The sequence below is a fragment of the Pterocles gutturalis genome, unplaced genomic scaffold, assembly GCF_000699245.1.
Source record: "Pterocles gutturalis isolate BGI_N339 unplaced genomic scaffold, ASM69924v1 scaffold21278, whole genome shotgun sequence".
Taxonomy (NCBI): domain Eukaryota; kingdom Metazoa; phylum Chordata; class Aves; order Pterocliformes; family Pteroclidae; genus Pterocles; species Pterocles gutturalis.
This window is the reverse complement of record NW_010118689.1, coordinates 6153-69584: the sequence shown is the minus strand read 5'-3', so window position 1 is coordinate 69584 and position 63432 is coordinate 6153. Positions and strand designations below refer to the sequence as shown.

Genomic DNA, 63432 nt, shown 5'->3' with positions numbered 1-63432 from the left:
CTGGCCTTCGAAAGGACCTGAAGATGCTCAGAGTTCTTCCTGGGACACTCAGCATGTGAGGGGGATACGCATAAGTCCTCTGCAAGGGTAGTGTCACCTTCCTATGCAAAAACAACTCTTGGAACAAATTCAGGTTTTTACAGTCAGTAGCTGAAATGGCATGTCTCATGGAAAACTATAGATCCTCTAGTGTTATTAATATCCTAGCTTTGGGACATATGCACATTGACCTCTATTCCTAAAATGTATCTTTGTGTGCTGGAAGTGTTTTATATAAAATATAAGGCAAGCATTTTTACACAAGGTTTATTAGACCTGATGGTAATTCAGGGCTAATTCAGACATTCAAAATAATTTCTAGAGGCAGGTATACTTTGTAGTGTCAGAACATTGAAGTTTTTGATACTTAACAAGATAGGGACAAATTTCCTGGCCACTGGCCTCTGTTTCTGAAATAAATTACTAATATCTTGTACCTCTCTTTCTAATTTTTTTCTCCTACTGCTCAATGGTGAAATGGTCCAGCCTTTCAAAAGTCCATTCAACATCAGACCTCTTCAAAGATTTCTCAGACTGGGAACCCAAAATATCTGGGCATGCTAAAAAAGACAGAATGCTTGATAAGCATATTTAGAAGTAAAATGTGATTTGAAAACAGGATGGGCATTGAGATTTGTGCTGTATAACACCAGAGAATTTGTTGCAGCAACAGTGGTGGGGGTAACCCTTCATCTGTTGTAACAGTCTACCATAGCGGGAAATCCATGCTAGTGTGCAGAAAGCACCTCATGCTGCATCAGTGGCAGTGGCGATTTTTGGGTGGAAGTGCTGCTCATGCTGTGATAGATGGTACAACTGTTTTACTGCTTTTTATTCCAGGGGTATTACCTGTGATGTTCTGTCAAAGGTTTGGCTAGAGAGCAGCCCTGTGATAGTGGGAAGACTCCTGAAAGCAGCAGACACCCACCAAACTTGCAGAGTTGATAAGGAAGAGGGAAATTTTCTTAGGGACCTAGAAGGGTCTGAGCAGAGCTGGTACAACTCAAGATGTCACTGAAAGTTGCTGAACTAAGGGTAGGCTGGGATTTCCTCTGCAATGCTCAAAAAACTGTGTTCCCCACTTCCAGGGGCAGTGGGGTTGCTGAGCATCCAGAAAGAGCACTTGCCTTCCACCTGGGCATCAGACATAGAGAGGGAGTTGCCAGTTTATCTAACGCTTAGGGACATGTGAGCAAATGCTTCCCCTACAAGAAGATCAGCAGACAAAGCATTATCAAAGGGCAGGCAGTTTTCCATGCACATATAAGCTTAGAATGCTTGAATTGCAGCAAAATACAGAATTGTGAATATGGCAAAGAAAGAAATATGCAAACTAAACTTGGTGCTACAGCATTTTCAGGCAAAGCCCTGACCTATCAATGATTTTTTTCTATGCCAAGGATGTGGGATTTGCTGTATCTGGCATATGCAGTTTCTCAGAGCTTGAATGTGAAACATGGCCATTTTTTCCTCGCATTTTTCATATTTTCAGCATATCACACTGATGCACGTTGACTCCAACTTCTCTAACAACTGGGGTAATGGAAATAGGGGTTAATTTTAATTTTATTTCTTCAAAATGTTATGTTTTTACTGATTGGAAAGGGCAGATCGAACTATGGGGGGAAAACAAGCCAAGGTATGGCAGTGTTAATAATTAGAAAGCTTTAAATTCAAGAACCCTGTATTCTGCAAGACTTAGTGGTACTGCAGGTGGGCAGTGTGTATGGAAAGGATGAAAGGTGACAGCTGGACTGTGAATTCATGCAGCTAAGGAGTTTCTTTGTTTTATGCTTGAACAGCATTTGGCTCAGTGGCATTTTGGTCTGTGACTGTACTCTTACAAATAAATGGAATGTTTTCTTTCTGGGCCTAAGGGGAACAGGCATGTGTTTGTGCTGCATGTATTATCTGAGCAAATTCAGACCCAGCATCGCACTGTTATGACCAGGAGAGCTTCAGGTCAGAGCAGAGTTTCAACCAGCTTCTTCCAAGATGTTTTTGGTGACTTTGTGGTCTAGCTGTGTAGTGATGCCCAGGGACACAGAAGCCAGCTGGCAAAGGTTCTCATCCCCAGCCTCTCAAAATATATTTTCATGGGCTTCGGTGGGATTTGAATTAGGGTTTTTATTCTGAAGTTCCGATTGCTTAGTGCCAGTAATTGGGTCAGTTATTCCAAAGTGTTCAGCACTTATGATTCTTTTAACAGCCTTCATAGTAATATTTTCCAGACAGTGCAAAGACCTAGTAACGTTTAGGCTTTGGAAAGAGCAATCACGAATGTGTTTATTTGTATCTAGGGGATGCAGCATTATTAAATGTTCATTCTCTACATATGCTTCAGACAATAATGGTAATGATAAAGTGTTCTATGGTACTGATAAATGCTACTTTCACATAGAAATTTCTGATAGGTTTTGGGGCTATCCGATAATGTTTCTCAGGGGAGCAGAAAGAATTACACAAGTTATATATACTGAATTTTCTTTCCCTCTTCCTACCTGTTTGCCTCTAATAAACAGAAAGCTGCTAATTCCTTTGCACTCTGCCATGCTAGAAATTAATGGAGTAAATGCACATGCTGTTTTACTTTGCCAGAAACTGGCTTATACAACAGATTTTTACTCTGTAAGACAGATTTTGCTGTATTTGTGCTTTTTTCATCTCCCCCTGAGGAGTATTAACTCAAAGCAATCACAAGACACCCATCCTCGCCTGCTGCTTCTTGAACTGCTATAGTCCCTTCTTTGCTTCTTGCTTCTCTATTTCAAGCTGATTTTTTTCTTTTTTTTTTTTAAGAGGAAAGAGCAACAACCAAAAACCTAAAGGCTGTCTCCTTTCCTAAAATCATAACTATTTGTATGTGAGAGAGCTTAAACGTGTAAACCACTTTTGCTCATGTAGAATTTACTTTCAACAACAGTGTTCTTTCTGCTCAAATCAAGATAGGTAGAGTGCTCTGTTACAGTACTGGAAAAGGAAGATGTGTACAAGCTTGGAAAATGCTGAGCTGCTTGTGAGCTATAGACACTGCATGTTTATGACTTGGTTTTCTGAGCAATCTCCAGAGCTTGAACGGATTACAGTGGTATTTTAACAAGGCTGCTGGCATCCATCACCAGCTTTCACCTACTGAGAAAGCTAAAAGATGGAAGAATGTAATTATTTCCACGTAAGCTAAATGCTAGTGGCTGGTTGTCATGAGAACTTTGATGCTTTGAACTTCTTCATCTCCCGTAAGGCAAACAGGTAAGTCTCATGGGCTTCTCTTCCATCATTCATTTTGATGAGGGACCAGGGACTCACAGGGGACTGGTGTCAAAGGGAAATGTTTTGATATGAAGGCAAACTGTATTTCTTAAATTTTAAATGTGCAGTATTGCACATTGTCATTTTCTGTCAGGTTACAAATCCACTACCGGTAAGAAATATTATTGCTTTCCATAGCCAAGATCTGAATCTCATTCCAAATTAATCCCTAACATATGCAACTATTGTATACATTGCTACACTACTGGAAGAGGATCTGTATGTCAGTCATCTGTACATAGTGAAATATTTGTGTCTAAATCTCTGTCATCCTATAATTACTTTGAGATCGATTACTCTGGTTATTCCATATGATAAATGCAATTATATGATTAGGATTGTACTCTCTAAAGATGGTTTTTTTGAACAGTTTTTCCCTGAAAACATGATTTCCTGAACTGAGATCTTTAGGCAGCTTGCTTTTCAGATGAGTTCTGCATCACTGTAGAAATACTGTGGTAAACAAGGGGTTTCCTAGCTCGCAAGTGGGAATCTTAACAGCATCAAAAATAGACCTTTCTCTCCGTTTCACCCTTGAAAGAACACTTACTCTCTTTGAATAATGGCACTGCTGTGCCTCTAGAGGTGAGGTTTCCTATTTGAAGACTTTTAACATAAAAGCCCCGATTACCATTTAGAAAAACAGAAGATCCTTTGACAATAAATAGTTTTTATCTTAATGAAGATTTTTTGTTGTCCTTTGAGAACATTTGCTAGCTTTAAATATTATTATTATTGAAGGGCAAAGATTTTTTGTGTTTCTCTAAGATTTTTGCTTACAATAACGACTATCAAAGAAGAGAGTATTTTGGGCTAAAATATAAATATTTGTACTTATTTTTTGTTTAAAAATATGGCTGTTTACAGAAAGCAATTAATTTAAGCTCCATTTCCAATCTGGCTGTGATAATTGAAACAAAGCCTGCTAGCAGACATAGTTATAAATAAACTTCTAAGAATAATTAGATGTGTAATTAACAGAAGATTGAGTTATTATCACTTTCTCCTCCATACAATAATTCTGCATAAAAACATGAGAAATGACTCATTAAAATCTCACAGCAGATCAATCCACAAAAGGGAGTGAGACATTAAAACAAAGCATTCAAGATGTGCAAACACAATGATTAATTAATTAAACAGAGACCAGCAGCAAGGAAAAGCCTAAAAACAAATGGAATATTTAAGAAACAGATACATCGTAAAAGGTTAACATGTTTAGGCTGATTTTGGTTTGGGTTTTTTTTCTAGTTGCTTTGTTTTGTTTTGCTTTAAAAGGATACTTCAGAATACCTTGTGAATCCATATTTGTATATTTTGCTTTTATGTTTTGGCTCTGAGGAATCCTTCTGAATACCTGTGCTTTATTCATCTGTAAAGTTTTCAAAATATTAATCAATGTGAGTAATTACTTAGGAAGGATCTAAAAGAGCCTGAGAGAGGATGGCTGATGGAGTTTGCTTTCCCCCCAGCTAAGAGACATTCTCTGTCCAACTTCAGGGACTTACTGGGCTGTTCCCAGTGACTTTCACCAGAAAGCTGCTCACAAAGGCACCTCTGCTAGTGGCAGAGAAAACCAAACCAAACTGGCTGATGGGTCTTTCGTGAAGCAAAGAATAAACAGACATGTTTTTAAAGGCTTTGCCAGCCAAAATGCTGGGATTCTGGAGAATGATAGTATTCAGAATAGAAATACCAACAGTTACTCAAATCTGGCTTCTGTCAAATTCCTCAAAGCACATTTATTCAAGTACTGTGCAGTATCATGCCAGCACTCTTACTCTGTGTTTTAGAGTGTTTAATAATGTTTAGAACTACTTTGGCTGCTGTACAGTATTCGTTCTAGTAGTGTCCTGTGTATAGTGCAGTAACTAAGAGCTCTAGGTGTGAATCATATGAATATTCAGGTTACGTTACTTTGTGTAATGCTTGGAAGTTAATCCAGAAAAGGAAATCTCCACTTCATCTATTAAAGAAAAAAAAAAAAAAAAGAGAGAGAATTTTTTGTTCTGTGGTATTAAATAGTAATATCATGTAATACACACCCAAGAGCTTAACAAAACTGTACTAAGACTAATTTAGCCAGTGTCTGTCTAATCCTTCATTAGCATACTATTATTTTTTTGCCCGGTGGGTATATTGCCTGTTGAGAAATAATGTGAATATTTATTCAGCAGTAATAACTGTTGCTGCTCGAGAGCTTTTTTTTACCATGTGTGAACATGCTTATCTAGAAGAGGATTTCAAGCAAATGATCACCCTTGGGATTCAATGAATTCATGCGTTGCATGTCCTATCTCACTACACGGCTGTACAGCAAGATTACTGTCTTTCTAATGAGATTCCAGTTCGAATACAGACACTGCAAACACATCACCACCTCTCGGAAAATAGTACCTGTCTTCCAGAGGGGTTTACTGTACACATGGAACTAGTTTATTTCAGTAGCATTAGAGGTGCAAGTCTGTCTCCATTTGGTGCAACAGGCTAAGCACAGGAGACTCTACTAGTCTCCTAAGAACAGAGCCCAGTCCTCTTCCCATAGAAATCAGGGAGCATTTTGCCATCTAGGCCGAAGGAGTAGGATCAGACCACTTGGTTCGTCATGTAACTTGTGTTCAATATGGATGACCCCCCCAAAAATGCAACTGCCTCTGCATCTTGCTCATACAAAATGGCATTTTAGGTCAAGATATCCCTTTTTAAAAAAAGTTGAGATTATTAATTTATGTTCCATTTGTGTGCTAAGAAGTTAGTTTCAAACCAGGTTTTCTTTTTTCTAAAGAAAAAAGATACTTAGTGTATGTATTTTCTGCAGTGAATATGGCTGTGCTACTTAGCTAGGTAGTCACATTTTTGTGCATATACTTTTGATACAGCTATATTGAAATGCTATTTTGAGTGCCAGGGTGATGTAAGGGAAGCAGTGCTACGTTACCAGGGCGTAGAGAATTTAAACTGAAGCTAACTCTGCAATGGACAGATATTTGATGTGTGTCTATTGTTATGAGCTACACTGATGTAAATTAAGGATTATTTCATTGAAATCAGTGAATGTAGGAGGTTTATTTTTCTATAAATGAAAATTGAATCGCATCCATTATAATTTATTTCAGACTAACTTGTGAAAGTATGAGCAAGCCCGACAATTACTAACCGCAAGCTGTAACCTTTTATCATTCCTTAGTCAGTTAGTTGTTAAGCTGTAGTAAAGGAGCATTTATTTAAAATTAAAAAAAAAAAATAAAATGTTTTGCATTTTACTGGTTTTACTTACCATTGGCTGTACTATTTTCTTACTGTTGCAAGTTTTTGACAACTATGATATCCCAGTCTGATTTGCACTAACAGAAACTAGAAAAGAATGAGACTGGTTACAATGTAGAATATTTAAAAGAATTACTACGGTAGTGTTATATTTAAAGGATGTTAGAAATAGTTTTTAGGAATGCTAAATATACTTCAGAAAGATGTGTACTTCCTCTGTCATGCTTTTGGATATTTTTTTTGAGTGGAGGTCTATTAATTGCTGATGATGATCTGGGAATGCACTCACTGAAGCTCAAAATCTCATGCATGTGTTATGGCATTTAAACTAAAAAGGCAAGAAATCAATTTAATTGTTTGTGCTGCAATTGACTGAATAGTAATTAAGACACAGGATAGGAAAGGTCAAAATGAGAACCATACCCAGAAAACTTCTTTGTAAACTATTTTCACAGGTTTTTAATTAAAATTTGGTATAATTGAATTATACCTTTTATTTCATACTTTAAATAATTTCCATGATCTGTGCATATCTTTGTATTTGTTAAAATTGCTGTATCCTTTACATACAATACTGCTTTTAAAAATCTAATTCAGTTCTCAAATGGCAGTTACCGGAAAAGGTGCCACTTGCAAGGAATAAAGTGATGGTCTCTATCAAGTCTTAAACTACAACTGGGATGAAGGCCAATGTTTTGGTAAACAACCTATTTGATTTGCTTGTATTGGCCAGGCAATACTGTAGCAGGCAGCTGAGTGAACTGGGGAGGAGGTTTCCCCGTCACTCGGTTCGGAGCCCACATGAGTGGCCCTCTGCAATGCTCTGTGGGAAGCATCTCAGTGTCTGCTGGGGTGGTCTGAGCTTCCAGGGCCCTTGGCTTCCCTGCTCCTGACACTTGCAGGTAGATTCCTGGAAGATTTTTCTGCTTCAACTTCTTAAAGCCTGACAGCCTGTGCCCATGTCTTCCAAGTCCCCAGGGGCCTCTGCTCTGCTTCAGGCTAGGGGACAGTGATTGCCCAGCAGAGTGAGGAGTCCCACTGCCCTCCCTCCCTGCAGCACAGGCATCCGCACCCAAAGGCACCGTTTCCCTTTTCCCTGGCCTGGGCTACCACTTCACACCTGCTGCAGCTCTCATTTTGCACTTGGTCTTTTCCTACACTCTGGAGTAGAACACATTGTCAGAAGGGGTTTTTTTCTTCCCATTTGTCTCCTGAGGACTTTGTCTTGTGATTGGGTCTCAGCAACAGAGGAGCCAGTCTAAGGTCTGAAACGGGCTTCTCCCCAACCATTTGCCATGGCTTGTTGCACCTCCCCATTTTATTGATGCCCAAGTTCTTGCAGCATGGGCCCTATCTGGCTACAGGGCTTGAACACGGGGGGATGCTGCCGGTCTGATTCGGCTGCAGTAACCGAGGTGTTTTTGGTGGGACATCAGTTGTACCATTCCCCCAGGGGATGAGGGCTGACTGGGTCCTAGCTTGCTCTGGTCCTTAGGCTCACTCATTTTCTCAAAGAGGATAAAACTACTATTGAAAGGATAGAAAGGTGTAAAGAGAAAAGATAAATAGAAAATGGAACAGGAACAGAACATGTGCGTAAGTCAGCTTTTTCAATGCATAATAAAAAGCATTTATATGAGATTAAATTCAAGCCTTGTGTAAGTGAAAGAGAGATGTTGTAACTTGCTTTCTGTAAGAGATGGAATTTTATCTAAGCAGCTTCACATTTTCTAAAAAAAAAAAATTAAAATGCACAAATGTTGACATCTCCAAACCCACCTCTTCTATAATTTCTTTAGGAATCTGATGGCTTCTTACATGCCAAACAGTTTGCTTTCATTTTGAATTCACCAGTTGTTGACTTGCTTCCTTTCTATGGTTGTTTTATTTTGTTGCTTTGCCCTTCAACTGCCCTTCCCTACCATTTTTTTATTATATTTGCTCCAATACAGAGAGCTTCAACACTGTTTGGTATTCTTCCTTGTAAAAATAAAGTGCAAAACAAGGCACATTAAAATATTAATAATCTATTGTCACACTTTTAAAAGATTGCATTTTTGAGGATAAAAACAGGCACAAGCATGAAATAAGAGGTAAAAGAGGAAAATTTAAAACATCAACAACTTATCATGTTGAAACAAATCTTTCTTAACTATGTGTATTGTGAAATATGTTCATGTAGACCTAATAATTTCCGTGTGAGAATTTGGGAAATATTTCCACTTCTCTTTCTTCCCCTAGTCTAAAAGTTAGTATGTTTTTCAGCCTTTCATCACTACCAAGCACTTACTCCTCCCTAATCTTTTCCCTATCTATTTCTGTATTTTTTGCGTATTATCTACCTGAGATCTTGTGCTAGCTTCCTTCTTCTCTTTAGTATTTCATAAATCAGGATACAAATTCAAAGGAAAAAGTGGTGTTTTTTCCTCTGTGCACTTAAATTGAACTATCTTCTTCCACAGGTTGGAAGGACTCATTGGCAGACACACATAACCTAGCTGTACTTAATCTCCTCCTTTCTGTCACCCCATTTCATTCAGAAAATAAAAAAGTAATACAGAAGCACTATTTAACCCTATCATCACAGCTAGATGAAGCAGTCCTCCCTTGTTTCCCTGTTCCTATGTTACGTGACTCGCTTCTTAAGCCAGACACTGTCTCTTTGGTACCTTTTACTTTTCCATTCATTAATGTGCATCCCCATACACATGTAATTTCACACTCAGTTTTCTGTACTCTTATGATCCAGAGGTCAGTGTGTGATAAACTATTCCTTAAAAAGTGACAGAAGAGTAAAGGCTCAGATAAGTTGTTAGTCCAGAAACGGAAGAGACTGAGAAGAATATAATGAATTTTATATACATAAAAGTTAGTTGCAATGAGGAATGGAGATCTTTTTGATTGTTGTGAATAGGACAAGTAATAGTGTGTTTAACTTTGCAGCAATAGAGCTTAGAAACACTTTTTTTGTTGTTACGGTTGTGAGGCACTGGAATAAACTGACTTTTAAAAGCATGGAGTCTCCAAAAAGGGACTTGCAAGCACTGGTTGGAAAGCCATTTCCCAGGACTAGCATGTGTGTGATTGATCCTGCTGTGAGACAGATGTGGGTTAGCTCCCTTTCAACCTTGCTTTCTGTCATTCTTCAGCACTTTGTTGCAAGCAAATAAACTTGTGAGCTAAAGGAAGCAATGTCATATATGAGAAGTGACACACAGCAAAATACACTATTTGCATCAACTACTGCTAAGGAAACCTTGTTGGATTTATTCCTATCCAGGAACAAAGATGAGGTGCTATGAGAGACAGTCAAAAGAAATGTCCAAAGCGTCAGAAGAAGAGATAAAGGGAGAATCAGTGATACCAAATTAATTATGTAAATTGGTGACCATATAATTCAATAATAGTCTATGCTTATTATGTGTGGTTTTAGTGTATTTTAGTGTGTTTAACCTATGTTTAGTATGTTAGAAGACTTCAGGAGACATATTTTCATGGAGTAAATGAACTACAGGATCTCTTCCTTAGAAATATCCTGTTGTTGGTAGGAGGCTAAATGACTTTCATTTACTAAATCAATACCGAAGTTCCCATATTTCTCTGTATGCTGTCCTTTAGGGATTAGGAATACTCAGTATATGCTCATATCAATAGACATATTGGATGAACTGAATATGTTCTGCAATCTGTTTCATATAGTAGCTCTGATAACCTGATCTAATGGTCCTTCCTGAGCTTTGAATATATGTGAAGCATATGGCTTTGCTAAGAAAATGAGGTTAAATGGTAGATCTTTATAAAGCATGAAAGCAGAGTGTGGTGGGGCTAAGCTACTGTCAGAAAAGTTACTCTTTTCTTTAAGATAACCTGTCCCCTTTTCACAAAGACCTGGGGTTTCCCATAGCACATACAAGGTGTAGATTGGAGTTTTTCAAGAGGAGAATTAGATAATTCTGTCTATGTGACTGCAAGCCAAGGCAGTGCTCAGGGCCTTGTCCTTTAACTTGTACTATCACTGTAACAGAATAAAGAGCTGATCTAGTTCAAGTCTTTGACAGTAATCATGTGTGAGTAGTTTGGCCAAGATCTGATATTGCACTTGCAGTCTGGTCACATGGAGAGAAATATGGAGGTCTTTTCATTGCTTACATCTTGCCTGTGCAACAGAAAGACAGCTCAGTTGGTACTGAACAAATGCCATGATCTAAGGATTTACCCAAAACAAGAGCACAAGACAAACATCTTGTTTCGGACACTGTGATGTTTTGGAAATTTTTTCAGCCTCTGGAGTTACTGAAGTCAGTGGAAGCCCTGCCACAAATTGCAGTGGTCAGGCTCTATTCAAGGTCCATCCACTTGGCACCAGCCTTGCTGAAATCTTCTGTGTCATTCCTATGGGGACGTTGGTTGAGGTGCTCTAGGAGGAGCCCCTTGGAGCCAGCTCCAGTTATCTCATCTCTTTCATGGTCCAAAACTAAATGGCCTCATTGCTGCTTCTCTCTTATTAGGAACTTAAAGACATCATTGGATAAAGCAATGGCAAAGTTATGTCAGAGAGCTCCATTTTGCAGTCTCTCACAAAGACATCCAGGCAGTTTGTCTGGATGGTGGCTCTGGCTTCCTGCATGCCCTTTCAGCCAGAGAAGTGTCTGCTCTGTCTGAAATGCAACAGGATAAAGAGGACAGAAATAAGTAATACATTTATCCTGTTATTGCAGGGACAGAACTTAAGTGACCACAGCTTCAACTGGAAACTCACTTTTGAACCCATCAGTTGGCATAACCATGGGAATTGCTTGTCATTTTAATGACATCTTTGCAGCACGCCTGGTGAACCAGAGGGTTAACCCAGCTTTGCTTTTCAGAAGGAAACTGCAGCACCCTGGTTCACCCACCTCTCAGGTGCCTGAGTGGGTTTCCCACGGCTCTGCCAGCCTCCCTGGCCCAGGCACCCCCGGCGGGGCGGTGGGAGGCGGGGGATGCCCTTTGAGGCTGCAGCGGTGCTGTCGGCATGAAGCAGGGCTGCTCCCCTGCGTCCTGCCAGTGCCGCACAGGGTGGGGGGAGCAGCCCAACGCCTCTCCCTGCTGTACTGCTGGGGGCTTTTTCCTGTTCCTTGCAAAGCTCCCCTGTGGGGAAGCTGATGGGATCCTGGGGAGGGTGAGCGAGCCCTGGGAGGAGGAGGGAGGCAGGGGACACCGCAGCGTCTCCCTGCTGCTGTTGTCGAAGCTGTGCCGGAGCCGGAGCCGGAGCTGTCGATGTAGCTCCCCAGAGTTAGTTGCTCAGCAACCAGAATCAATTAATATGCTTTGCAGAAAGTGCAGGGGAAGCCCGAGCTGCTGTCAGTGAGAAGGCAAGAGGCTGAGGGTGACTCAGGATCCCACTCCTGCCTGGCACCCGTTCGGTCCCACCCAATCCAAACCCCTCGTTAGCCACTGTTCTTTATCCCTTTCTTCTTCCCTATGATGTCTTAGTGCATGTGTCCCCAGATTCTTTGGGCAGGGTATCTCCTTTTTCAAGAATTCTCCTGCTTTGAAGGTTTTGATTTTAGATGTAATTTGTGGTTTTGGGTTATTTTTCAAGCTTTCTCCATCACTTTTCTAGGAATTCTACTATTCATGTTCTTTGGGAAGGGAAAGGGACAGCTGATGGTTTTGTCAGATGGTTTTAAAGATTCATCAGGATGAGAAGGGTTGTTTGGTAGTGCACAGTTGAGCAGCAGTAATGAAAATGCATCATGTGTGAATTGGGAAAGTTTTTGTCTCTTCCTTTATTACAGGTAATCAGCACTGCATATATGAGACCAAAGAGGTAGTACTGGTTGTTCTGAAACACAGATAATAGAATAAATGAAGGGTTGTTGGGTTTTTTTCTTCTCCTTTTCTGCATAGCAATTTCGGAGCTTCGGTAAGGTGTTTTTCTTCTTTCTTTCTTTCTTTCTTTCTTTCTTCCTTTCTTTGATTTTCTTTGGAGTTCTTCTGATGACACCACGAATCTGGGAATGAAGAACTTCTTAGAGCTGATTGGAAATGGCATTGCAGAGCTGAAACTTAACTGGAGGAAATATATATCCTGAAGAAGAAAATATAATGCACTGTAAGGATCTGACTTCTGGTGAAAAATTCAAGCCTAGAGAAAACTTGTCTGCTTTGTTAGGAAGAATGGGTTGGACAATTTTCTACAATTCCAAAGGATATCTGAATGCCATGCTGAGCTTAATCTCTGCAGCATGCTCTGTGCTTCTCATCTCTTCCTGATGCACTGCATGGTAAGGCCTTTTTCCTTCCTTTTAATAATAACCATATTTCTGTTACAGCGAGAAGTAAAAATAATAGCAATAATCAAATGAAAATTGAAAAAAATGTGGAAAGCTAACAAAAGAACGTTTGTTTGTGTGGTTGTTTCCAGGAGCAGGTGTCCTGATTACTGCAGCAGCTTTGTAAGATCGTTTCTGTCTTTCTCCCTTGATTTGTGACAGTGTGTATGTGCGTGTGTGTTTGTGCACACCTGTGCTGTTGTTTGTACTTGGACAGGAACATCAGTAGCTGTACTGTACATATCTCCGTGCTAAAGAGGATGTTTAAGAATTTGCTTTGACATTTCTCTCTCTTTTTCTCTTGCTCCATTCCACTTCTCCTGCCTCCTCTTTCTCTCGCTCTGTTTGCCTCTCTGGGGTCATGCTACTATACCTTCCCTTCACCTCAGTCATGCACTGACCACTAGAAGGCAAAAATAGGAGGTAAAAGAAATCCTGTATAAATGTAAGAATCGTTCTGAATAAGTATTATCTGAGTAAATAAAAGCTGCAGAAGGGGTTTGAATGCCTGCAAGATCTGCAGGTACAAAGATTTTATTTTGTTTCCCATGGGAAACAAATATCAAATGCAGACTTGGATACTGTGTTTTAGATACAGGGGGAGGCAGATTCTTTTACACACGTCAGAAAGCCAAAAAATGACACTGTGAATTAAGAAAATGTTGCTCTCGATGACCCAAGTCATAAAATAAGCAAACCCAGTACGAGATGTTCTCGTGTCAAGTAATTTTTGTCATGTATTAGCAGAGTGTTGAGAATCATTATAAATAGTTTCAGCGGATGTTGCGAGATATTTCTCATTAACAGCTGTAATGTGTTTTCATCTCCCTGGATGAAAGGTGCTAGGGGAGTGCAAGGTGATGTTATTAACTAACGACCTGACTTACCAAAATTTAGGGTCATTATCAGGAAATTGCCAAGCAGATCAGGAATTATATTGTGAGAGTACTGAGATGGAAGAACAGGTTAGCTCTTCAGAAAGCCTGGTTTACTTGGATCTCCATTTCAGAAATTAGGGTAGAACTAAAAGATGAGAATGGTGATGCTAAATATAAATATTTTCTTATGCATTCTGGTTGATCACTGAGTTTCAAAGAGGGAAAGTTGAGTGCCTCTTGAGGAACAAACTGTGGTAAGGGTCTGCCCCCACTCTGATGGTAATCCCTTGCAAATCCCACTGCTTTTGATGGGGTTAGAAACAGACCAGGTGTGGGTTTGTGGGGCGGTTGTCACAAGCTGTCCAGATGGGTATGGAGGTGATGGTGCTGGCAGCAGGTTTTGAGAGTGACAGGGTTGCAAAGAGCCAAAGAAAAGGGCCTGGCCAGGCCACACCAGGACTCATGGACAGGAACCAGAGCTTAAATCCTGTTCAAAAGATGGAATTTTGTGGTAGTTCCCAATACATCTCCTCCTAGTATGATGAAGGACTCCATAAGACAGTTTTTAGAGAGTGAATGGTAATGCAGTTTTTCAAGTAATTGCAGTAGGAGGAAGCAGAGATGATATAAACACATTCCTGTAGTGTGACAATTTTTCAGTAGGATTCAGAGGAACCAGCCTTGATTTTAGAAGTAAAGGTTCAAGATATGCAGACATGTACAGTAAAGTAGATTTTTTGTGTATTTTACCTTCTAAAATGTGTGAATAGTGTAAGAACCAATAAGGAAAACTGAGGAAGGACAACACAACCCACAAATGTCATCTTCCAATCTTCAGTGTTGAAAGAAACTCTTACTTGTTGAAGTAGTCGCCTCAGCTCTTTGTGTGAACAAGGACTGCATCCTAAATTCAAGTTTTGTGTTGCAAATCTCTTCTCACATCAGCATTTCTGTTTCAATCAATGGGACAACTCGTATGAGTAAGAACTACTCATGTGAATAAATTATGAAAGGTTTTATAAGACCAGGCTCTTTGATTGTCATGGCAACAGATTTATTAGGCTTCAGGCATGATTTGTGTTTCCCTTCTAAACAAAACCATTTTTTCTTTTACCCATGTGAATCCTTTTGCCTTGTAATTAGGACAAGAAAAATAGGTTAGTTATGTTCTTAAAGATCATGCAACTGTACAGATACATTGTTAGTGAAGAATTACCAGAGTATGCAAAATTTACTTTTATTAGTGGTCTCCAAATCCGAGAGAAGTGTAGTCTTACTGGAATAATTCATTACCTTATTTATTTTTGTGACAGTATTAACATTGCTACTAGGTATTGTCAATTCTTCCGGCAACTCATTAAAAAAAAAAATCCTTTAAAATATCACTGATCTTGTAAAAGTACTCACTATTATTAGGCTCAAGGATGCTTACCATATTTCTGCTACTTCAAATATGTTCATTTTTTAGTTAATATATGATGTTTAGCTCTTTACTTGATCCAGGAACATATTTATCTTTAGGGTATAGAAACACAATATGAAGTCGTAATTATAGTAAACTTTCTACAGAAGATAGATATATATTGAAATAGGAGGCATTAAAACATTTGAATTTTCTTTCCCTGTACAGTTTTGCCTACTTATGAGTGTCTATGTTATGAGGATATATATTGCATAACAAGCAATATTTCCTTCATAATAATTTGAAAAGAACAGTTCCTTTTCAGAATACAATGCATAGGATTTGTTTTTTGCGCTAGGTTATGCATTATGGAAGAAAGAAAAATGTTAGAAAAAGCAAGCATAGCAACCTTTAAAGTGTATCCAGAACACTAATGCAGCAATACGTTTGTTGGTTTCTTTTTGCCCTATGTTAGCAACACATATATAGAAAGAATAGTGGAATATGTTCTGAAGAATGCGTGATCTTGAGAGAGAAGGTTTTGCACAATACAGGGTATTTGTTGTCTTTAGCAGACATTTCTGTCAATGATTTACTGTGACTTAGAACTCTAGTGATATTTTTAATCATTTACTTTAAACATTTGCATGACAGTTGTATTTGTCTTTCTCTGTCAATTCTAAAGCCAAGCAAAATTAATAATTTCCTTTTCTTTTAAGATACTATTTAATAAAGGTTTAATGCTGAAAATATGTATTTAATTTCAGTCTGTTGAACTGTTTCTTTGGATAAACCATGTGAATTAGAGCTTGAACCATCTGCATTATCTGGGAGGTTATACTGAACGGTACTTTCCACACTTGCAGTAACTATTTCTGGTCAAGAAAAATGTACTTTAGTAATACAACACATAAACAGTTCCTGTACTCATAATACCTTGAGCTGTTTTGATTCAAGGTCCAGAAAAAAACTAATTTTTGGAAGGCCTGCAAAAAAATCCAAAACAAAATCAAATGAGTCTTAAACTTTTGTTGCTTAAACAAAAATAGCCGCAGAAAGGATATTTCTCTGACAAGAAATTTCAGTAGATCAGCATCTGTGTTTTTCATAAACCAGGATAAAAAACTGAAAAAGCATAATGCTTTTAAAAAACAAAAACCTGTAAAAATCTATGTGTATGGAAATGCTGATTTCAAAATTACCCAGCATTTCATTTTAATATTTTTAATCAGACTTTCATTTGTTACAAGAAATTGTACTGATATCAGTGTATCTGTTTTTCTCAGTGAAAACTTGCAACACTTTTAAAATATTTTTTTTTTTACAGGGGAATGTTTTGTTGTATATTTTTGAACTAGATCTGTTATAGCTGTCCCATTATTTATTGTCTCTCACAGGTCAGCTCTAATTAGAAGTTCTCTGAAGAACCGTCTTTAGCGCTATGTATTGTATAGCCCTGTATTACTGATACTGAACAGCAGTTCTTACCAGGTCTATGGAAGACATAAGCTCTGATTGCAATTCCCTCCTTTAATTCTTCTTGTGTCTTCAACAAAAAGCAGGCCTCCATTTTGCTGAGAGTTTTACAGATACCAGAAGAAGTAGTTTCTACTGCAAAAACCTCTAAGAGGCCTTCGAGAGGCATGCAGGCAAGGAGTAGAATTAATCGAGTATTAATATCCTTATTAAAAAGATAAGGAACTGGGGAACAAAGAAACTGCCCAAAGCTATACTGGCAAGGGAAGAGTTTGGAACTGAACCCAAATGTCCTTATTCTCAGTTCACCACTGTCCCTGAAAGGTTGCTCTTCATTTTGGTCTTTTTTTTTCTTTTTTTTTTTTTTTTTTTCGCTTAATGACTTGCGTTTGGACTTTTAAGTTAATACTAGTTGAAGTATCAAATGTGAAAGGGAATTATTGATGCGTACTTCCTTTCCAGTCTGACACGGTTGTCCTAAAAATCATTTTTTATCTTCTGAGACATTCTGTTTGAATGTAACCATTAATTATGTAATTTCTTTACTACACAGGGGATGTATATCCTAGATTAAACAGAAGATTACTAAATAGAAATATCCTAAACATGCCATACAGGTTCTGGGGGATGTACATGTGTATCTGTTTAAGCTGTCAGGGTTTAGGGATAGATGTGGGGGTGTGTAATGGTTTTGAGGTCTCTTGGTAAATTAATCAAACTTCAACACAGAAAAAAAATCCAGTTAAAACATAAAAAGACTGATTATTTGCTATCTAGAATTCACACAGGAAATTATGAATCCAGCACTTGTGTGCAAAAAAGATGACACAGAGAATATTGTACCTAACAGTGATTCTTATTAACCCTGGTATGCCTCCTCTGTCCAAGGTAATCTTTCAGCTGTTTTTCCTCTTTATGAAAAAGGTAAAGACAGGTTGTACAAAAAGTACTCAGCTGCTAAAATTACATCTGATGTTGGGGAAAAAATCTGCCTTGGCATCTTAATACAAATGCAAGAAAATTTTGTACATGTTGAGAAGGAAAAAAAGCTTTGTGCAAATGTGCATGTTTTGGAATGAGTTCTGCAGCAGAATATCCCAGAAACTTAAGAGGTATCTGCCTCACTCTGGTATTCTTACACAGCTCCAGGTATGACACACCTCTGGATGCTGACAGGTACCGTACTTACACAATTAGCCAATGACTTATTAATGTATAAGAGTCTGATTAAAAGCACTATTCCACCAGAAACCTCACCTCACTTGTGTTTCATTCCTGAGAAATGTTAAGAAGATCACTTAAAATGCACCCTACTGCCTCAAGTACACTCTTATTTTTTTCTGACACAAACTATTTACAGTCTTAAAATGGAAAAGGGTTAGAAATGAATGCCTTAGTCAATACATACTCCATTATAGTGAGCAATTACATAGCTTGCTTCAAAATACTGGTCTTCAACACACAGAGCTCAGGGCAGCCAGGAGGATCACTTGTACTCTATTTTCATCAGCAATGACAGTGCACAGGGTCATCCCCGGCCTACATCAGCCCTCTGTCCTAAACTAGACCTAATGTTATCTTAGAATCATAGAATGGTTTGTGTTGAAAGGGACCTTAAAGATCACCTAGTTCCAAACCCCCTGCTGTGGGCAGGGACACCTTCCACTAGACCAGGTTGCTCAAAGCCTCATACAGACATCATAAAAGGGGTTCTGAAAGGCTTTTCCAGTTGAGCCTTGGATATTAGAATACATAAAAGTGTTTAAGTTCAAACACATGCTGGTGTTTAAGAACTTAATATATCATACAGCTTTTGGTTGGCTAAGAAACATTGGAGAACTGAAGTCCATGAACATAAATAAAGGATTTCATTCATAGTAAGAGCCACAGAAACAAAGGCCTGGAGAAAAGTTGATGAGCCAAAGAAATCAGCAGGCTTTGATGAAATTAGAGACTGCAAAAATGGTAAAGGATGTCTGGTGCATCCTTTTATGAGAAAGCAGAGTGGAGGAATGCCTGTTCCAGTTTGCAACCAAGCTAGACAGAAAAGAGTGGTGTGAGTAGAAAACAATGTGGTGTTTGTGAATATAAATCATGCATTAACAGTTTTTTACTCATTTAATGAGGATACTAATGCAGTGCATGCTCTTAACTTCTGAAAATTTGGGACTTCTCATTTTATGCATGTCTTTATGTACTTTAGATCGCTTTCTCCTCCATGTGAAACTGTGGTATATTTAATAAAAAAAAAAAAAAATAGAACTTCACTTTGACGCATCCCAAAACCTAGCAATACTGTCTGCAAAGTGAGATTTTACTCAAATCTGTTAAGAGTACCAGAGAACTTTCCTTTAAGGAAGGCAAGTCTGATGCTTGAAAACAAAACGATTTAACTTTTTGGATGAGAAAGCAGATGGCGAGACTGTTTATTAAGACCTGTGACCTGTGTATTGTTAGGATTTCTTTTTTTTAACTTTGTGCCTAAGGCAAAAATGGATTGAAAGGTTTTTGTTCAGGTATTCACAGCAAATGAACGTTTTCAATGAATATAAAAGCAGTATAAAATACTTAGCAGAAGAGGGTAGGATTTTGGAAGGGCTTTTAAACCATTCTTGATAATGACTCTTAAAGGATGACCACAAAAGCCCTTAGGATAATATTGTTTCTGTGCTGATGAATGTAATACTTGTTCTCTATCTGTATTAATCAAAGCTAGAAAACAAAGCTTTCTTTAGGAAGAGTAATCTGTTTCACTAATGTCATGTCACTGATGTTTTGGGTTCCTGCATTTTTGTTCTGTGGCAAATGCTTTGTGTTGCATCAAAACACTCTGAAGCTCAGCACAGCTGGATGCGTTCTCAAAACACTGCTTTGGAAATGTGTGACAATCTATGTTGTACCTGCTCTTTTGGAGCTACTCTGAGATATTGCTGTTCCCTTTACACTGAGTTAACATCTTTGACATGACTTCGTGTAATGCTCAGAGTGTTTCAGTCTGTCATATCACTGGGAACATCCTGAGTGTGCACTGTGATGTCCCTTGCAGTATGGTTTTAAGATCACTAGCATGTAAGAGCTGATCAAGGAAAGGTTGGTCTGTTACTGCTGCTCCTAGCTGTTATCCCTCAAATTCTGCATATGTTCATGTGCTTTCTAATGGAATTGTAAGGCATCACTGGTATCTTTGGGTCTAGTAATTGTCTCCACCTTGGAAACCATGCAACAGATGTTTAATGCATTTGCTCCATCCATTCACGCTCAACACAAAATCGTTCCAGTCCTCGTTACTGAATTTTAGTAAGCTAGTAGAGGATCACAAGTCACATCCAAAATGTTTCACAAGAGGAAATAGATAAAAAGCATTCCTAAAGCCTTATATTCCTTTAGGAAAAAAAAAAAAAAAAAAAACCAACCCAAAAACTGAGTAGACCATGCCTAATGTTACAGAGAGACTTCTGCTGTAGTTTTGCTGAATCTGTCTCCAAATGCATTTGTGATCTCTCATCTGGCTTTCAGTAGATTAATGAGTGCATGAAGAAGGCACACCAAATGGGCATTGCAGAAACGCTAGTGCTCTGAACCTCACAACCTGTTCCTACCCACGGCTCTTCCCTGGAGCCTCACGAGGAGCTGCAGCATCTCCCTGCAGAAGTCAAGTCGTGCATGCAGAAACAACCTTTCTGGATCCCTGCAGGTTAAGCATGGGAGTAGTACATTATGAATATGATGCAAACAGACAGGATCAATAAGCAATTTCCTTCATAAGTCAGAGACCTTCCTAACATCAGTTCTTTAGGGATAAATCCCAAACATTTTTACCAAGTTACAACACATGGATTACTATATATCTTAAGAATCTGGTGGCATGTCCTCCTTGCCTGCATGTTTCTAAGCAGGTGCCTGTACATTCGCATCCTCCCTCGTCCCTTTTTGTGTCTGTCCCAGTCCATGTGAACACACACTGCTAACCCCTGTGACAGTGTATCTGGGTACATCTGTCCCTGGCGTGCGTGTGTGAACCGAGCCTCTCACCCCTTTGGTGCATACATGAATGCCCCTCCTGCAAAGAGGCACAGCTGTGGGGTTACTCCCTCTCCTGCCTCTCCAGGGACGTGATCTTCCAGTCCCCTGTGGCTTAAGGACAACTCAGCCCTCCATGACACTTGTAAGAACAGACCTCTTAGCTGCGTAAGTGACGTGTGCACACGTGATGTCTCCCAGGTTATTAAATGAAACAGCCAGCATGGCCTCACAGGCCATGGCCATGTCCCACTTTCAGTCTATGAGCTCTGTCAGTATGATCTTGTGGGCAGTATCCATCACAGATCCTCTCCGTTCCTCAATGTAAAGCCCAAGCCTTGTGCACAGGACTCAACTTTCATCCATGTGTTAGTATATGATGTCTGCTGCTGCTTTTAGAAACAGATCCCACTGAAATGCAATGAGCCGAGATGCTTTGGATAACTGTTTGGGTAAGGAAATTGCAACCAGGTAAGACTTTTCCACTTCAGCTGCTTAGTTTGCTTTACACTGTGGGTGTGAAATGCAGTGCTTTGCACATGAGCGCGCCTGTGTCCTCTGTGCCAGGGTGAGATAGCATCCTACTTGGGATTGTCACAGCTGGTGTGAATTGAAGAGGAGCCAGGAAATCAACACTTAAGAAAGTCCCCACAGCCACAGTTCCCCACAGACACAAGTGTCTGTGCCAAAGCTGCCATCTGATTCACACTTCCTTTTCTCCTGGTCTGGAGGTATGAAGTCCCATCCCCTTCTCTGCTTTTATGAAGATGCTGGGTTCTCCTGGAAATCAGGTTTAAACCACTGTGTGAGTCAGCTTCCAGATCTTTTCATCAGGGCTACTGAACCTTGCTTGTGTGTCCCAAGGTGAGGATTAATCTGTTAATGTTTGTAAAAACTATGTAAATGATCTGTATCATGCTGACAGGTCAAGTACTGAATTGCTCACTGGCTGCTTCTCCTGACAGTTTAAGATATATGCCAAACAATGTCTGTGCTTTCAGACAGTGTTCGCTGACGTAGCTTGACTGGCTTAACTCTCTCAGGATGTGGCCCTACTTCTTCCAGCTTACTGATTGGGTGATACAGCACAAATATGCAAGACTGGTGCTTTTTCACATAACCTAGAATACAATAAATATATTGATTTATGCTTGTGCAGAACCATGAGCTCAAAGGAAACCTCTTGGGTTTATTATAGCACATGTGCAATTCAGGTCATAAAGGACACATGGAAAGCGACAAGGCTGAGCAGAGCTCGGTGCTCTGCTTGGCTGCGGGCAAGAGGCAGCGGCAGAAGCTGCTTCTGTGAGCCATTGGCAGGATTTGGCCCCACTGCACCCGCAGGAGCTGCAGGTGCTCAGAACGGCTGTGAGGTTCAGGACGAGCCTCTCCGAGAATGTGAACCCTACCCAAGAGGAGGGTGTGCTTGAAATTTGGGAGCATTTCTGTCCTGCGCTGGTCACATAGATTGCAGCTATCATCGGTTATTGAGATCAGGGCCTGACAGTGGTAGATTCTGGACAAACAGTAAAAAACAGCCTCTTCTAGAGAATTAAATTCTAAGTGAATGCAACGCCATAACAAACCCTGAAAGCACACAGAACAACAAAAGGTGGCCAAAAGGTGAGCAGTTTCACTGGCTGCTTTACCTCATAGCTGGTCCCAGTTATCAGCATTACATGTGGATTTTTATGTTGATTTTTGGTATGAATGATTAATGCTTTCATTATCTTTAATGCTCTTTGCAGTGAAGATCATTTACCACTGATCTTTGGTGATGTCTGTGTGGGTGTATCTATCCTTTTCCTTAAATATCTAAGCTAAAAAACAATGCTGCAGCATGAGGCAGGGACTGTTCATGGTACAAGCTATTACTAAACAAGAGTAGGACAGCCAAAAGAAAGGGACTTTCTGTGAATCTTCATCATCACATGATCCTCTTCTTTGAGGCTACTGGAGCTGATTGATAACTTACTACATGGGTCATTTTCAGGGACAAGCACAGGGTCAATACATATGCTAGCAGTTTGGGTGACTAAGCTATGAGAAGGTATTTTTTTGTTTCTGCCACTATTGCATCTCTGGGAAACTTTTGCTTTCAAAACCTAATCCAGAATGTGGTGGAGTCATCAAGAATTGTGCCACTGATTTCTTCCACAGCTGGATCACATCACTGGATGGTTTCATCATCACCACTGGGACAAGTTGCTGTGGCAGAAAATATGAACAGGCTGTGGCTTTGCACTTTGTCTCTTTACCTGAAACTTTCTTTCCATTCTTTTCCTGCTTCAGACATTTATCTGCCACATAGTTGGGGCTTCAGCAAATGTTCAAGGCATATCTCTGTGTCTGTGCACAATGCCTTTGCATGTGTATCTCCACTGGTATTAGTAGAGCTGCTCTGCAACTGGATATCTCTGAGATTTAGCACATGTCTTGTTTAGTTTAATTCAAACAGCCTGTTTGTCAGCCACAAAACTCTGTGAAAATGATTGTCCATGAAATGAACTAATTTTTTCTTCCTCCTCGTAAAATAACTGTGTATCTCCACTTAGGGTGTTTATTTACACTCGTACTAAATAACCTGTATAAACACACGCAGTTGGCATTGATCTAGCTGGATTAAGTAACAGGCAGAGGAAACACGGTAGGATGTGGGCTTTGGGGTGCATCTAATGGGTGTAGCAGGACTGTGGCTGTGGTTTCAGGTAGCTGCTCCTCATGGGGGGTGCAGGCCCTTGTGCTTTCCAGGAAGCTTCTGCTCCCATCTGGCCATGTTGGAGCTACGTCAGGCATGGTTATGTGTGTAGCAGTTCTGTAACTGCAGCAGAGGTATAGCTGATGTCAGTTATAAACAACTGCAAGTTGCAACAGGAGGAATTTATAAACTTATGAGTTTGTGTGGTTTTAAATACCTTGTTTACTGTGCTATTAAAAAAATATGTAAAATTATAACAAAATTATGAAGACCAAGCATCTATAAATCTTCCTTTGATGAGATGCCTAGTAATGTTCTAGTGTTTACAGTTTTGACAGCAAAATGACACAGAAAAAATACCAAATTAGCATTTACAAGAAGTCAGGAATGAGAAAACAGAAGGAAGGCAACAGAGACTTGTGCTATAACAGAGGGATTATGGCTCTTGAGAGAGGGCAATGTGCCATCTATGAAGAGCAGTCACTTTTGCAAATCCCTGTTTTCCTGGCTAGCAATTAGCACCTGGCAACAGTCAGGGAGAAGCAGCCCACAATGTGCTTTGACAAGATGGAAACCTGGTGCTTCAATGAAGTGTTTGGTAGCCCTGCACAACATCCTTATGGCAAGATACACCTGGGGAGAGAGAGCTTATGACTGAGGATGAAGATGCAGTTTCTCAGAGCCAGGGTTGTTCATGCTGATCAACTTCCCACCTGCAAAGGGTGTCCTTGTGCTCATGGAGTTGCCCCCTGGGACCTCTGAGGCCTTGACTCCCCAATTCCTACCTGGTGCTTTGGCCACTCAGCCATCCTTCCTGTGACAGGCAACAGCATACAGCAAAAATGTTATTGTAAGTACAGCCTGGAAGAGTTTGTTCTTAACTGGATGTGAGGTGTATGGAGGGTGGCACAGTCCGCAGGCTGCTAGAGCGTGGTGTACATGAAGGTATCTATGAGAAAGCTATTCTGTTCCTTAATTATTTGCAAATACTGATGTGTGGTTAAGTGCTGTGCATTTGTAAGTCATGCAGGTTTTCTCCTCGGTAATGTTTACTTTAGCCAGAGGGAGAGTGCAGAGAGTGTAGCTGTGACCAGAGTGGATGATTTCGTCAGAGGAGGGAAGCTACCCAGCCTCACTGACAGATTTTTATGAAGGATTTCCCAAGGCCAGCCTGCAGCAGTGCTTCACTACAGATATGCTTTTGACATTTGTAGTCCAAGAAGCAACGGTATTCAAAGTAAAACACTGCCAGTGGGTTTCCATAAAAAGCCCAATTCTTGGACTATTTTGGGGGGGGGATGGGGTGAATGTAGTTATAAATCATACAAACCTAAGCTTTCTCTTGGAAAAACTCCACCAGCCTGCATCCGTCTTCCTTTCCCCCCTGCGCACAGTGAGCTGCAGCAATGCTGCTTTGCTCTGCAAGCTACCTGCAACCACTCCCTGCCAGTGAACAGCTCCTGCTTTGGCTTGCACCATCAAAGCAAGCTGCAGTGAAGAAAGGAATCGGGACAACTGGAAGAGAGTCATGATCTTGGGAATAAAGACTCAGGAGTCCTCTGAATGTTTTCTTTCAGAAATAAGCCAAAAAATGCTCCTGGCCAAACCTTAGCTTCCTGAAAATTTGACAGATTTAATTTATTCTCCATAAAACAGATTATCCATTTGGAAAAATAACTGGGGTCTTTCTTAACAAGCCATGCAGAGCAGATTGTCCAGTTTTTCTATGGCTGCTGCCACAGGTCCTAGTCTGATTATAGGCATGAAATGCAGGCAAGTGTAATTATGATGCAGGCAGATTTATGTGTCCCCAGACAGGTTTTCAAATAGCAAAAAGAATATAGAGACTGGATCTATGGAAAGAAAATGTTCATTATTAAAATCAACCCACAAGTTTGTACTGTGAATAAGCCTTCTTCTTCAACACAGCTGTCAGCCCTGCTGAGATTTTAAATTGGAGTTTGTCTGGTGTAACTCTCACTTTCTATTTAAGAAGCAAAGTCAGAAGCATTAAACTTTTGTCTTGGGTTTTTAAAATACAGGAAAGCTAATATAATTGCTGTAATAATGTAGAGTTATGAGCTTTCAGGCTCTCCAGTTTTTGGCAAAGAAAGGTTACATCTTTTGATTCATGGAATAAGAAATTTCCCTATATAAATTTGCCATATGTTTTCTCTTCAGAAAAAAAATCTTTATCCCTTCCTCTCCTCTGGACCGTTTGGCATGGCTCTTTGGTTTTTAACTGTCTGTGCTTCACTCGAGAGCTGGCTAGATTTCTATGTGAATTATTGGAATGTGCTTGGCATCTGAAGATTTAAGGAATTCTATGTTTCAAAGGTCAGACTGCACCTTGAAAAGCTTACGGAGACGCAAAGCCAGGTCTGTGGTCTGACTGAGGCAAACTCAACAGAAGTCTCTGGGTGACAAAAGTAGGTCCCTTGTCAGACCCATGGCATGCGCAACATGGCTTCCAGCTTCAGCGTAAGAAAGAGTGGTTCAGAGGGTGACACAAAGTCCCAGCTCTGTGAGGAGAACAAGGGTTGGGTATGTTCTCTGTGTCTGGGAGAAGCTAAGGACTCATAGGATAAGCAAAGTAGGACTTGGCGTCAGTTCTTAAGTTAGACAGGCTTGTGTGAATGCCATTAACCAGCTGGGAAGTGTCTGGAGAAAAATGACTTCAGACAAAGAGAAATCTTTGGAAGGTTGCTTCTGTATCAGGAAGAAATGGAGGTTAGTTTAGAGATGTTTTTCTGAGTTCTGTTAATTTATTTTCATTCATCATTGATATTGATTAACACTGAATTGAGAAGACAGTGTCATTCTTAATGCTGTTTTAATCTTCTCTAGCAAAATACTATGTATAATAGCAAAGAAAAAAAAAGGAAATCTGCACATTTTATTTAGTTGTTTTTGTGCTGCTTCTTGGAGTCTCTAGAGCCATAGATCAATTGCTAGTGTTTAGTGACCTCCTGCCCAAGAGTGTAGGGCCTGTGGGTGGGTCTTCTCCTGTGGCTGGCATTGGTACAGTGCATAATCTAAGATGACACTGACCCTTGCAGCCTTATGGGAATAATATTTTTTTTTTTTCTTGAATATTTTCTTCAATGCTCAAACATTTTTTTCATCATCTTGAGCATATGTCCTATATTTCCTCTCTGCTCTTTTTGTTGCATGGTTTTGATTGTAGCCAACAGCAAAGGTCAAAAGACATTTTGCTGTTTCTATTTCTATGTTTCTGTTAAGCTGAATTAAATTGTTGGTGCTGCAGAGTGACTTGTTAAAAAGCTTATGCTGCAAGACTTCAACTAGTATAAACTGAAGCTGAGCTGCATCAGTTTAAACCAGATGGTCTAGAGAGACAATGTGGTCCAAAGGATAGGGTACTGATCTGGAAACTGAGAAAAAAGAGTTTGGTTCTCTGGAGCTTCAATGAGCAGCTCCATGAATTTAGATAAAGTTTTTCATCCTCCCCTGCCTCAGGTTTTCTGGATGGCTGGTAGAGTGACACTGTATTTTAAAGCACTTTGCACATTTGATTTTTCCATCACATAATCTTATTCCTTTCACATCTAACATTAATTGGTACAGCTGCCTGTTTAATTTGCATTACAGATAGGTTCTGAAATCATAATATCTAGGGATGCTATGATATCATTGAACAGGTTAATTATGTTTACCAGTGTCTGTGAGTATTCACTAGAAGGTGTCATTTTTCAGCCCAGAACTGAACCAGCACTGAGTTTCACCCATCAAGCAGCCTTCCATTTCTTTCCTACATAGTGAAGTGAATCCTGAGGTTTTTCTTAGAGTATGAATGACTCAGATAAAAATTTTCAGGTTAACCTGAACTAATATTTAGTTCAGTATTTTAAATTAACCCTCAAATGACCTTTGGAGAAGTTTGGTCCAAGTGTCTCTTTTTTTTTTTTTTTTTGGTCAGTCCCAGATGTATGACTCATGCAGGATCTTCAATTTTTTTCTGTCTATTTGAATTTCCTTAAACATTGTGAACTAGCAATACCTGAATATCTCTTCTATGGTTAGTGCTCATTTCCAAATTTTGCTTCATGAGTGAAGATCTTTCCTCTCACCAGAGCCTGAAGAACATTGTTCCAATGCAGGGCTACCATCTGCTGTGGGTTTTAGGTGGTCCATGACCACAAGTTTGGTTTTTTTTTTTACTGGTATGCTCATTGCTCCCTGTCACCTCCCTCCAGCACTACTTGATGCTGCCTTACAGCATGAAAGGGTCAGAAATGGATAAACATCTCCCTAGAGGATCATTTGGCTAGAGCCAAATGGATACTTTAAAATGTGAGCAAGGTATCTTAACCAAGAAAGCATCGGTCCTACAGGGGTGTCATGACAGCTGCTAAAACAGAAAACAGGTCTGTGTGAACAAGCAGAATATCTTGGGCAACAATTTCTAACAGGTAAACACTTTTGCTATCCATTTACTTACCACACCGGTTCGGTGGGACTCAGTGCTCTCCCTGTGTGTTACAAGGATGCTGGGACTTCCACACAATAATTTCCAATGACAAATTTTGCATAATTCAGATACGACTATTTTGTTTATTATTAGCAGCCTCTTTATTGCAAGCAATATTTTTAAAGAAACTATTGTATGTTAAAAAAAAGGGTTAAATTTGGCTCTCTGTTCTGAGAGCATAAATCTGGATTAGCTTTCCTTTTAACAGTAATTTTACTCAAGATTTTGTGAACAGAATTTGGCTTGGTGTCCATTGAAGAAAAATGTACCAAAATATGCATTCCTTTCCCTAAATCTTTAAGAAGAATTACTAATATGGTACTGAATACTCTTAATATAAGAAAGCAGTGAAATATTTTCAGTTTTGTGGATATGTTCTTGGTCTTATTCACATTTTATATGGGCATTGTTTTAAATTACTGGCACTACATTAGAGTATGTCAAGATGCATCATATAAGCAAATACAATTTACCATGACCTTGAGGCAACGTGATGTGTATGTTGCATTACATTAGCTATCAAAATACATTCCTTATATAGTACAGTGCCCACCACAGACAGAACATGGGTTGTTAGGCATACTGTGCAGAGTTGGAAGACATACGCAAATAATCTCTCCAGATCTATAGCCACATCATTTGTATCTTCTTAAAGAGAATAGGAATAAGCTATAGCACAAAAAATGAATCCAAATGGCTTTGCTCTGTATGCAAGGCAACATCCTTTGCTGAACAATGGAAACCTCTGAACATCAGGAAGCAGGTTACTGTGAGAGTGATCAACCACTGGCACAGGTTGACCAGAGAGCTTGTGGAGTCTCCATCCTTAGAGATACTGAAAAGCTGTCTGGACACAGTCCTGGGCAACTGGCTCTAGATGACCCTGCTTGAGCAGGAGGTTGGACCAGATGATCACCAGGGGTCTTTTTCAACCTCAACCTTTGTGTCACTCTGTGATATCCAGAACTCACAACAGCAAGCACTTATAGCAATGTGCCAGTGCCCAGGGGCTAGGAAATCCAGCTCTTCCCATACTGCTTTCTTCCCTGCCCATCCCGATGGCCTTGCCAGAGCATTTGGTGAGTTAATCATGACCTTTTCAGCCCCAAATCCCACTTCTCTGCTGTGTCACAGAACTCTACCCCAAGCCCTGAAGAGGGGAGGTGTTACCTCACTCGTGTTTTCCCAAAGGTGCTACTTCCCGCACAGCCAGCTTGTTTTTCCAGGAGCATGGGACCTGCACAAGTGGAGCTGCCGCCTCTCCTGCACATCGTGCTTGCTCTGAGCACAAGCCAGAGGGGCAGCTGCTCCCATGGATCGAGGGCCTGACTCTCTTGGCTGTGCTGAGTTTGTGCAAATCAACCTTCAGCAACTCACTCAACCTTTTGTTCTTTTCCCTCCCTTCCCATACTTCATACTGGTGTAATTTTGTAAGCTGCTTGGGCTAGGTATCGTTCTCACTATTCTGTGTCTGGTTTCTAGCACAGACGTCAGCGGGGGTTGCCACATGCTGCTGCAATATAAATGACTAATGATGATGATAAAAGGTGTGGGAGTTGGTTGCCTGGAGTGTTATCCTATTTTGATAACTTTGTTTTAGAAACTAGCTTCTTCCTCAAATTATCTGTTATTTTATCTTATTAGGTCTAATATTTTAAAAGCGGCAAGGGATTTTTGGCTGCCTCCTTTTTTGAATGCTCATCCCAGGACTTTGAAAAAGGCTTTGAAATTTTCAGAGTTTGGATGGTATTGCTGTCATGGTGCCAGCAGACTTCAGCATGAGTTGCAGGTTATTGGCACCTTCAAGAGTCAGCTGCAACTGTGTCCTAAAAGAGGCATTCAATAGGGAAATGCTCTATTTTTAAATTTGGGCTGATATAGGTAATAATTACACACAAAACAGTATGTGAAAAGGACATTATCAAGGTTGCACAGCTCAGCACTTGAAGCTAAAAAATGCTGCAAGTAAAATTGTCTCTACACCATTAATTTGCCACCTTGCACAGGTGCATCAGTCACAGACTATTTTTGCTCAGGATCTGAGTCTCGCTTGGTGTGCATAATAGATGACACAGTTGGTGAGTTCAATACTTGATTTTCTTTCACTGTTCAATGCATAGCTCAGACTCTGCTCTGAAGGCAAAATTATTTCCCGCTAGGGCATTCCAGGTATTCCACCATGCAAACACTGACTTATTTCCATTTACAGAATCTTAATAGCAGTTCTGGGTGTATTGCCTAGTACAGCTGGCAACCTAAAGCAAAAAAGAGTAGGATTGCAAGTGTCCATAACTGTGGTGCCCAATGTAATTTTTGTAGAGTACCTGGCAGCACATACTGCAGGTCCCATTGGCTTCCTCTGCAATGGGCAGTAGTCACCACTTTCAGATGCTCAAGCCTCCAGGGCCAAGGCAGGCTCCCAGAAAATGAAGTACACAGAACAGGGGAGAAGCTTTGAAAAATGTGTGCCAATCCTCAGGGTACATCTCACTCATGCAGACTGCTGCTCTTCTTCTCAGGCTCTCCTTCCACCTTTTAAATTCTACCAAAAAAAAATTTAAATATCCTGCAAGCAAAAGTTTTTTTCTCTCCTCTTTTATGGCAAATGCACTGTGCTCTGACTGAAGCTGGAACATGGTGGACAGAAAAGTGCTTAGCTAATACCTACTGGATAATACATTAACAGAAAGAGGCTGAATTAATCCTAGATCACCTTTAGTTGTGATATATTTTGGTTGGTCTTTGCAAATTAATTACCAAAAAAAAAAAACCAACAAAACAAACAATTATTTTTGAAAAGCAAACTGAAAACCTTCTGCTATTCAAATTTTCATACTGACAACTGCCAATGTTATTTCTACCTATTAAATCACTGCAAAGATTCTTTGAGCTAAGAGAGTGAAAAACAGGAAACAGGGAAAAAAGGAAAAAAATACAATAGATGCAATTTATTGTATAAAACCTATCACTTAAAATTAAGCACATTTTCAGATTATCAAGACCTTCTTTAGCATTTATCAGGCCATCACAGCTATAATAAAATTGGGAATGCAGTCCTTGCTTCAAAAGTGAAGCTACTTAAGCATTTCACAGAAAAGATTGCCAGGTTTCTATATGGATAAAACAACAGGTTTCCAAGGATCATTCTTATAAAAGGCAAAACTTGGGTGAATATTTTCCCAGCAAATACTTGCCCTGAGACAAATGGCTGGCATACATCATTTCAGACCAAATAGTTACAATTTTAAAAAATTATAAAACAACCTGAACACAACTTTCCTAAATCAGAAAGTGTCTGTTGGATAGAATTATTTGCAGTGTCCCTTAATGTAGCTGTAATGAATTTTGGAATAAAGCTGGAAGTAAAAGTGGAGATTTTAAGCTTTCTAGATTGTTGCTGTACCCACAAAATAACAGCTCTTTCCTAGAGAAGCTCAAGTGTTATATTCCTCAAGCTTCTGATTGCTCTTCTGGTGCACGTTTTGTAAGGAGATGTCACTTCTGAGGTAGAGGTAGTTTGATCCATTACAGGCCAAATTATCTTCTGGCCTTGTCTGAGTTTAGTGATATTATAGAGAAAAAAAATAATACAAATTTGTGTCACACTTCTGTCTCTTAATATTTCTTAAATGTCTTCTGAAGCAGCTCTGTTTCCATTCCAACATGCAGCAGTGAGGGCAGATCTTCAAATTGCTTCTGACAGAGGTTATGTGCCTTCTGGCAAATAACGGAGGCCTGTCTTTCACTGAGTCTTGGGTATTGTATTTTTTCCTTTACAGGGCTTCAATGTATTTTTGCTCCTAAAAGAGAACCCTGAAGATGCCCTTGAAATCGAAAATGAGGTACTGAGATCTGAGATGATGGAAAGAGATACTTTAACACCTCATTCTTCCATGCAGCTATTTCGGCTAATGCTACTTTTATCTCGGCAAAAATGCAAATCTGAAGGCTTTTAACAGTTGGGGAGTTTTTATCCGAATATGCCAGCATCCCGGTGTGCGCGCTGTAGAGGGTTTTTGTTGTTCTGTTTTTCTTAAGCTCAGGAAAGATGAGCAAAGGAGTAAGAGAGAGAAGTCGGACTTCAAATCTTTGTTCTATCATGATTTCTGGGGTGTGGGAGGGAGAGATGTTAACTTTTTTCCCCCCTTTTTCTTTTTTTTCCTTCGAATGAAAGGTGTCCCTTCTACCAACCTTGGTATGTATAAATTATAAAATCTTTGGGGTAAGGACAATACATCTTCAGTGGGTGTAGCACACAGGCTCCACCTTAACACCAGAGGTCCAGAAGTGTTTTTTTCTCTGCTCCAAAACCCCCTAGTATAACTAGAAAAGGCAGAAAGAAAGGAAAGAAGGATAACCAAAAGCATGAAATGGCCTCTGTACAAGGAACAACTAGACAGAGCAGGATTTTTCAGTCTTGAAGAAAGATCACTACAGGGATATGGTAGGAGACTTACAGTATTCAAGGTGGCCTGCAGAATAAAAGCCAATTACTCACAGTTTCTCAAGTAGCATAATGAAGAATCAAGGAACAGGTTCAAATATGATGAGTAGATATTTTTTCAGATGTCCCTTGATAATCTTTTGAGCTCATTGCTGGAGGACACAGAACAGAAAAAAAAAAACAACACGAGTTCAAGCAACAGCTAGACAAATTTAGAGGAAACAAACCTGTGAAGGGACATTAAACCCAAAGATGCTTCCTCTTGGTGAGGAAGTCCTTGACCTGCAGATTTCTGGACTCTAGTTAGGTACAGTGGGGTAAGCATTACTATATGCTTGTGCTGTCCATCTTTGGCATCAGCTAATTGCAAGAGGACACCTGATCAACTGGGCTTTGGTCTGGCTCCATTTGGCCACTTTTATGCCCATTAACACCACAGTGTGTTTCACCTTTACTGGATATCTTATAAGGCAGTTCTGGGAAATCTCCACTGTGGCTAACTCTGTCTGTCCTTTCCTCACTGATGGGAAAGGAGCAGCAATGAGACACAAATACCTGTTCACGGCTGGTGTTTGGTTCTTCTGCTCCTTCCCCACTGCAGCTGCGGCTTAGGGGGTAGGAGCCCCTCGATCTCTGTAAGATGGGGCTCAGCAGACACTAGCTGAAGAGGGAGCCTAAGAGATCTGTTCCACATCATTGTGTCCACGATATGCAACTTTTATATTTCAGCACTAAGCGTTCATTGCAGCAGAGCAGTAAATTGTCTACAAATGGAGCACACACATTGCCAGTTATTTTTTTAGAACCAGTGCAGAGGGATTCATGCGAACAAAATAAACATAGACCATGACATTGTTCCTCTCTTCTTGCTGATAGAGGGTATCAGGAGTTAATCTTGGGAAGAGTGGGAGGGAGGAAATACTCCTTTGACTCAAAAGGTCTGAAAAGAAATACTGAGTATTTAAAAGGAGGAAAATAGCACGTGTGTGCTGCAGTACCAACCGAGAGTCAAATGTTTCTGCTTGAGAGCATTAGCACCAAGCAACCAGGCACAGTGCTGTGTATCAGGAAAATGGATTGTGAACACAAAATAGGCCAGTCTAAACCAACGAGAATTATACTGAAATTTCACCACCGTTTGGGCCCAGCCAGAAAATTAATAATTTCTGGATCTGTGAAATTTGGAGTTTGAATTGTAAATGCTTCCAGATGTGTTTTAAATGCATTTCTAATTTTGATTGATAACAATTAATTCTTTGTAGTGCATCTTGTATCAAAGGGGAGAGGGCTATGGGTGACTTACTGTCATTTCAGTCAGGTTTCTTTCTTTCACAAACTAGGACTCGTGAGGCCTTATGAATCCTGGTATGGGAGAACTTGCTGTAGGTGGAGCAGCCAAGGGATGTTTGTGAGTCTATGGACATCACTGTCTACACAGAGACAAGTAAAGGAGAGTCTGTAGTAATAGTCTGGTGTTTGAGCATCATTATTCTGCTACAGATCACAGCTTTCTTTCAGTTATAGGGATACTTGTATTCAAAAGATCAGGTCTTTTTATAATACAGCTTAGGTATCCTGAGCATTTCAGGGTTGTGCATGGTCCCAGAGACACAAATGAGGAGAAGGAAGGAAAAACCATAAAGCTAGCTGCAAGTCCTTTGCATCTGAGTTCTGAGCTGCCTGGGGGACAAAAACGACTGCCAGAACAAACTGGATCAGACCCATGGCGGGGAGCAGGATGAGCCCTGTAATGCATTACTTACTTGAATTCTGCATTCTCAGAATAGCCTCTTTGCTGCCGAGTGCCTGCCTTTATTCTAGAGGAAGTCTCGTATTGCTGAGACCTTTGGAAATATCCTGGCTGTAGTGCTATAAATAGCATGTATTTCCCACTGACTAAAACCTGCCAGCATAGCAGCAGCCTGACGTGGGTTTATTTTCTTGCTTGAGGACTACATAAGTGCTTGTGTCCTCTATCTGCTGAAATATCTCTTCGCTTTAGGCACTGGTTTCTCTGCTCACTGCTGGGGAGCGTTATTGAAGCTGGCTCCCGTTCCTGCTCTTTCTGATCTTTTTTCCCTAATGAAAGGCCTCTCCCTGGGCACCTTTCTTTGTCTCCACTCTCCCTTCTCTTATGGCAAGTCTTTGTTTTTCTCAGGTATTCTGATTTCTACCGTATATTAGTTTCTGTTCATTCCATTTCAAGTCATCTGCTATTCATACATACTGCACACCGCCTGTGCAAGCTTCTGTGTCTGAACAAGCTTTTAGTGACGCTTCTTGTGGCCCAGAGCTTCTTTTGGCCTTGTCCTGCATTTATATTTTGCCTTTAAATTTTTTGAAATCCAACTCTCAAAATAAATGCAAATGTGTGTCTCTGCACCCGCCAGTAATTCTCTGTGCAGGGTCTTGTGTTAGTGGAGTTTAGGAGAGGATTTATCCAGTCTAAATGGCACAAGGATCACGAGTGGATAAAAAGTAATCACATCAATGAGAATATGCCAGTGTAGTCCTTATAAAAAGGACAGGTAAGGAGTACAAATGTGTGTGCTAGCTTTGCCTTCCTCCCACAGGCCACTGGCAGCAGGGGGGTACCCACTTAACTGCCCTGCTCAGCATCTTCCTGGGGGTTGTTCGGGGCTTGAGCCGAGCACCCGGCTTTCCCTTGGAGAAAATTTCTACCTTGGAGAAAAATTAGTTTAAAAGAACTTGTTAGGAGGAAAGGAGCAAAACTCTGCTTGGCTGTGATGTTCAAGTGGGGTAAATCCTGGAGGAGTCTCTCCTCCCTGCTTGGTAATTCAAGCACTTTGTGCGATAAGGGAAGGTGTCGGCTCCAGCAGCATCTGAACTCACGCTCAGCTTTGTGTGATTTCTGTGCCCTCTTCAGTTTGCTAATCAAAACAAGTTTCTTATCCCCAGAGGGTGGAACTATCCTCAGAAAATTAAAGCTCTCTTATCTCTTAATGTGTCATCACAACTAATAGCCTGGGGACTGTAAACAAGTTTAAATATCAAAACAATTTGACTGGTGATTGTCTGTGATTATGGATTAAGAATACAAAATTTGTGCTCACTGATATTCAAGCTAGATTGAACAAAAGGCGCCAGATCCTCAGCTGGTGTAAACAGAGATAGCTCAGCTGAACTCAGGGGAGGGAGCTGCTTTGTACCAGCCAAGCTTCTGACCCTGGGAGCTTTTCAGAAGTTTTCATTCTTGTTTTTCAATGTACCAGATAATACATGACAGCACGGGCTGATCAGGAGCGCTGAGGGGCCCCAGCAGAGCCTGGACCGTCCTCCCCTCCTCTGAAATCCCAGGAGCTCTGCTTCTGCAGTCTGGGCCCTCCACTTGCAGCCTCTTTGGGGAGCTCATAAATAATGACTTAGAAGAGCAATTATTTAAGATTACAAAACTTTCTCAAGAGCAAGTCAAGGTGCCAGCATACTCAAAAGGTGACAGATATATCAGGGCAGGTACTTTGTGAGGGATGTGCTTTGTATCTTCAATGTGACAAACACAGTGCAGTACATTCACAAACGTGCACTTGCTGCTGCCTTTGCCAAAGCCCTGTCACTAAACCATCATCTTTAGCTCAGTCACTGCTCATGCTGAAAGTGAAGAGACGAGTAAGGATTACCTCCTTTTGCTAGAAATGCTTCGCCTAGTTCACTGGACTGTTTGCAATGACAGTGATGTGCAACAGGTCCCACAGATCTGAGGAAATAGTAGAGGTTGTATTTTATAGCACTGTTGGATTGGATGATGAATCTTACAAAATCAAGTAGGAAACACATTAATTTTGATGTGGTAGGAAAGTGCTTTCCTGATGAAATAGTAATTAAATAAGGACAGTTATTAAAGAACTGGTAAATATAGTGCTCTTTATCCCTCTTATCTCAGCAGTTCTAGCAGCAGTTCTAGACAAGGAGAAGGAGTGTTTCTGACAAGCATGAAGTCCCACCAGAAAAATATAAAGGGAGTAATGTGTCATAAGAATCTTAACAATATGAAACAATGTCAAATAAATGAAATCAATTTTCAGAAGATAATAATAAAGGCTGAAAAAAGGTACCCAGAAAGCCAGAAGACTTTTCTATTTTCTTAATTGGGGTAATTATACTAAAACTGACAGCAAATATTTTGCCAGTAGCAAAAAACACCCACAAACCCCAGCAAGCAAAAATAGTGCCCTGAGCATGAGATCTGTGAAGGTTAAAGGCTTGAGTCTGTTATTGGGAGATTGGTCCTTTTCTCCCAAGGTCAGTCCTTAAATGTGGAGAAGTAATTTTGGTTCCGGTCTCACAGTTCAAAGTAAATGCTTACTTTGATTTCAACAGTGCTATCTTTGGCAAGGTACTAATATAATTGTTTTTGGTCCCAGTCTTGTCCTGTTTGAATGTTAAACACGCCCATTGTGCTCTCTTTCTCTCATAGTTTAGGTGATGTATAAAACAGCAAGCAGTGTGGACTGTGCCGGTGTCCATGCTGTAAGTGTGGAGGGGGTTTTACTTCAGACCAGCTTTTGTCTGGACCCCTGCTCCCATGGACCAAAATTTCTTTTATTGTTTTTATAGCACATGAACTGCTCCTGGAGCACATCTTTGGGTATAGTTTTGTCCAAAAAGGGTGTGGTTCATACAGTCCCAGGCTGCATCACAGCGCGAGCCAAATACAGCAAATAGGCATGACTGGAGCAACAGAGGCGACCTCCAAAACATCACACTGTGCATCAGCTCATGTATAAACTCGCAATTGCTGTTACCTCCTTGTTGTTCCTTCCTCTTCATCATGACTGCCCCAGTCACCAGCCTCTCCACGCTTATTTCACCACACCACACTGGGGACCTTCCCCCTTAGTTAAGGCCCCTTAGTGGGACAGGAATAATCTGGCAGTGTGAGTTGTGTTGGCAGTGTTTGGATTTGAAACCACTCAGTATCTCCTTGCTAATAATTAGAATTTGCAAAGAGGAGAAAAGTGATTGTACAACCTCAGATCAGAGATTGTGCAGCCCAGGGACCCCCTCACTCACAGTAACCAGTAATGGGTGCCTGGGAAAAACTTTAATGACAAGGCAAGGATGTGGTGGTACTTCCCCAGCATACTTTCTTAGCTTCCAAAACTTTCACAACTCAAGGATTTCCTAAGCCAGAGGCTTTGTCTTTATATCTAATATCCTTTTATATATTTTTTTATTTTGTGAATTATTTCGTTACTTTTTAGATTTGTGTTCAATTTAGGGTCTTCAGTGTCCTGCAGGAAGGAGTTTGACACTTTGACTTCATGATGCAGAGTTTGGATTTATTCAGAAAAGACTGGTGATATTAATAAGAGGGGTTCAGATGCCCCCATGCTGCCTCTGCTCACATTAATTCTAGAAACAGGATTGTTTAGCACATGTGATGTAGAGTCACCGTGCTCAAGTTAAGAGTGCCAGTGGATGTGTGAATCAACCCCAGCTGGGGCTCTGCGCTGCTCTGTGGGGGATTAGGCTGATGTGAATGGAAAACTCTTCCCAAACCATGGGATGTAGAGAGACCCACTGTACCTTCTCTGGCATTTTCCAGAGCCAGAAGGGCTTGGCCCACAAGATGGTTGGGTATGACCATGTTTCTGTGGCAGCCAGAGCAGCTGAATCAAGAGCACTCGGCTCTTGTGGGAATCAGCCAGCAGGGACTTCACTCTCCCCTCTAATCCTTGTGTTCCAGGGCCTGGGATTTTATCAGATCATATTTGTGATCCCACTTGATTTTTCAAATAAACAGTGAAATGCAAACATTTGGCTAGAGGGAAAAACTCCCAGTTACTGAAGAGGAAAAGAACACAATATCCAAATGAGTCATGGCTTTGTGGGTGAAGTAATGACTGCATGTTGTAGCTTGGGATGTGGGTTTGTGGTCCGATACCACATAGAGTAGATGTGCTTGGGCTGTGAGGTTAATGTAAATAGCTTTGGTAGGAATTCTCCTGTGACGTACTAGAGCCAATTTGCTTGTTAAGATATCGCTGACTGTATTGTGGCAATTAATGAGGTAGGGAGGGCACCTGCCAGATGGAAAGTTGAACTAAGGCCTCTGGACACCAGCCAGTGGCAAAGCCCTTCTGCTGTTAAAAGAGGTAGGTCCTGCAGGAGGAGTTGCAGGTGGCTGTGACTGGAGGAACAGTGGGGACCAAGGAGCTTCTGGGGGCTGGAAGAGAACCTGGAGGGGGGGCAGTACCTGGTGCCTCTGCAGCCTTGTTTTCCTGGAGCAGGTTACCCAAGACATACTGGATGAGCATGCCCTGATGTCTGATGCAGTATCTGTCTGCCTGGTGTCCTCTGGGATGTGTGTCTGCTGTGGGTGCCCTCAGGTTACTGACTGCCCCGTTCTTTTCTCTGATGAATCACTAAGGCAAAACATGTAAATGCTAATGTGAGTGTACGTATAAAGGCTGGTGGCACCTCTGCAGACCCCCACTTCTGCCTCGCCACTAATTGCTTGTACGTCATGGGATTCAACCACGACACCCGTTCTAGGCAGTTGCCAGCAGTTGCTCACTGTCCCATATATGAACAACTTGCAGATGTAACAAAACACAGCTTGTTTTGTCTGGGTTCTCTGTTTTTCCTCTTAGTCTCTCCATCACAGGATTTCCTCATCTGTTCCACTCCTTCCATCCTTCTGGTACCCTGGCTGCTGTGCAGTGGCTGCGCAGCCCAGGAGCTGCAGGTCAGGGCTCCCCTCTGGTGATATCTGCTGGGGGGACATGTGCCCATGCAGGTGGTGGCCTTTTCTCGGGGAGCCCTCGGCACCCTGAACACCCACGCTGCATGGGACCTAGTGGTTTTGCTTTGTGGGTTAGCGGAGGGAAGAATGAGGGAAGCAACTGTGTCCTGCTTCTCCTCCAACCAAAGACCTCCTATAGGCGGGAGCGGTTGGGGGACATTTTTTGCTGCATCCTACCACTGCTTCCTGCAGCAGAAACATCATGAGATATGGTTTACAGACTGGGAGTCAACAGCAGGGCATCGCCCGAACCCAGCTGTTGGCAGATCAGTTGGCTTTGGGAAACCAGCCAACCTTTTTCAGTTTTCTGGGGCGCTCTGGTTTGCTTGTGAGATTTGAATTTGCAGCATTAGATAAGCACAGATAAATAGAACTTATCCATTTCTAATTCAAACAATCAAATGTTTACCCAGGTCTCGGCGCCTGGCTGGAAGACCAGGGGAGCTCCTCTGTGGCTCCAGCAGTGCTGGGAGTCAGAGCTGGTCCCACATTTGAAGGCTCTCAGGTTTTTTTAAGCAGTTCAGGGCCTGGGGCTGCTGCTTGGGAAATGGCTGTACCCTCCCTGCAGGCAGATCGATACATTTCAGCTCACTGCACTGCAAGTAACTTTTCATCGTACATTGAGAATGAGGAAAATAAAAGCCAAGATGGATGTTATTTTTGTTTTGCTTTTATTTTGAATTATTTATTGGGAAGTCACTGCTGTCTTCTTTCTCATCAGGAGACAAAATGACTTTGTCTTTGGCGGGTTTTCCTGTTAAAAAGAAACAAGCTCTTACAAGTTTTATTTCCCTCCACTTGCTTTTTAGTACGGAAGTGTAAATCTAGGGTCTCTGCAGCTTGACAAAATGGTCGGCTGCAGTCCTAACGCAGGCGAAGTCCCCACTGATGCCGGTGGCGTCGCACCTCGTTAGTACATGTTTAACTAGTTCTATAACAACATTTCAGATGAGTTACATGTGTTATGAATGATTTCTGGCACATAAGCAGAGAGTGTCACCGAGGGTTATAAGTAATCTACAGGCTAACTGAACTGTGATTTTAATTAAGCATTTACTAAATCGCTGGTAAAAAATATTAATCCTTTTAAAGTGAACTCTTCATATAAAGTGTTATAGGGCAAAAATTTAGCAATTGGCTCCACTGTTAATATGATCTTGAAAACTCAAACTAACAATCCCTTCTAATGTTTTTCTTTCTAAATATAGGTTATCCTGAAGGGGAGGATAAAGAAACTGGCCACCAAGATGGTAATCACTAGTGGAAATGAAGAAGATAAAGGCAGTCAAGAAAAGGAAAGCAAAGAAGAAACCATCTTGGCAATGCTTGGAATTATTGGGACAATTCTGAACCTCATTGTGATCATTTTTGTGTATGTTTACACAACGTTGTAAATTAGAAGGCATGCAAATAGCCCAGATAAAAGGGCCATTAAGATTGACAACAAACATTGCTGACTATTGACAAGTTGTTTAATCAGAATTGACTCTGTATTATATTAACACATCATAAAAGCACTGCCTGCAGGCAGCGAAGGCTGAAGCACAATTAATTTAACAAGACTTTTTCACACAGTAACAAGCTTAACTCTTCTGTCCTGCCCTCTTCCTTTCAGTTTGGTTTTCGGTTGGGGGGGGGAAATTACTGCAATTATGTAAGTTGTAGCTTTGAAGAAATCCACCAGGGATATGTTGTTTTAACATAATTTAAAAAAAAAAAAAAAAAAAAAAAAAGGAAACTGTACACTATATACAATTAGAAATGTATACTGTATACCCACAAAGATTGAACTCAAAAATAGCTTCATAGCACAGATCACGTGTCCGTTAGGTCAAATGATTTTTTTTCTTTTGGTTTTTGCTTTTACTTACATTGAATCTGACAAGCTTTTTATTTAGAATGAACATATGGTGCAATCATGAAAAAAACAATTCCATTGAGCAAGGTCTGCCTAAACCTGATAAAATGTTGGGAGAAATATATTACATGGTTATTTTTCCTTTCTCAATTGCTTAACATTTGTGTCTGTTCATACCAATGTTTATAAATATATATTTTTAATAAATGTGCTATATTTTTAGCATGAACCAAATATTTGGAGACACTTGTATTCATGCAGCTAAATTTTGTTTGATGAAGTGCCCTTTTTGACAATGGATGTTATTTTTCTCAGCAATTATACAGCAGTCTTGTTTGCAGCCCTCTCAATGTGGTCTGAAACAAGCTCACATCATGCTCATATGCATGACTTGAAGTTGGAATGTCAGCTGAAAAGCATTGCTGCTTAATATGGGAAATAGCAAAACATTGTAAGGTGACCTTTGGAGACTGGTTGCAGAAAGAAGGTCCTATTTATAGTTAAAAAAAAAAAAAAAGGAATATTGAGGCATCTCACAAAATATTACAAAATTCACAAAATTTATGGCTTTCAGAATCTGGTCACACTCTCTAAGTACTTTAATTGAGAGAAGCAAGCAGAGGTTTAAGAAACCTCTTTGAAAAGAAAAATTTAGAGAGCTTGTAGCGAGGGGCTTTAGTGAAATCCAGACTGTAAATACAGAGTATATTTTAAATGTGAGCATCATTAACCCTTTATGCTTCTCTGCCATACTTTAACTGAGGTTGGTGCAGTGAAATTCTCTGACTTGTGTTTTTGTCAGGAATGTACGATGATGATGGTCAAAATTTTTATTCAGAGTTCAGTACCTATAAATATGTGAAGCATTAAAAATATGAGACCTTAATTATGCCTCAGGCTGCCTGAGTACGTTATCCATTAACTCTGACATAGCCTCTCAAAAAATAGGTCAATTAATTGTTTACTGACTTGTGGTTTGGATTGTGTCCTCAGATGCACGAGTGGGATTGCTATTGAAGTCAGCTAGAGCTGTAAAAAGTTTGATCGTAGAGTCTCGTTGATTTTAGTGGTCATCCCTGTCACTCTGGAATCAGTAATGATCTTTTCACCTATTTCTGGGGGCTACGAGTGATCTCAGAAATACAGAATTTCATTGCAGGATATAAAAGCAAGCCTGGGGAAAAAAAAAAAAGGTGTTTAGTCTCTTGCGGTACCTCACATTCAATAACAAAACCATTAATAGAAGAGAGGTCAGTAAATAAATTGAAATGAAATCCAATATGAAGACTGAAGGAAAAAAGAGCAAAAATAATCTCATGTTAATGAAAACATGACAAGGAGAGAGAAGTGAGAAAATGTGCAGAGATTTGGACAGAGAACAGCACAGAAAGAGGGTGCCAAGCAGGCCGGGGTGGTTGAGGAAACATTTGTGTTTGGACAGTGCTGGCAGAGCTGCACATCTTGGGGAGAGTGAGAAGCATCAGTAGCACAGTTCAGTGGAGCTGATTGAGGCTGATGTCGCTTTTTTATCTGTATTTATGTATCGGTAATTCTAAGGAATTAGCAAGCTCTGCTTTTTTGATCATTCTGAATGAAAAAAAAAATGGCTAAAATATATTTGCCTCCATCCTGCAGTTTTTCTTTGGGTGAAGCTACTGCTGATTGCAGCATGTGGCAATGGCATTGGTGCTCATGTCCCAGAGCACTCCTGTGCATACCCCAGCCTGCCCCTCATGCTGGCAGGATCCTCTGTGCAGATATTTTTCTTGAAACTCTCCTCCTCCTTCTCCAGCAAACACCAAAACAATCTGTCTGAGGCTTGTACCCATCTTCTAGAGGGGAAGCCTGGAAAAGGGTATTTTCTGAGTCAAGAGATGAGCTCTGATGCCTGGTATTTCTTTGCATCTCTCTACACCAAAGGATACCTATCATCTTCTTACAGGCATGAAGATTCTTAATGAATGGATTTTTATTAATATTACAAAGTAAAGCTCTGCATTGTAAAATGACATATAACAACCTCACCCCCCTAAAGTAAAGTACCAACTTTTGCTCCTGATCGCAGTTGCACTCCTTCAGATATGGGCCAGTATCTTCACCAGGACAGGCACTGAAAGTAGCCCAAACGTGCTTAAGATGCACTGGTGGATCAAAAAGCCTAAGAGCTTTGCGTATACTCTTCCTTTCCCAACAGAAGACCCATTGGGGAAGAGTTTCCAGCCATGGTGTGCTGTTAGCCTTAGGGTAGGCAGTGTGTGTCCAGGTGCCTGCTGCACCGTCAGCAGCCGTGTGCTGTACACACTACCATGGGGCTTCTGTTGCACCCTGAAATAGGAAGAGTGGCTTATCCCATTCCCAAAAAGTTTTAACACTTATATTTTAATTTTACAGGTTTCTGTTCACAGATAGTCCTAGAAATATCATGGGGCTAGTACTTCTTAAGTAGATTCATTAAATATTAATTTAAATAAAAATGAAGGGTTTCCTTTGAGAGCAATTTCTTTACCTTTTATTTGGTATTCATGAAAAGTGATATGGGAAAAGTATGTTTTCAAGAATGGCTGTGGAAGGCTAATGTTTTATACAAGGATCTGAAAGTATGACTACCCAGGCAGCTGCACACAGGCCTGCTTTCGGCTGACTACCAGCTGGAGACAAATTACCCTCATGCTTTTTTATGTGAGCAGTTTTCAGCATGCACATGTAAGAAATATTCAACTAGGTAACATATATATCATGGATACATTATATTCAGTAACTGTGCTATAAATAGTTGAGCAAAACTTCTCATTACAGGTGCTGAATGGTAAATCTGTTTTGGCAAGGAAAAAGCTGATAGTCTCATTTTTGGCTTGACTTGTAGGTAATGCAAATAGTTTCCAAAGTAAATTTTTAAAAATAAAATATTACTCCATTAGTGACAGGAACTTTAATGTTTGCATTTGAGTAGGAGAAAATTAATACCCAATATCTTAATAAGATATGAAACCAAAACCTTTTGCTTCTGTAAACTAAGGCTATCATTGCATTTTAAAATTATCCTATGGAGCTTGATGGTTTATGTTATGGGAATGAAAAATATTTTCCTTAGGTGACAGGAAGGTGACACACTCCCTGCTAGTGTCTGGTGTGTTGTTGGCACAGCACCATGAGTACAGAAGACTTTCAAGAAGGAAGAAGATAAAACTATTTAAAGGACATTATTCTCACAACAAAGTGTGGAGAAAGAAGAAGAATAGGCTACTGTTCTCATCCTATAACTGACACTGAAAATTCGTCATCGCAGGAATCATCTCTTCGTATAGGAATATACCTGCTCATGTGCTGGCTGACAAGGCAGTCCGTCTTGTTATGTACCTTTTGCTCCTTCTGCTTGCACTTCTGCAGCAGTGTGTGGTTCATCACACCTTAGGACACTCTTTACATGTACCCAGCCTGGGACCCTCTGGAAGCTGCTGTTTTGGTTTGTTGGGTTGTAAAGGTCTGTTATGGGCAGAGTTTTATTATTTTAAGGACAGCCAGTAATCATCTTCACTTTGTTGTCTGATAATCTAGGGGATACTTTGCTGGTTGAATTACCCAACCCACACCTACCCTGGCCCACAGGTAAAATTTTGATTCAGTAGACATATGAAAAAAGCTTCAGTCACATTGCGATAAAACTTTAGTATGAAGCATTGGTGAAGTCCAAGTGTCTTCTACTTCCATTTAATCTATATCCTGGAACTCACGCCAAATGCCCCAAGGTCTCATCGATGTCAGGAGGTCTCATAGTTTCAGAGTGAGAATTGACATTTCAGAGTGCATTGTGGGATAAGCAGAGAACTTGGCCCAGAAAGGGGAATGGGGATGTACAGTAACTGAACTAAAACTCCAGGGAGGTAGCTCTGAAGAATTTTCTAATTAAATAGTTTGAGGTTTGGCTGGAGTACTTTGTTTCTGGCTAGCCAGTATTTTACAGAAAAAATATTATTGTTCCTTGGAAAGTTTCTGGAAGAAATATGTCTAATTGAAAGAAAGAAGCTCATTGAAAATGTTTCAGCAGCAATTTCCAGCAGCAACCTTCCAAAGAAAACACCGACCAGGCCTCCGAGTGACTCTGGCTTTCTTCCCAAGAGAACTTTTGGCAGCCCAGGGGCACACTGCACATATATGTAAGCACCACAGTTTGTCTTCTTTGGAGCAGAATGCACAGATATATAAAGAGTTACAAAAGTAAGGAATAGCACCTTATGCAGTCAACAGAAAAAAATGCTGTTCACCTTCATTTCCATCAGATACCCTGCAGCCACCCTGCAGAACCTGCACTGCTTCCATGCCTGGCTGTGCATTTTGGAGGTTCTTCCCAAAGGGTCTTATAAACTCAGTGCAGCTTTCCTTCCCCACCAATGATCCAAGAGAAACAAAACCTGTTCAGTGTGGAAACTTCCATGCCGGGCTGAAATCCCACATACATCCATATGCACTTATCTACATATGAACCATCTGGTATCTAATAAGACTCTCCTTAAGTTCTAGGTTTGCTTATTTGCATTTCACCTGGGGACTTACATGGTGAGAGGCAATTTGTAGGTTTGAAGGCATCCAACCATTTCCAGTGATGCAACTTTACGTAATGTAGCTGTTACCTAGAATGATGCCTGTTCATCCTGAAATATGCCTGCGCAGTGCCATGGGCATGGCACGCGGTCCTCTGTGTGTAGCCTCTCATTGACAGAGTGTCCATGGCTGCAAGGGGGTTGGGTTTGGGCTGTAACTGGCCACCACAGCTGGGTTTTGTACCAAAGCCTGGATCCCAGGTTGAGCTCTGTAGGGTGAAAGGACATCCTGTCTTGTTCATAGAAGGTACTTAGCTACATTCACAGCACTGGGATCCCTTCTTCTGCAACCAGTACAAATTCAGTTTAAGATGATCCATGCACCACTCCTGACCCTCTTGGCAGTGGCAGAGCTTCGTTCCGCATGGGTGAGGAAAACAGCTTTGGGCTTCCAGTGTCTCCTAAAATAGTGAGCAAAGTCCCTCCTGCAAGGGGTAGCAGCAGGAGCATCCATTTCTTGCTAACAACAACCAAGTCACTAGCCTGGAGTGCTGATGGAAACACTTTTCCCTCCCATCATCCTACATAACCTGAGAAATGCAAGTTCATTGCCTGGTCTTTAGGTTCTCCACAGGCTTAGTCACAAGTTAGTCCTTAGCAGACTTATTTTATGATGCTGAGACTTGGTTATATGCAAATACCTCTGGAGCCAGGTCTTCAGAAATAGATTAAAGGTCCTGATAGCTTAATCTGGCCTTGATACCATGAAGGTCTCACCGTAACAAGAGCCTCAGTCATTGTCAGTCTCTGGCAGCAAAGTGTTAATGGACTAGCATGAGCAAGGGGCACCAGATGGGAGACATCATGAGCCAGAGTTTGCACAGAGGAGGCTGGCTGAGTTCCACAGTACTTAGTTACCTTCTTGAGCAATGGTATTATGGTGGATTGATATTGGTGGTGGGTAAATGTAATAAAATGTTTGTGTAGCAGGGGGGTGATTTCTCACCTTTAGTTCTTGCAAACTTAATGGGAAAGGCTTTATAAATAATTCTGGTTTTGTCAATTTAAGATATGGATTAAAGCTTACTATATATGTTTTCAAATTTTAATGTGCTGCCTTTTTGATTGCCTTACCAATCAATTCAATTTTAGTCTTGCAGATACTGTTCGTGTTTCTGTAATAATGACAGCTAATGCAAAAATGTTGGTGTTGGATGCATAAGAATGAAGCTGACATTGTCAGTGTTTTATTAATTTGTTATTCTGGGCAAGAAAAGATAGTCAGTGGTTTTCTTTGCATCCAGTGCACATTTTTAGCACTTTTTATAATAATTTGATATCATTATTTCTGGAGCCTAAAAGATTCTGTGGGACAAATAGTCATCATTTAGAGCTGTGCATTTTCAAACAAATGCCAGCAAACAGAGAGGCATATAAAAAGTTTGCATTAGCTAAAAGAAAATAATGGCAGACATATACACTTTTAGCAATTCAAACTCAAAAGTGAGACCACACAACGTGTCATTCTTACACCCGTCATTCTTACACCCCTACTGACATTGCATAACACACACCACTCACTCCGCTAAGACTATACATGTACATAACTCAGACTAAGGGACTAAGTTCCTTTACCATTAATATGCATATTTACAGTTTTGTGGCATTACCTGACAATTAGCTGACAATTCATCTATAGTAACAATGCAACTAATCAGAAAGGAGGAAAAAATGAAATTTCGTGTACAATGAGCTATTTCTCTTTGCCTCATTGACCTTATTTTTATCTGATCTGTTTGAGACTGTATGATTGATGAGAATGATGATAAAGCCTGCCTAATATAACCAATGAAAGAATCAAGACAGTGGAGGAATATTCAGTCTACATCTTCCATCAGAAACTAGACATCTCCTTAAACTGCTTTGAAAAAAATCTCAGTGCTGAATATTTTACATTTTCCTTTATATGATTCACCATCAGCCAACACACAAACTCATTAGTGGCTTTATCATATTGCTATTTGATTGTATAATAATATTTGTGTACAGTTTCATTGAGCTGTGCAAACACTAACAAATGGATTTTGCATCCTTTGTTGCTTTTTAAGTTTTAAAAGGCTCTTTCTACTACATACTGATTTCTGGTTTTAAAGATCAACAAGATAAATACAACTGTATCCTTAGAGCAACATACAATTACGCAAACCTCACTACAAGTTTAGGTAGAAAGTATACGGCCCTTTACACAAAACGTGGGGTCTAACTTCTTGACCCTGTTCATATGGCCAGCCCCAGGTGACCCCGATACTGTGCTGAGTATGGCAGTCCTAAAAGACTAGGTTATTTTGATTTTAGAAAAAAGAGTTCATCTGTCAAACTCCTTGAAGCAGTGCATTGCACCGTCTCTGCAATTTACAGAGCGAGACAAAAAAATCTGATGACCGTAGGCAGTGCTCAGCTCCTGGCTGACCTTCCCCTGTGGGGCAGCAGCCCTCGGTGCACCCTGGCAGACCAAGTGCCCGGTGCCCTTTGTACTTGATGAGAGGCAATAATAGTCAGGCAATTAACTTTCTAAAATTTGAAATATCACCGCTACTAGTGTGCCTGGTTCCATTGGTGCAAAGACATAAAATAACACCAGGGCGATTAGCAAGGCAGTAGCCAAACACTAACATGACTCAACACAGAATCCTCACTGTTGTGTCTGGGTGTTGAAACACCCAAACCTGGGGCTTTCCTCCCCCTGCTGAGGCCTCTCATCATCAGAGATGCTGAGAAAATGCTTTTTCTACCCCACTGAGTATTTGTTGTTCTTTGAAATGGTTTTTGACCTGAGCTGAAGCAAAATTGTCAGCAGTTCAGAAATAGTCACAGACGGCATTTAGAAAAAATTGTTTGTTGCAATTTGGTTTTACAGGTTTTAAAGATGTTTTGTTTTGCCTGTTTTCCTTTTCTTAGTAGAAAATAAATTTCAGACTGAAAAGTTGTTTCAGATTAAAACCAGAACTCAGTTCCAAAAAGCTATAATACTTTGCCCACTTTTTTCCTGAATGAGCTTACATTGGCATCAAAGATATTCTGTGAAGAAAAAAAAAAAACCTCAACCTTTTTGTTGAATCATCACGTTCTCACTGAAAACTACCTGGATTACAATGTTCAGACCAACTCTCAGTCATCGGGAGTCCTTGTGTATGTGGTAGAAGGTATCAAATAAAGATTCCTAATGCTCTTTGATTTCTTCAGTTATGTTTTCCCATTTCTCCACTTACTTTCACAAAGATAGATGGTACCTCTCAGGGCCAGCAACAAATCCCACAACTCTTGTGCTTTAACCTCAGCTTCAGGGTTTCCTCCTTGAGGTGGCCGTCCCCTACGGATGGGGTCCAGACCAGAGCCTGTGCCCAGGCAGCCAGAGCCCCCAGCCGCATCTCCCCTGAGGCTGATCCACCCTGGGGATGCTGTCCTGCCGACAAACAAAACTGCTCAGCAAGAGGGCATGCCGGCTGCAAGAGGCTGAGATCGAGCTTGAAAAACTTGCTATGTGAATCAGCAAGTATTCAAGAGTATTCAGCAATGAATTTTTTTTTTGTTTGGTTTTTTTTGAGTTTTTTGTCACTTGTAAATCTTTCATAAATGGAGAGCACCCCTCACCGCACAGCTCTTGTGCATCAGATTGCTTCTCCCATGAGTTTGGGAGCACTAAAGGGAGGTGGAAAGCGAGGGGCTGTGAGCTGTCTGCTTGCTGTGTACAAGGCTGTAGCAGATCTTCAGAGGTACAAAATCCAGGCTGCGAGTGCACAGCTGCCTCCTCCCCGCACCTGGCTGTTGGCCACATTGTTCCTTGTGCTCTCGGGGGAGTGAGGGGAGTACACACATTTTTCCCATCCTAATCGAGTTACATGCTCAGCTGGCTTTGCTGTGATCAGAGCAACTACAGCAAAGGCCAGGGCATCAGGGGACCACGGCTGGGGTGTCTCTGGGCTTTGAAAGGCTTCTGTTCAGCATCAAAGGCCTGCTGCAGTCGGTGGCCACCTCATGCTTCCATGGAGCTGATCTATCACCCTCTGGTCCCCATTTCATGCTGCCCAGGTTATGATTGCAAAGGGAAAACTTGTCACATCTTTGTTTGTTACAGGATTTTTTTTTTTTAAATGCTACACTGAAGAAGCAAAAATAAACCAATGCCTAATATAAAACAGAAAAAGCAGCCAGTGATTTCTTAAGGTGCCCCTCAATGTCTCTCCTCAAAACACATCTTTTTAGAGAAGTGGCTCTCAGGAGCTTTGAAGGGCCCTTGGCAGCATCTGGTGTCATTCTCATTCCCAGCAGTCACCACTGCTCCAACTCAAGTGGGCTGAAAAGGCGTCTTCCTGAATAGGACCGTGCTGTCTCCTCTGAGGATGTTGTGTGATGCTGCAATCCCCCACTCTCGGTATTTTCCTGTATGTGTATTTTCCTATACATGGGATAGAATAGAACAGAACAGAACAGAATAGAGTAATAGAACAATTCAGTTGGAAGAGACCTACAACAATCATCTAGTCCAACTGCCTGACCAATTCAGGGCTGACCAAAAGCTAGAGCATGTTATTAAGGGCATTGCCCAAATGCTTCTTAAAGACTGACAGGCTTGGGGCATCAACCACCTCTCTAGGAAGCCCATTTCAGTGTGTGACCATCCTCTCTGTAAAGAAATGCTTCCTAACGTGGTCTGAACCTCCCCTGACACAGCTTTGAACCATTCCCAGCCATCCTATCACTGGATACCAGGGAGAAGAGATCAGCAACTTCCTCCCCACTTCCCCTCCTCAGGAAGCTGTACAGAGCAATGAAGTTGCCCCTCAGTCTCCTCTTCTCCAAACTAGACAAACTCTCCAAACTAGACAAACTCAGAGTCCTCAGCTACTCCTCACAGGTGCTGTCTCATTCCATGGTAGAGTTTGAAAAGGGATCACATTTCTGCATCCTTGTTGTCACATCTCCATGTGACAGTGTGGGTGGGAGGACCATGGGATGAAGACCTGGAGAATCCAGCTGAGACTTTCCTTCCCTAAAATTTGTTTCTGTTTGGTTTTGAGTTCTCAGATCATTTAGGGATAATTTGTAAGTCCAGCTCAGCTTTTGTCACTTATATGAGTCTTATTTGACTTGTGAGCACTTCCATGACATGGTATTGTAAGAATTACAATCATCCACAGTGCCTCTAGTGCTCACAAATTCTTCATGTGATTGCTGGAATACTCCCATCACTTCAGACACATAATGAAATATGAAAATAATAAGCAGAAGAGAAGAGGTTAGTCATTTAAATTTATTCAAACACTGTTGCTTCTACTGAAAACAAAGGGTCCTAACAAAATCAATGGCAAAAGTAGAGTTGCTTTAATGCCACAAAACCTGAAGAGGATCAAAATCCCATGTTATTAAAATACCACAATTATGCTTACTTTGAAAAAGAGGGCATCCAGCTAATAATTTTGTTTCTGAAACCTCTCTGCAGTTACCAAATGAGCTCAAAAAATTCATATATATATAGCTAAAGTTTGGAAAACAATGATCCTTGTGCTGTAATTCCACTCCCTGGGAACTAAAAAGAGAAATCAATAAGCATGCAGAGTGTTTCTCCATCAGTCCATGCTGTTTTTGCAGGAGGATGTATTGAAGTGTAGCTAACAGTAAAACAGAGTCTGTCTGGTACCTTCCAGTATCCTTTCAGATCAGTAAGTTTTTATTTATAGTCCTTGCCCCCTGTACAGAGGATGGATATTCTTCCTTCCAACCAGATGGTTTCTTCCTTCTGTGCAACTTTTTGTTCATCAAGTTCCTACATGATAATATTGTTATTATGTCATTTCTGAGAAGCAGTTTCAAGAAAATAAATTAAATAGTCCAGTTGTAAAAATAAAATATCTGTCGGTTTGTGTCAATCAATTCAAGCTGCACAGAACAAAATATATAGATCCCTGTAAGCAATAGGCACTTTTTAGAAACTCTGATTTCGAAAGAAGTGTCAGAAGCAGAAGGATGTACAGCACATATCCAAGAGTTCTTTGAAAACTACATTGGAAATATAACTTTATTATGTAAAAGTTAAATATATTCAATTCAGTGGCTTCCCTTTAGTAAGTTTTTTTCATTACATTTACTTATATGCAGGTTGGTGTTTCCCAGCTATCAGTACAGCCACTACTGAGATTACATGATAGGTGCTGAAGCTCCCAGGTCTGAATTCAGCAGAGCATTTATATACATATTTCTCTCCAAGAAAGTATGGGGTCCTGTTGGCTTTCAGGGCTGCCCATAAGCTTGAAAGTAAGTATGTACTTAAGTGCTTCACTGGAGCAGGGCAGCATCCTGCAGCCGCACTAAAGCATTCAGTCCCATTTGCTTTTCAGGAAAGTTATTACTGCTTGAAAGAAGTATTTCTCTCAAATAGAAGAAGGAAAAAAATGTCCCAGAGCACTCATTCATTTCCCTCTCAGTCCCTTTCCTCCTTTCTGCAACTCCCTTCTCCTGGTTTCCCGGCACATAACATCATCCCTGTCAATTCCTTATAAAACATCCCTGTTTAACACTCTTGCTTAACTTTACTAGCTTTATATGTCTCAGATTTAAATGGAAAACCTTTTGCCTGCCCACAGCCCTATTTTCTCCTTTGATCCCATTTCAAGCCCCACTGGCACCAGCTGTTGAGCATCATTGCTTCCCACAGCCAAAGCAGCTGTGGGGTGTTTTCTATTGCATACCTGGCATGTTTTGCCCTTTCTACCAGCCCCGCTCCTTCCCTTATTTAAAGCTTTCCAGAAATACATCCACATCATGCAGTCATAATACTGCTGCCTATCAGATCTTTTCTGGCTGAGAACAAAGAAAGGCTAGGGAGGGATGCTCGGTACCAGGACAGCTATAGAGAGGGCTCTTTGCAGGGTGGTATAAGCTACCAGGACTTCTCGGGTTGAAGCGCAACCATCAGAGCCGCTGGGTGAAATGCTATGAGCTGCAAAGGAAGAATAGCCATACACAGATCTGTGACTGCAATGATGCAATGAGTGCTACATTGCAAAGATTGTCTAAAATTCCTTGCTGACATGCTTTGGTCAATAGAGAAAAAGCTGAGGGGTGAGGGTGTCAATATCTCTTATAATGAGGCCTCTGAGGTTCTTGATAAAGCTGCTTAGAAAAAATAAATCACTTTGGGTTTTTTTCTGGTATAATCCCATTCTTCCTGTAGTGTTAGTCTTTATGTACAGAACTAGTGATGGTGATCAAGCTGATTTAATGCTTGCAAAGTCACAGCTAATCTAATCGAACACTTGCAGCAGTCTGTAAAGAAGCTGCTGCCCAATAAATCTGCCTGTTTGTGATTCTGTATGCTTTCTGTTTCAGGGGATTGGAATAGCTCGGGAAGACAGAGGGAGATCTAGTGAGACAGTCTTGAGATCTTACTGCTCCATCACAGTGGATGCGGCCACACTTGTGGTGAAGGGGATTTGTGATCAGGGTTAGTGCTGTTAATGAAGGCAGCATGGCTCTGTGAGCAAATATGGTCTCCTCAACGTGACTAAGAGCAGGCTTCAAAGAAACACTGAAAATAAGCAGGGAAGTATGAGTCATCTGTAGAATGTCAGTTTGCATGTGTCTTTATGCAGCATGTAATTATTTTTATACACATGTTTAATTAATTTTTCTTTGTATTTCATCTGGGACTACATTTGTTTGTCATTCTCCTTGCTGGGTATAGCGTCACGCTGTTACAATGTCAATGACTGTTTTGGCAGTGGGAAGCCTTTGAAGAACACTGCAGTGAATGCGGCTGCTCCGAAAAGTGGTCCGAGTTGGAGGTGATAGTCTGAAGGTTTTCTTTGATGAAAATGATACATCACATACCACAGCTCCGTCCAGCGCCTGTGTCCAAGGCCAAAGCTCCTGGCTGGGGTAGAGCCACATATGCTTCATCTTTGGGACCTGCTGTGCTGGTCCTGACCCTCTCCTGGCTGCGGAGAGACACCTACTGAAATGGGAACCTGCCCCCATAAACACCTCACCTGGAAAGGGCATCCCACAGAAGAGCTAACCTTTGGGGCAGAGCTGAGGTGCCGCTGAAACCTGTACACTGATGTAGCAAGGAGTGCTGGGTAAGCCAAGACATATAAAGCCAGCTTCTACGATGCACAAACACAGAGAAGCTGTCTCAGAGCAGCAGGGTTGGAAGTGTGGTGTAGGGTTTGCAGCTGGAGGTCACTGGAGGCAGCTGAGGAGGGGACAAGGGCAGTTTCCCTGTTCTTTCCTGTTCCGTCAACTCCACAGAGGTAAACCTGAGACAAATAACTATTAAACTGTTTGGGTTAGGAAGAAGGCAAAGTATTTTGTCCCAAGAGAAGAACAAGTTGATAGAATTTACCTTTGTCATCAGGAGAAAAGTTGTGTCTTAGACAGGGAATTTGATTTTTTTTTTGTTTTATCCCCCTTTACACATGAGAAGAGGGCTCTGACTCTACTGAAAAGATAAGTTGTTAAAGCTGTTCCCTGAAGATATGGTTTGCTCACGCAAGGTGAAAGCAGCCCATAGCTCTTCTGTGTAGTAGACCTGGGACATGAGGGAGAGAGGAAATCTTCCTGCAGTAAACCACAGCATTACCTCCAGCTATTCATATACTTATTGCTGTTGCATGTGAGCTTAACTCATCAAAATCTGTGTCTTTTCCTCATCTAAATAAACATGTGCTATTGGAGTCTCCTGTGGCTGCTGCCCTGTGAGCATGTGATGGGTGGCAAATGGGAGGGGGTCTGCTCTGCCCAGGTGGGGATACCACCAAAGCCAAGGGCACCTCTGGCCAAGCCTGTGGAACCCCTTATCTCACCTGCATAATATAGTTCAATCCAGTGGCATTAACCAAGCACAAATTCTGAAAAAAAAAAAAAACCAAAACAAACAAACAAAAAAACAACAGGCAAATCAGTGACACCAGATTTCTGTCAGATGTGCAAAAAGTTTTTTGAGAATGCCTCTACTCTCAGGAGTAAAACTGAAATAACCCAGTTCAGCACAGTGGAGTCTCAAGGAATGAAACTAGTTTAAGCAGAGGGAAACCCCCTGTCTGCCACTTGTTTCTGGCATTTTCCCAGAATGTTTTCTGAGCACAGGATGCTCACCACTGGCCACCTCCCGTTGTCCTCTCCATCTGCCATCTCATTTCCTTCACTGTTCTCAACTTTTGTTTGCTGGCTGGTATAACCTTTCATTTAAGAGAGTTGTGAACCTTTGCCTTCCTTTTGAGTTTTCTTGATTTTGATGTGTTTAACCTATGTACTTTTGAACACATACCTTTTTCTTTTATGGTTTCTTCTTTTGCAATATTTGGGAAAATAAGAAATTTTGATATTGTATCTTTCTTTACCCATGACACCATTATTTCCATTCTCTATGGCTATCTCGGCACATGGCTTTGACCCTTTGTGTGTAAAGTCCTTGCCAACATTTCGCTTCTTCTAGCTTTTTAAAAGCCATAAATAACAGTTGTGCATTCTTGCATATTTTCTAAGAGTGCAAATGCATTGGAAAAATTATTTTTTCCTGTCCTGTGATAGTGCAGGATAAGCATGGAACAATTCTGTCACTTTTTCAGTATCCTTGTACTTACAGCTAGGGAGTTCAGCCCTGGGTGCTGCATCACTGCTAACAGAGCTGTTTATACTCTTTTCATAGTTACTTCAGCTGGCCCATCTCCACCTATTTGTGAGATGAATGGTGTGCTTGGATGTCATCTCTTTGTATTTACAGTGTATCACAGGTAATGACTCCATCTTTCCTGGAAGAAGCCAGCAAGCCTCTGGCAAACCACGGTCTGCAGAAAGATCCTTACTCTCGCTCTATTTCAAAGTAAATCAGGAGTTTCATAACTGCAGGCCCCAGACAAGAAAAATTGGAAAAAGTGTTGAAATTGCCAAGGTATAAGACACACACACACAAAAATCTTCTTCTGCCTTTAACCACAAGATAAATGATCAAATTAGTATCAGGAAAGCTTCCTGACTTGTCATATGTATTAAGATGTTACTTATGCACCTGCACTTTTCTGCAGGTACCTCTTATCTTTTGAGAAAAAAAGATACATTTTCCATGTTTAACAGTCTGGTTCAGAGCTTCAGTTTCTGAAAGATGCTTGCACAATGTATCATGCACTGTAGACAATTCAATAGAGATTGGACACCCTTACAAAGATGAGCTTGACAGATCTGAATGACCACAAATGGGGAGGAGGGGGAAGTTAAGGTGTTGCATTTTGCATTTGACTCTATCTTCCATATTTTAACAAAATGAGCAGAAATTGTTCCACAGTTCCCAAAAAGGTACTTGGACCATAGAGGGAACCCACACTGTACAGCCAGCATATGTTTAATGAGGAAAGGTTGGTTTGGTCCTTAAGACTCAGCCTGGTTTTGATGGTTGTTCTTCTAATCCAGATTAATATATCAGTGGTTTCCCAGAGGTGGTATGGTGAGCACTGGTGACATGCAAGCCATTTGAAAATGTTGTATGGCCCTTCTGAGACCTGCTGCTGCTTCCTGTCATGTTGCTTCTACTCCAGTGACACTGATGGTTGTTCCTGGACAGAAAAACATTTGTCAAGTTGTGGGATGAGTCAGGCCAGCTGAATGTTTCCCATTCTTTGTGAATTCTGTCTTCATTGCTGGTCAGGATGTCTCCTTAATGGAGACATGAGGAGGAGAGAGGAGGCTGGTACAGGCTCTGCAGTCAAAGAGCCCTATGAGACCCAGCCAGCGTAATCCCCTGTCCATCAAGAGTATTCTAAAGTGGAAATTACTATTGTGTTTCTCCTTTCTTTTCCCCTGCTTTGGTTCGGGAGCATGTGGGTCTTTTCTGTGAGATGCGGAACACTGAACTCCTTAGGCCTGTGTTCCCCTGCCCAGACATGGAGGAACCCAGTATCCAAGCAGGATCCATCCCCACAGAGCTGCTTGTGGCATAAGGTGCCAGCCAGATGTAGCGTGCTTTCCCCCAAGGCTTGAAATATCGTCAGACAGAGAATCTGTGGAGGATTGCTTGTCATCTGATTGCATTATTTTTCAACCACACGAGCAATAAATATTTAAAGTGTGGTTGTAGGCAATGTAGCAACTCTGTAAATATGCGGTTCTGAATACAGAAGTGAGAGGCTGATCTTTTATTTTAAGAGGAAGCAAATACATCTCTGTTTGGCATAAAGTGTCCTCCCCATTCTGTAAGGAGAAATATGTTGAGGCAATTTTCTGCTACGAACAAAGGTGGAAACTAAAAGCAGAAAAGTACTGCTGCATATTTATTGCTGCCTCTGGCTATCCTCTGTTCTTTTCCATTTGTCAGGTGGAAATATTAGATTAAAGCCCAGTAAGGAAAGGCAGGGACTGAGGGAGGCAAATGAGAAACTGAATAGCTTCACTCTCGCTGCTGCATCTCGTTCTCTCCTGTCCCCACCATGTTCTCTCCCACGACAGAGAAGCTGTGATCAGTAATGGAACAGGAAGCAGTATGGGAGTTCCTGTGAGGTTTTCTGCCTTCTCTACAGCATCACATGAATTTCCATTCTTCTAAGTAATTTGCTTTTACAGGAATACTTACAGTTGGTTTGTGGAAACTGAGACTGACAAACGGCATGAGCCTGAAGATATTAGGCCCATATCAGCAGAAGTGGAAGAGGTGAGAGACCTGTGTAAGTGATTGAAAGATAAGTGCACTGTAAGTGTCATTGGACATTGACTACAGACTTTCAAGTGTGGAAATCAATCCAGGCCTGGTTTGATGTTATTTGTTATTATTAAATTAGATTTTGTGCCTTTGAAAGAGCTTTGAAGGGAAAAAGAAAAGTACTTTGACATTAACTGAAGGAAGACATAGGCTCTCAGTTGATTTAAGTGGAGCAGCAGAGCTATGGCAGTGAGGGGAAGATCTAGTTCTGCATGTTGCCCTTGCTAGCCCTCTCTAGCTTTCCTATTTAATTTCAAAAGAGTTTCTTGGCTTTTTTTTAAAAATGGTTTTAACACATGCTTTTGCAGTTGAGAAGTAACTTGGTGATTTGTCTCATGTGGCTTGTTTCTCCTCTGTGAGGCATAGTTAGGAAAGTTTTTCAAATGTATAAATAATTAGCAAAATGTGATGATGTATGCTGCATCTTACACCCCTGCTGTTTCTAAAATCTATTTAGTGAAGAAAAACCTACTGGCCATCTCAGAACAGGTCATTATCAAACAACTGTTACCTACCAAGAGAAGTTTCCTTTTCAAAACCCCAGCTGAGGCATTGTAGAATATTTATTACAGGGGTGGCAGTATACTTCTGCCTGAGGGATGGACTGCAATTACAGCATGGTAAATATTTCATTAGAACAAAGCAAAACTGCATGGGAAGTAGCCTTCCCTTTATTTAAAACATTTATTACAATGCAACGTTAGAATCTACATGGGAATAATTCTTTCTACCCAATCAACCAACTACGCTGCAATTTTAGGTGAGACATTTTGTTATTACAAAACCTTGCATATTAAAGTAATCTATCTTTCCCTCTGAGAAAGATGGACATCTTAACACAGATTAAACTTAGTGTACACTGATGTTCCTTAAACAATTCTGGCTCCATTAAGGAAGTAAGAGCAGATACAAGAAGAGTCTAGTCTCCTTACAAAGCTCCTTCTCTTCAGAGGGATGGTGTAAATGTAATTTAAGTGCAAAACCTAAACACAAATGAATGTTGAAATCTGTGCACAAGAGTGGGAAGTAGTCAATTCTACACCGCATAATGATGCAGGCACAGTATTGGAGAGTAATGTTCTATGTTAAATACATTCTGACTTCCACTTGTTTTAAAAATGTCCACTCCTCTGGACACTGAGAAAAGACACAAAGACAACTATTTTTTTCAGTGCTTGCCCTACTGCAGCAATTTTTATAGTGAATAGAGAAGGTATCTAAGAGCACATATAAAGAATGAGGTCTTATTGAACAGTAATCTGGCAATAACTCGTTTTCACTGGAGGTCATCTTTCTACTAGAGGACCAGATTATACAATATTTAGCCTATAATACTCTCTATCTGCTAGAGGACTATGGTGAGGCCCAAAGTCTGTAGCCTGGTCCTACAGGAGTAACAACATTCTTGCTTCTTCAAAAGCTAAGGAGCTAAAAGAAAAAGATCACCTCCTTACTGTACCAGTCACAGGGAACCTCAAACCACTTTTTTCCCCCATTTTATGTCATTATTGGAGAGACGCTGCTTCCACTTCAGGCTTTCACACAGTTCAACTCCTTTTCCATGTTATCTGTTCTTTGAGTAGCAGGACTTTTCTCAGTGTCTTTTTCTCTTTAGGCTTCTGGTCAGTCTTTCCCTGCCAGTGACGAGTGTTCTACCTACTTCACTTTGAATAATTTGTAGGCCAGATGTCCAGTTTCAGTGTGGAAAATCACTGTTCCTGAAACTGCATGCTCTGGTCATATAGGAGAGTGAAGCAGATCTCTTTGTTGAGCATCCTAAGCCTTCCATCCCTCCTGTGTTGAAGACTCAGTTTTATTCCTGGTCTCTTCTCTAATCCTTTACAAAGTTTCAAAACTACTTGGTTATGCTGCAGTATGTACAAAACCGTTTCTCACAGATCAGCACTAACCTCAGAGCCTGCCTTCCAATCTGTACCAGCTGCTGCCTCTGATGCTACCCAGCAATGAACTTCTACAGGGAGCTGCTGACCTGCCTCTGGGCCAAATGCAAGGTTTCATGCCTGCATGAGTGGTCACCAACCCCTTTTAAGCTGTTGTGACCTCTAAAGAAGCAGGATGACTTTAGCAGACAAGATTTCTGGCTCACATTAGTTAGTGCAGAGAATTTTATTGTCTTATTGGTTGTGCTTTATCCTAATACCCTGATCTCTGATAGGGACTTCTCCAACTACACAGGAAAGCTGGCACAATACAAAAGTTAATGTACAGTGGAACCTGTCTCTAGAGAGCTGTTACCATTCTTGAAATTACAAGCATACAGATGCTGAGAAGCTGTGTCCCTTTGTTTAAAGCCATGTCTGGTTTTCACCCTGAGAAAGGGATCCTGCAGTAAATCTGCCCTGGGGCATAAAGTTGCCATCCATTGCATATGGCATGAGCTAGCTCCCAAAATGCAGCATCAGCTCCAGAGTCCAAAATGCATTTAGGTTCAATGCTGGTTTTCTTTGAGTGGCCTCCAGACTCTGAGGTTGCAACTGCAAAGCATTCTAATGAGACTCTCAAAAAATAAGCAAATGCATCACATGCAAGTCTCCAAAGTGTACTCCCAGGGCTTGGCTTCCATGCAGTGCAGTGCAGAGGCCCTAGGCAAACAAAGCCTTAAGCCAACGTGTTGCCAGAAGACTGGGAAACTGAGCCTGAGCCACAGGAGCCCACAGTTGTGCTGCTGGCTCTCCCCCAGCCTGATGGGCAGGCAGTGAGGGGAAACCATGCTGCACTTCCCAGTGTCTCTTCCTCCAGGGTTAGCAAAGACAGAGTCATTTCAGAGCCCTGTGAAGCAGCCCTGAGCTACTTAAGCTTAAATGCTTTAAGCTTTTTGCTTTTTTCTTTTTTTTTCCTTTTTAATTCCTTCTGTCACAGGTAGAAATGAGTTGCTTGAAGACAAAGAGTGTGAATACTTAGAGTTCTCCATTGGGATGCTGGCAGTGCTTGAGCAGTGGAGGCTGAAGATTTAATGTGATAAATACAGCCAGACTAATATTAAAATAGTATTTGGGTGCCTAATTCCTTCAAAAACCTAATCCTTGCACTCTCCCTCAGTGGGTCACAGGAGTAATGCAGCAGACATGTGGACATGCTCTCCTCGAGCAAGGCAGTGAGGCACTCTGTGCCCATCCTGTTACTTAGCACTAATACCTGCAGCGTTCCACATGCAAATAACTATGTCAGGATCTGTGCAGAGTCCTGTGCCAGAAAACAAACTGTACAGCTCTATCTTCACAATGCTGCTTTCCTTCACTAAGAAGTGAGAGCAATGGAATCTCACTGAAATGTATTACAACACACCTATTTAAGAGCAAAAATGGATAACTACAAATATGTAATGCTCAACAGCAAAAGAACTAAAGTGGAGTTATAGCTTGAAGTTAGCAAGACAGATAGTAAAGGGACAAGAAAGTTGTCTACTTGTTGCTTCCTGGGAGGTTTATGAGGATGTACCAAAATGAAGATGGGTCTTTGGAGTTGCATTCCTCCCACAGAGTGTTATCTTGGTGGGAGTGTTGGCATACATCCAGCAACATCCCTTATGATTGTATCTTTTATATATATGTGGATGTTAGGAATCCCAAAGACCCTTAACACTAGCAATTTGCATTTATATTTAATACTTTCAGTAGTTATTGAAGGCATGAATATATTGCCATCATGCGATGAAGTACTCTTAAATGCTGTAAGATAAAATCTTTTCTGCAAAACAAAGCATGTGAACAGCTCGCTTCTGGAATGGTGCCTTGGTTTGCCTTTTTGATTGTGAATTTCTACATCTCTGTGCTTCTCTAGATTTTGTTAGAATAATTTTTACATCCAAACTCACATGTATGTCATCTGTCAACCAATTACTGGAGGTTATTCAAAGGTGACATTTGAAGTACTCTTTTGAGATATAAAGCAAGCATTTCATTCATTGATAAAGGTTGCCCAGGCTGCCCAGAGAGGTTGTGGAGTCTCCTTCTCTGGAGACATTCAAAGCCCGCCTGGATGCGTTCCTGTGTGATCTGATCTAGGTGTCCTGCTCCGGCAGGGGGATTGGACTAGATGATCTTTCGAGGTCCCTTCCAATCTCTAACATTCTGTGATTCTGTGAAAGGTTGCTGAAGAAAGGCCTGAAAATCCTAAAGGAATCATCAGAATAGATTTCAACTTCTACACTGTGAGAAGAGCATCGTGAATTCAAAGTGTGACCTTGACAGAAACAGCAGGTAGCTGTGCTCACGCCTTTGGAAGTATGAGGGACGTGTTTGCATAATTGACTGAAGGTGCTTTTCATGTGGTTGATATGTTGACAGTGATTAATTATCTTAATATTTGTTTGGAGTTCTGACCCTGTATCAAGTGATTAAAGATACTTTTGGAAAACAGTCGTTTTGTTTGCACTCCTTCCTCTAATTGTTTGCTAAATAATTTACCATCATTGTGTTTCAAATCTCCGAGTACTACAAATAGTACTTAAATAATGTGGGTTAATGCAGAGGGAAGTAAATACAGATGTGTAAAGAGTGTGTGGAAGAAGGGAGGAAGGAGTGAGCACACCTGGGCTTTAGGGGCAGAGGTTAAAAGGAACGTAAGTATTTTCCTCACCTAAATAGGAGGCAATAATTTACAGATGGCTGGTACCAGAGGGCTGTAATGCTTCAGGCAGACCTTCAGGATCTGTCTTTATTATGTGAATGTTAAGTGGACTGTTATGAACTTAAAGACTGTAGCGAATTTTCCAGTGCCTTGCATTTACGAATATCAAGTAGCACACCAAACTAGGTCCCTCTAGAAGCCCTCCCTAACAGATACCTCTTCTGCTGCATCCATTTGTTCTCAGTGACCCTCATCTGAAACTCACTGGGCAGCTTTCTAGGTATATCACTGTTTTCTTAAAGGTCATAGTGATGCCTGCATTGTTCAGGCTGTTCTGTAAACATGGTAGCTATCCTTTCAGCACGAATTTGACTTAGCTTACATTTCATCTCTTCATGCCCTATCAAATGCATGTTTGTAAGCATGTCATGCATTGCTTTTGTCTTTTCTACTGGGTTGAAATAAAGCAAATGATGCAGAGAGGTTATTTAAATGAAACTGAAGTTCTGGGAAAGAGGTAATGATGGAAAAGTTCTGTCTTCGTGATTTCTGATCTTATTTCAAACTTGGGAGTAGGAGGGAAGCTGTGAGTCTCTTGCCCTTTTGACTGTCGTTACCTTGCTTAATCCACTAAAACCCTGATGACTTAGATAACATCATGCAGTCTGGAAGTCAATGACAGAGTCATTACCAGAAGGCACTGGTCAGCCTTAGATGGCTGCAGTTCTTGCAGTTGTAGCTGCTATGCCTACAACAGAAATTTCTAGTATTAAGAAAGACCTCTGGCCAGCCCAGACTTGATATCCTGTGTTAGTCCTGGGCCAACTACCTACCTTGTGTGTGACTCAGATTATGCATATATGACTGATAAAATTGATTATGCTGATGTGCTGTAAGGCACTGGCTTAATTCAAGCAGTGGTGGGTATTTCCCCATATCCTTTACAAATATAGAATCATAGAATCATTAAGGTTGGAAAAGACCTCAAGGATCATCAAGTCCAACCCAACACCACCTAACTCACTAAACCATATATAAATATAAATATAAATATAAATATAGGAAGAAAAAAAGCAAAGTATGAAGAAAGAAAGGATGGGAATCCTACTACATATTTATGAACAAACCACCCACTTCTATCCTTTGGCATGGCTGGGCTGTCCACCTTCTAAACCTTTGGGAAATTTATTTTCAGTCTGCAGAAATTTATCAAAAAAACCTGTGGAGAAAAATTTCATGGGGATGACATAGTGTTAATGTAGGAAAATGCCATTTGCAGATCTCAGAACAATCCTGATTAACTACACTTAGTCCTTCTTTGCTAGACAAAAAAATGAAAGGAAACAAAAGTGACATGCCTTGTACTTCAAACCCCCTCATGCCCTGTTCATATAACCAGTTGTTCACATTCTCAGTGGATGTATTGGTATTGTTCTCCACCCAGCCAACCCACAGGCCGTCCATAAACTCATACTGGCTAACTCTAGATGACCTGTAGACCTCTGGCAGTATATCAGTCTACATAAAGACTTTGATTTGCATATAAATGAGAGCTGCAACAGTAAATTCCTTGTTAAGAAAATGAAAAGGAATCC

General features: G+C 40.8%; 1 long non-coding RNA gene across 1 annotated transcript; it reads left to right on the top strand.

Moving 5' to 3' along the window:
- Positions 1 to 12584: 12584 nt before the first annotated feature.
- LOC104463839 lies at positions 12585 to 41197 on the top strand. The gene is made up of 2 exons (XR_727572.1): positions 12585 to 12881; positions 40314 to 41197. It is a non-coding gene; the product is annotated as an uncharacterized LOC104463839 (long non-coding RNA).
- The last annotated feature ends 22235 nt before the right edge of the window (positions 41198 to 63432 follow it).